The 72,089-nt window shown below is 36.6% G+C and overlaps 4 protein-coding genes across 5 annotated transcripts; 2 read left to right on the top strand and 2 right to left on the bottom strand.

Annotated features, from left to right (window-relative positions):
- Positions 1-14,518: 14,518 nt before the first annotated feature.
- LOC125858439 (AUGMIN subunit 5) lies at positions 14,519-31,754 on the top strand. The gene is made up of 10 exons (XM_049538226.1): positions 14,519-15,384; positions 15,890-16,426; positions 17,436-17,577; positions 18,152-18,328; positions 21,524-21,733; positions 23,036-23,221; positions 24,756-24,915; positions 29,981-30,176; positions 30,379-30,514; positions 31,231-31,754. Exons 1-10 carry the CDS (start codon positions 14,858-14,860, stop codon positions 31,357-31,359), a joined length of 2,400 nt encoding a protein of 799 aa, XP_049394183.1. The 5' UTR covers positions 14,519-14,857; the 3' UTR covers positions 31,360-31,754.
- Positions 31,755-35,116: 3,362 nt separating this feature from the next.
- Positions 35,117-37,261, top strand: LOC125859672 (uncharacterized). 2 transcript variants are annotated; one of them, XM_049539464.1, is made up of 2 exons: positions 35,117-35,353; positions 36,169-37,261. In XM_049539464.1, exons 1-2 carry the CDS (start codon positions 35,179-35,181, stop codon positions 36,984-36,986), a joined length of 993 nt encoding a protein of 330 aa, XP_049395421.1. In that variant the 5' UTR covers positions 35,117-35,178; the 3' UTR covers positions 36,987-37,261. The 2 variants fall into 2 exon arrangements, with proteins under 2 accessions (XP_049395421.1, XP_049395420.1); XM_049539463.1 differs by having other exon boundaries at positions 35,131-35,353; positions 36,154-37,261.
- A 459-nt stretch (positions 37,262-37,720) lies between these two features.
- Positions 37,721-65,172, bottom strand: LOC125859264 (transcription factor BIM2-like). Its single transcript, XM_049538961.1, has 7 exons — positions 65,039-65,172; positions 64,864-64,962; positions 64,679-64,775; positions 59,151-59,220; positions 58,952-59,047; positions 39,049-39,455; positions 37,721-38,245 (listed from the first exon to the last, which is right to left on the bottom strand). The coding sequence occupies exons 2-7, from the start codon at positions 64,952-64,954 to the stop codon at positions 38,065-38,067; spliced, it is 942 nt and encodes a 313-aa protein (XP_049394918.1). The 5' UTR covers positions 64,955-64,962; positions 65,039-65,172; the 3' UTR covers positions 37,721-38,064.
- Positions 62,416-63,195, bottom strand: LOC125859265 (uncharacterized). Its single transcript, XM_049538963.1, has 2 exons — positions 63,084-63,195; positions 62,416-63,041 (listed from the first exon to the last, which is right to left on the bottom strand). The coding sequence occupies exons 1-2, from the start codon at positions 63,178-63,180 to the stop codon at positions 62,779-62,781; spliced, it is 360 nt and encodes a 119-aa protein (XP_049394920.1). The 5' UTR covers positions 63,181-63,195; the 3' UTR covers positions 62,416-62,778.
- Positions 65,173-72,089: the final 6,917 nt, after the last annotated feature.

The raw sequence follows: 72,089 nt of genomic DNA, 5'->3' as shown, positions 1-72,089 counted from the left end.
AGTGAGGAGAATCATGGTAGCCATCTCAGAATAGTCCTCCAAACTCACAAGGAAAGAGAGTTGTATGCTAAATTTTCCAAGTGTGAGTTTTGGCTTAAGTCTGCAGCATTCTTAGGCAACATTATATCTGGTGAAGGGATTCGAGTTGATACTCAGAAGATTGAAGTAGTGCAGAAATGGGCTAGACCCACATCTCCAACCGATATAAGGAGTTTCTTGGGATTGACTTGTTATTATAGAAGGTTTGTCGAGGGATTTTCATCCATTGCATCCCCATTGACAAAGCTAACTCAGAAAAGAGTAAAGTTCAATGGTCTAAAGCTTGTGAGAAAAGCTTTCAGGAACTGAAAACTCGATTAACTACTACCCTAGTGTTGACTCTACCAGAGGGTACAAAAGGTTTTGATGTGTATTGTGATGCTTCCAGAGCTGGACTTAGTTGTGTATTGATGCAAAATGGTAAGGTTATAGCCTATGCCTCCAGACAGCTTAAGAGTCACGAGAAGAATTACCCAACTCATGATCTATGGTGTTCATATATATGTGTTCACCAATCACAAGAGTCTTCGGTATGTCTTCAGTGAGAAAGAGCTTAATCGCAGACAGAGGAGGTTGTTGGAGTTTCTCAAGGATTATGACATGAGTATTCTCTATCACCCAGGTAAGGATAATGTTGTTGATGATGCTTTGAGCAGGTTATCTATGGGTAGTACGACCCATGTTGACGAATGCAAGAAAGAATTGGCTAAGGAAGTTCATAGATTTATCTAATTGGGGGTCCGTCTATTGGATTCCAGCAAAGGTGCAGTCGTGGTGATGAATGAGGTTGAATCATCACTAGTGTCCGAAGTGAAGGAGAAACGGCCAAGACCCCATTTTGCTTGAATTAAAAGTGAATGTTCATAAAAAAAGGTGATGGCTTTTGAACAAGGGAGAGATGGTGTAGTACCAAAGGTGGATGAACTGCGAGAGAGGATCATGGAGGAAGCTCATAACTCTAGATATTCGATCCATCCCAGTTCCAAAAAGATGTATCGTGACTTGAGGGAAGTCTATTGGTGGAGTACTATAAAGAGGTATATTGTAGAGTTCGTTGCAAAATGCCCAAATTGCCAACAAGTCAAGGTAGAGCACCAAAGGCCCGATGGTATGGCTCAGAATATACAACCTCCAGAATGGAAGTAGGAGATGATTAATATGGATTTCATTATCGGCTTGCCGCTGTCTCGTAGGAAGCATGATTCGATTTGGGTGATTGTAGATTGAATGACTAAATCAACCCATTTCTTGCTGGTAAAGACTACATTTTTGGTAGAAGATCATGTTAGGTTACATATTCAAGATATAGTCAAACTTCATGGAGTTCCTATGTCTATCATTTCAGATAGAGGTGCATAATTCACCACTCAATTTTGGAAGTCTTTCCAGAAAAGTTTAGGTTCGAAGGTAAATTTAAGTACTAATTTCCATCCTCAGACTGATGGTCAAGCAGAGTGCACGATTCAGACTGTAGAGGATACGTTGAGGGCTTGTGTGATCGATTTCAAAGGTAATTGGATGATCACTTACCTCTCATATAGTTTGCTTACAACAAAAACTATCACTCTAGTATCCAGATGGCTCCCTATGAGGCTCTTTATGGGCGAAGATGTAGATCTCATATTTGATTGTTTGAGGTTGGTGAAGCTGAGTTGATAGGACCAGATTTGGTTCATCAAGTAATGAAGAAGGTGAAGATTATTCAGGAAAGATTAAAGACAGTGCAAAGTCATCAGAAATCCTATATAGATGTTAGGAGAATAGACTTAGAGTTTGAGGTGGATGATTGGGTTTACTTGAAAGTTTAACCCATGAAGGGTGTTATGAGATTTGGCAAGAAGGGGATATTGGTGCTTACAGAAAATCCAAGAGAATTAGCAATGTAGATCTCATATTTGATTGTTTGAGGTTGGTGAAGCAGAGCTGATAGGACCAGATTTGGTTCATCAAGTAATGAAGAAGGTGAAGATTATTCAGGAAAGGTTAAAGACAGTGCAAAGTCATCAGAAGTCCTATATAGATGTTAGGAGAATAGACTTGGAGTTTGAGGTGGATGATTGGGTTTACTTGAAAGTTTAACCTATGAAGGGTGTTATGAGATTTGGCAAGAAAGGGATATTGGTCCTTACAGAAAATCCAAGAGAATTAGCAATGTAGCATATGAGTTGGAGCTACCGTCAAAGTTAGCTGTAATTCATCCAGTATTCCACGCTTTTATGTTGAATAAGTGTATGGGTGATCATGTACTTATTGTACCTACTGAGAACATTGGTAGCAAGGATTGCCTATCCTATGAGGAGATTCCTGTTTAGATTCTTGATCATCAGGTTCGCAAGTTGAGTACTACGGAGGTTGCACAGTCAAAATCCTATGGAGAAACCAATTTGTTGAGGAAGTTACTTAGGAAGCTGAGAATGATATGAAGAGGAGATACCTTCATCTCTTTCCTTCAGGATAAATTCCAGACCAAAGTAATGACTTTTTGTAAAATACTTTTTAAAGTGATATGCTTAGTTGTGTTTAATTACATGTTGGGTGTTTGAGTTGGGTGTTAGATGTTTCCAACCCCAGTTCTACTTAGAGTGACCTCATTCGAGGACGAATGTTTCCAAGGGGAAGATATTGTAACACCTTTAACTTTGGTCAATTTTTAAGTTTTGAGTCAACTTCAAACGACCATAACTTTCAGCACAGGATGTTTTAGGTGTCCCATGAGGTATCAAATCAAAGGTCGTTAAGTCCCGTTTCCAACACCGCTGAGTTTTCTAAATTTCGAGTACATATGATGGAGTTATTCCCATTTGAGTGCAGCTTGTCTAATTAAGGAAATTCATCCATTTTAAGGAGGGGTATTTTGGTCTTTTTCTTACCCCCCCCCCACTAGGCCTAAACGTTTTATGTCACCCAATTAGGGGTCTAAACTGATTGAGATCAATTTTCACTCATTCTAAAACGTTTGGAAGGTTAGGGCAAAGTTCAAGAGGAGAAAAAGAAGAAAGTTTCCAGCGTTCATCGAGTTTTGTGGATTTTCGCCAAGAACTTAGTTCTTTCGAGGTATGTAAGCTTTCATAGTTTTGGGTTTGTTCTCCCTCACACCAATCATGTGATTTTCATTTATAAATTTTTCCTTGAAGTTGATGGATTGAGTTCTTGAGAAGTTTGTGAGGTTTTAAGCTTCATTCTTTAACAATGGAGTCTTGTTGAGTTCTTGAGGTGAGGATTTTGCGAACGAGTGATCTTCTTGATAGATTTTGAGAGGGTTTTCAATTGTTTGTGTTGGTTTTATAAATCCAAACGAGTTTGGGGGTGAATCATTCAATTTTAGATGAGTTAGGCCTTGAATTGGAGCAAGAAAATTTGTCAAATTTCTGGGTAGGGGCATGGGGCGGCGCGCCACCACTGCGCTAGAACTACTGCCCAGGTAGTTTGGGGCTTGGCTCCTTGCGCCATTCAGTGCGCCACAAACATTGTTCAATAGTTTTGGTGCTGGCGCCCCGCGCCACTCAGTGCGCCAGGGTCACCAAATTCCTTACATTTTCATCCTTCTTTCCATGTGTGTTCCCTCGATTAGTACCTATGTTCTCTCCTTGATATCCACACTTAAAATCTTCATTAATCTTTGAGATATCATGCATATCTTAAGCACATCTCTTAATTTACATTTCACATTAAAGTTAAGAGTAAAGTTCGAGAAACCTTTATGAGTCATTTTGAGAAGTCTTTTACAAACTTCTAGATATTGAATTAGGACTTGAGTAAATGAGTATGAAAATGAGGAGAGATGTCTTTCATGTTTCAAAATAAGTATAAGGGAACTAAGTATTCCCAAGTGTAAATGCTTTTATATTTAAAATAAGAGGAAACCTTGATTTCTAAATGAGTATATGAGGAGTTTTGAGCATTATCTCTTTTCAGAGAATCATTTGAGTAATAATCTCAAGTTGAGGCTGAGTTATGTTTTTAAACAGTGATCATGTGTTATATATATTATTGGGAGCAGTATTGAGCAGCGATATGAGGATGAGTTCAAACAACTCACAATCATCATAAACCATGTACCCAACATAGGTAAAGGATCATACTTTTTAGATGATTCCTTATTGATTTTAAGCATAGCTTAGTGGATCCATTTAGTTGAGGATGTTCTATACCCCGACAAGGTATAAGACAGTTCTGACAGCGTGGGCGAGACGTTGTATCATCACGTAGCTCATAGTGATGGTTGTTGGTTAGATAATCTCCCAAATAAGAGTAAAGAGTTATATTTGTATTTTTATGCATTTTAAGTTATTGTCTACTGTTTACAAAGCTTTATATATTGCATCTTATTATCATTGCAGTATTCTTGAGTTAAATATTCTTGAGTTGAGTTGAGTGAGTAATCTTGAGTTGAGTTGAGACGAGGTGAGTTTGTCTTCCTATTTATGAGTTCAAGCTTATTTTTTATGTTTAAGTGTTTCCATCATGCTCATACATTCAATGTACTGACGTCATTTGACCTGCATCTTACAGGCGCTCCGTTGATACCACTTGCAATTCTAGTTGGCTTTGGTGAGCCTCCTTGCTTTCGAAGGTTTCACATCTATTTGTTAGGATGTTGTGGGTCTTATCCCGACTTCCATCAACAGTAGTATTTTGAGGAGTCTATTCCATTTTCCACTGTTAATGTTTTAAGACTTGAGTTGCCTTTTTATGGCTAGTGGAATATTTTAACATTTTGAGTTATTTACTTTGAGACTATTGAGTTAATCTTTGCATTTGAGTTCCTATGATGCTGAGTGAGCCTTCCGTTGAGTATTGAATCAGTCCAATGGTTCGCTTGGGACCATCGATGGTTCTCGAGTGCCAGTTACACCCAGGGTGTAGGCTCGGGGCGTGACATGGACAAGATTGCTTATGATTGACCAAAGAATGTCATTTTGGCACTTGGCGGATTGTGATTGGTTCTCTCATTTGGCTGGGACTACCACCTCATTTGGACACGTGGCGTCACCTTGTTGGTCTTAGATGCTTAGTCACTGTTACATGTGACATGAGTTTGGGCTTCAAGGTGAAATGGACCTTGGACTTGAAATTAATAAAAATGGACTTATTTATTTGTAAAACCCAAATTAATCATTCAACACAAATAAACATTGATTTAATCCAAATTTCGTATGAATTAAATCTAATAAAATATGTGTGTCTACAATCCTTTCACATGATATGATAAATTTCTTCACGATTTGAGTCTTAAAAAGATCACAACTAATAAAAAAATAGTAGCAATAAACAATTCATTCATATTGTTTGATCAATGTCTTCACTTTTTTTGGTATAAAATTTAAAATAATATATATATATATATATATATATAAACTTATGGATTATGTTGTAAAACTAAAGCAAAATAAAACAAGAAATATAGAAGATGAAAACAATAGAAATATAGAGACAAGATATGAGAATATTTCTTATTCTTCAAAGTATTCAAGTGCATACAATATGAACCCTTATGCCTCTATTTATAGTATAACATAGAGGCATACAAAAGGTTAGTCATAAACATGAATATAATGGGGGAGGTTATGGAAGTGAAAGGTTACAAGAATAATGGTTATAAAGGTGGAGATTATGGAGGTTATGGTTATTTTCATAACGAAGGAAAGTAATGGAGCTAATGGGTGAGAGTAACTTCTTCATGTAGTGGACATCCACACTATAATATTTTATAACACTCCACCTTGGATGTCCATAGATAATATGCCTCGTTAAAACCTTACTAGGAAAAAACCCAATACGAAAAAATCCTAGTGAAGGAAAAAGAGTACACATATTTTTTAATACGATTTGAATGTTGCCTCGTTAAAAACCTTACCAGGAAAACCCAATTGGGATAAAACCATGGTTAAGGAAAAGAGTACAGCGCGTATTTTTCTCCCCTGATAAAAACTTTACTTGATATCTCGGAGACGATGCATTCCAATCTTATATCACAACTTCTCAAATATTGATGTTGGCAATCCTTAGTGAATAAGTTTACAAGATTATCACTTTAATGGATCTTTGAACGTCTATCTCACCATTTTGTTGAAGATCATGTGTGAAAAAAACTTTTGGTGAAATATGCTTTGTCTGATCTCCTATGATTGTATCCCCCTTCAATATTATTTTTGTATATGGTGGCTGGAATATCCTTTGCCAAAGGAAAATCACATATTTTCTGAATATGATAGATCATGATTTCAACCAAACACACTCTCAACTTACTTCATAGATCAATATTATTTCTACATAATTTGAAGAAGTGGTTACCATTGTTTGATTCTTTGAATGCCAAGATATTGTTGTGCCTTCATATGTAAATAAATAGTCCATTTGCGATCAAGCTTTATGCGGATCAAAATAAATATTTTGCATCTACATAATCAAATCATTTCTGACTCGGAGATTGATCATTTCAATTTTATTGAAGCTCATCTTTTCTTCTCAAAGAAAATCACACATCTTATATATGTTGAGTCACTTGCTTTGTTAGTTTCTTGTCATAACTTGAATGATAATATGACAATCCTTTCACATAACTTTCGTTATGTATATCAAATAATCGTCTAGCATTTGCATAACCAACAATCTGTAAATGCACCAATTGCAATAATACATGACATTTTTAATCATTTTCATGAGGTTGATAAGATTCTTTCTTTGTGTTAAGCAATCTCAGAACCATTGGGTACTCAATAGAATTGTTTTAGACCTTTTAAATCCTTCAAGAATTTTCGTATAACCTTCATCGTCTAGTTAGACATGATAATTACTCATTATACATATTCAAGTATTTCATCTATTGCCAAACTGAAATAAGTCTCGTTGCATCCACCACTGGAGAACATATCTCCATTTAATAATGTCAGGACTTCTACGAAAACCCTTTATGCCCTGAGGCACAAAGCATACTTTATATCTATAACAACCCGGAAAATTAGTAGGTTGAACTAGAGCCTAAACGTAAGGTTAAAAAATATAAAATGACTCCCCAAATATTAGTAAGTCATTTAAGGTTAAAATAGGGCTAATTGATTCAAGACCTAGGGGCAAGTGCCTAAGCAAAGGGGCAAAGCCAAGGCCAAAGGCCAAGGCTGCCGCTAGCTAGGAGCACACTGCCCCACCTTCACAAGAGGGACCACGAATTGTGGTCCACTCCACGACTCGTGAAGGTGGTCGTGAAGCTTCCTTGGTTTCATGGAAATTGGGACATCCTGGGGAAGCTACTGGTCAAGGGACCACGGGTCGTGGTGCCCTTGACGAGGCATCGGGTGGCTCATGAATTTGCTCGTGAGGATTCCTTGGAGTGTGGAGGCAAGACTTGGGAAGCCTTGCCATGGACTCAAGACCACAACCTCCACCACGACTCGTGGTCATGACCACAGATCGTGGGAGGTCTCGTAGTCATGACTTGGCCTCATGGGGAGGTTGACATGTTGGGGAGGCTACTGCCTAAGGGACCATAGGAACCACCATGAGCCATGGTCCCTTAGACGGGTCGTCTAAGTGGTCGTGGTCACTAGACGGGGGGTCATTAAATGAGGGTTAATTAAGTCTTTTTCTTTTTAATCCAATTAAGTGAAGGTGTTTTGGGTAGTATTAGGGGTAGTATATATATTGTTTTTAAGTCAAATTTCACAAGACTTGGCCATAATTCACAAACACCCAATTGAAATCAAAAACTCCCTCATCTCTGAAAAATTCTCTCTCTAGACTCAAGAAGAAGAAGGAGCCATTGGAGTTAGGGTTGCTAGATTTTCAAGGTTCTTCCTCAAATTTCTTGAATGTTCTTAAGTGAGGTATGGATGATCTTCATCCTTGGGTAGCTATCACCCAAGGAGCCCCTTCAAAATATGTTTTCAATATCTCAAATCCCCCAATTCTAGGGTTTTCAATCTATGACATGGGTCTTCTTCCAAAATAATTTTTTATTATTTAATTATGGTCAATTATGATTGTTTATGGTGAATTATGTATAGAATGATGGAGCATTGATGTTTTATAATGAAAAGTCCCCATAGACCCATGTTTCCCCCATATTGAGAAATCATGAATTGATGTTGTGGGTTGGTTGATATTATGAATATGTCAATTAAGCCATTGAATCGTGAACTCCTCCTATATTATGTAGTAATTGTATATGGTTGGATTGATTATGAGTTCAAGACCCTTGAAGGTCAAAGGTATGAGGGTTGTACCTCTTTATGAGAATTAGGTATGAGATTGTGAATTACTTGAATAAGTGATGATTTTATGAATATGGTGTAATGATGGTATTAATGCAATATTCTTCTTCCCTATACCCCTTTACACTTGATTATGCTTGAAGTATGTATGTATGTTTATGTTAAGCTTGTTGGGTTGATTGAAAGGTGATGTTTATCGTGACCAATGACACTAACCTATGGTACGAGTGTCTACGATCGTCGATAATATAGTAACCCAACTAAAGGTTGGGGTCGTGTCCCAAGGGAGTGGTTTTGAGAATTAATAGAAAAATAAAATTTATTTCTAATTAGTCGTAGCTAAAGATATTAACGACTAGGCTAAGCTTTAGATGGAAATAAGTTCCCTTTCGGGAAACTTACCCCGTTTCAAATGGGTTCCTCTTGGACACCAACTTGCCGCATAAAGACCAGCCTACGCCTTACCCCCACTCACTCTCTCGATCTGAGTGTTAGGATATGGGACTACGGTTCACCCTCTCAGGCTGAACCTCATGTCGACCCATTCCTTAGGCCATCAATCTAGTGGTCTTGGTTTCGCGACCTCTCTCTCGGGTAAGCTGAAAACACATGGGTGGTTTTGTATTTGCAACTACAAACCCATTAAATTAAACCACAACCACTAGGTGAAATCACCATTAAAATACATCTAACTTATCAGCAAGCAAGACCCAACAACAATATCAACACATATTTGCTAAATCACACCCCAAGAATGGGGTTTTTAGCCACACATCAAGAAATAACGAAATACACCTAAAATGATACTAAAATCAAATGGATATAAGAAATAAAACCTTGATTTAAGCAAAGGAAGAAGAATGGAGAAGACCCACTTCCAACTTGGGGAAGATGAAATCCTTCTCTGTTCAAGTCTCTCACAAAACCCTCTTTAAACTTGTGAGAAAATATCTCAAAAAGTACTATTTTATTATGGAAATTAAAATAAATGTTCGACTCTCTAAAATTAATAATAAGTTTAGTATTTATACACTTCAGAAAATAGTGTTGGCGGATTTTTCGGCGAGGTTAGTCGATGTCGCCAAATGACTCGGTGACTCGCCCTTCTTTTGTTTCATCGCCGTTTCATGCTTGACTTCAGCATCTTCACATTCTGGACCATTGGGCGGTATAGTACTACTTCATGGAAATATTCGGCGAAGCGCCAACTGCTCCTCCATCGCCTTCTGATCCTTCTTCTTCAAGGTTTCGCATACTGGAACAAAGGGCGGAATGCGTCCCTTCGGCGAGTTGCCAAGTGTGCTTGGTGATGCTCAGGCTTCAGCTTCTTCGTTCTTTGCCTTTTTGTTCCTTTTTGCACCTAAGTGTTCATGCTTCTACCAAAACTTCAAATACCTGAAACTTTAAGAGTTTTCATCAGATATTGAGACAAAATGAGCATTTGAGGACACTATTTCTATCAAAATAAAGCCCTAAATGAGTCCAATTTGTGGACTCATCAAAAGGCCATTCTCATGAACACACCATGACTATGATGTGAAAGGTTTACTCACATGTTAGATGATTCTAAGGTGAAAGGGGCATTCTCACTTATGGAATCTATGAGCTATTATGATGATATGTTGACATGGATTCTCTTATGAATATGAACTTAAGTAAAGACTTAATATGACTTGTAAGGGAATTATGCTTAGCACCGAGAGGATATGAGTATGAGATGGGTTCCTTCACGCTAGTAGTTGAGTTCCCAACACGGTGTCTCATGAGATGGAAACCTCCACGTTAGTAGTTAGGGTTTCTAGAAGCAATCTCCATATCCCATAACTATGTCCCCCCATAGGTCTTAGCTAGTGGATCCACCTAATAGCTAAAATGTACGTTCTACCTTAGGCAAGTAGGACACCTCTTTTCGGTGTAGGGGTAGAACACCAGATTTTATGCAGCTCACATGGTCTATGTCGGTTAATGTTATTCTTCCCTATATGATATGAATATGAACTATGATAAGAACATGGACTTTAATTGTGACTTCTTAAGAGGGACTACTTAGTATGAGTGGGGTATGGGACTTCACTTATGCATTGCACAAGTAGACTTAAAGAGGGGTTATGGTGAGGTTCTCTTATGTTATGAAGACTTATGAATTAAGAATGCAAGGTATGTATGAATGTTAAGGTTGACTTTACTTGTTACCACTTATGAACATGAATGACTCCTTACTTATGTATGTTGGTTATGAATATGGTAAAGTATGATATGTATGTTGTCGATGGCCTAAATGTGATACTTGGCATTTGGTAGGGTTATGGGATCTTATCATTGCATTGCACTATTGTGGCGTTGGGTTGCTTATATGTTGGTTTGACTTATGATTTTCCATTAATGTGCATTATGGCTTTTAAACTTGATAAAGGCATGATTTCAACTAAATGTCCCTTTTTATGCATGTTTTAAGGATTTCTATGCATGGCTTCCATACTTTGTACAATTAATTGTGCTAACCCATATTCTCTACTTTTACCATGAGTGTAGGTTCCGGCCGTTGATTTGTACTACTTCTTTCAAGTGAAGCTTGAGTTGACTATTCCCTAGGCTTGGTGAGTCCTCAAATTCGAGGACAAGATTCTATTGTTTCTAGTTCTATTGTACTTTCTACATTAGAGACTTTATTGATGTAAGGGCTTAGACCCTAATTGTACTCCCTATTGTACTAGATGGTGATTGAGACAAGTCTAGATTCTTATTTTCGTTTATGACAAGGAGTTGACTTCTATTGTAAAAGTTTTAAATTTTTTCGCATTATTTTATGTCTTTATGTTATGATTATGCTAAGGGCTTGTATGAGACCCCTTCGGGGTCAAGTACGCCATGTTGCTCCTAGGGGGTAACCCCATGTCGTGACAATATCTTACGGTTGTACTTTCACACAATGATTCATTTGTACCCCGCTGACATATATTTTGATCTATGAACTATAAGTTCCAAAACATCACTTTTCTAAGTGAAACAAAATATACTTAAATAGTGCATTTTATTTGGCCAATCATTTATTTGTTCACATTATATGACAGATTCGAATTTAAAATCCTCGTAACCACTTATAGCATTAAGTGCTACTTCATATCAAAGATACCGTCGACGGTTATTTTAATTCGATTCCAATTTGACATAACTTATCAAGATCTCTTCATTTTTCATCATTTTTGGTACCTGAACCTTTGTCAAGGTTTTATGAAGTGTTATGTCATAGTGCTCTTTCAAAGCACTTACCTCATTACCATGACCATTTTGATAATTTGCTCCTCTCCTTCCTCAAGGAGTTTTACGTTTGGAATCGATTGGCCTATCACACTTATGGCGTACCATAGACTCTATCCTTCAAGACTATTTATTGGAGCATTTGTAGCTTAATTAAAATATTGGGTCAGCAAATACATCTGGCAAATTATTTGCAACATTTTGCAAATGAATTATCTCTTGAACTTCAAGTTCACATTTTTTTTAACGAGGATCAAGATAATTCACCTCACACACAATTTTCAGCTGCTAAACATATCTCCCCCTAATGTTAGGAAATCTAACATTTACCCTCAACCGCATTTGGGGATCCATCTCAATGCGCGGTGGAGCAATAAAATCATATGTGCACACATCAAATTTTTAGATGGAAATTATTTGGTTCCTGACCCTGAACCAATTGTGATGGGAGAACCTTGTTGGCTTGATGCATACATGTTAAATAAACTCATCTCATACCAAATTTTATTTGAGAGATTTGTTCTCATAATCAATGGTCTAGCTATAATTGGAGGCAAACAATTTCTGCTAAACCAACCAGTATTATCAACATAATTTTATAGTTTGGAATTGTGCTCATAATTTAACAATTTAAGCAAACAACCTTACAAAAACCAATTTGTAAGTTGATGCAAATGCATATGTGACCATACTATAGATGCATCTATTAAATCATAATAGTAAGTCGTCCACATTGCAGGTGAACGGGTCCATATTCACCTTTTTATATGTTCCAAATAATTTCAGGGAATACAATCCCAACCTTAACTGGTACAATGATCATTTTATCATGAGAACAAGCAACACAAGAGAATTCTTGAAGAATCTTTTATTTCTTCAAACATATAGTTGCGTGAATTCTCAATTTCTTTTGCATCACATCTGAACCAGAATGGTCAACCGGTTATGCCAACTGACATTTATTATAGTAAACTTCTAGTTTACTTTTGCATATGATTCCTTCATCGTGCCCATATCTTTATACAACAAACAAGAGAAAGGCGGATAACCTTTTATGTAAATATTCATAATCTGTTTTGATTGTAGTAATCTGAAGATATTTAATCTTTCAATAATTTACAGTCTCAATATAATAATTTTTCTTTTCAATTCTTCTGAAACTTAAAAAGTTTCTTTTGAGACTTACTACAACCTCAATATTATGAACTATTTCATTTTCTGGATAGTAACAAATTAGTCCTTTCGAAACTTTCAATTAATTTTGTGTACTGCCACAAATTTCACACAACCATTCTTATGGTGACCATCTCCTTCAAGGAGAATTATTATTATTGTCATGGTTAAAATTATCACATGCAAGACATATTTCTTGACAACCAATAACAAATTTGTATTGCCACACAACAATATTTATTTTGATCATTGCCACAACCTTTATAAGAAAGAATTATTAATTTCTTTTGTCCTCCAACAGTTCATAATAAAACATACCACAATATTTATGTAGTACTCAAAGTATATGACCAAAATGACCATTCATGTCAAAATTCTCAAACCTCCCATAGAGGTGAGATGTGACATTTATCTAACCATACATGAACATGTCCTTATCCAAACGAACACAAGTCACATTCTCTTCAAGAAATGGCCATAACCATTTGTACATGCTCCATAAGTTTTTATTAGTCATACTTTGACATTATCAAATTTATTTGACCCACCTCAACATCACTATAAAAGTACTAAATGTACTACCACTTTGTATTTCTTTATTTTGATGAAGGATTTACAAAACTTTCAAATTGGGTTGCACCAACAACAATATGGCCAATAACTTTTCATACCACTTTAATGGATAAAAATTACCTTCACATTTTGAAGGATCATCTTAAGAACCCATATTGTTCTTCCTTTTAATTACCATAATGATGACCATTAACATTTTACCACGCCCATATTCATATATTAAATCACTTGTCATCTTTCAGACATATTATACACTGCTACCACATTCACATAAGAATGGAGCAAATCAATTGGGTGGATTTCATGACTTTTAATCAAAAATATACAACTTAATGTTAGTCATCATCATATCATCACTATAGTGCATTAGGACTTAAACACAATGTCTTACCCATATAAAAACGTCTTTGGTCATAAATTAATGGGACTTGAACCCAACTTCTTATTATCATGGTACACCGAGACTTTAACTTTGTGTCTTACCCACTTGGTGCGGTGAAACTTGAATTCACCGTCTTACCCTCAATCAATGTCTTGATAAACCAAATACGTTACCAAAAGAAATAATTATCGAAAATCATAAATATATCTGAATTTGACTTAAAGTACAAGAAAAATGAACAAAATCAATTAATTATAACAACATGTTGGAATCATATAAAAGTCCCAAGTTAAAATAAACTAATGGACTCATATAATTTTGAGATGGTAAGAAAACTAATGAAGCATAATCAAAAGTAAAATATAAAATAACATATATGGTAATTTACCTTGTTTCCGAGAGAAAAATAAATACAAATATTTTTATCTTCTTTATATTTACTTTGCTTCAATCCTTCAATAGTAGAACAATTGTTGATAACGTGTTATAAAACTAAAGCAAAATAAAACAAGAAATATAGAAGGTGAAAACAATAGAAATATAGAGACAAGATATGAGAGTATTCTTATTCTTCAAAGTATTCAAATGCATACAATATGAATCTTTATGCCTCTATTTATAGTGTAACATAGAGGCATACAAAAGGTTAGTCATAAACATGAATATAATGGAGGAGGTTATGGATGTGAAAGACTACAAGAATAATAGTTATAAAAGTGGATGTTATGATTATCTTCGTAATGGAGGAAAATAATGGAAATAATGGGTGAGAGTAACTTCGTGGTGTAGTGGATATCCACACTATAATATTTTATAACAGATTAAGCTTTATAAAGACGAAATTAATTTTAAGATTAAGTTAAAATTTTAAATAATATTTTTCAAAAAAATTGAAATCATGGAGTACATGGGAGCTTTTCCGGGCCGGACAGCAGGCAGCAGCAAAACACGCGTAAATGATTTGGTAGCACATGGCTTTGGAGCGGGACCTTCTATTTTGAACTATCACTAATTTATCTTTCTTCCAATTCATAACATAATTCTATACTGCGGCCACACTACTTCTACTCCATTATCAATCTCAGATCTGTTGATACATTTGTATATATCCCATTTCGGAGCAGTTCGTTTGGGGCTATCAGTTATCAATTTTCTAGTTTGTGATTCTGGGTACTGGAGTAGAACTAGTGCTATTTATTGGAGAATTGGAAACCCTAGGTCAATGGCGGGGTCGGTACAACCAGAAGCCATACTGGAATGGCTTCAGAAGGAGATGGGGTACCAACCATTAGGGTCATACGCAGCTTCAAGCAAAGCAGCAATGCCTACTATTGATTCACTTCGCAAGATTTGCCGTGGTAATATGATACCCATTTGGAATTTCCTCTTGAATAGAGTGAAATCCGAGAAAACTGTTGAAAAAGTCCACCGGAATATTCTTGTACATGGACGAGATGATGGCAATGGAAATGTTAATGCTGTTGATTCTGGGAGGAGTAAAGGGAGGAGGAAGGAGAAGGTAGGGGTGGTTAGGGACAGTGGTTCGGGATCCTCTTCGAGTGTGGGGTTGGGTTCAGCTGAGAATAGTAGGGAATTTGCTTTGCAGGAAAGAGACTTGGCAGAGAAAGAGGTGGAAAGGCTTAGGCAGATAGTGAGACGTCAGCGGAAAGAGTTGAAGGCTAGGATGTTGGAGGTCTCAAGGGAGGAGGCTGAGCGTAAGCGCATGCTTGACGAGAGGTCTAACTACAGGTTTGTCAATTAGAATCAGCATATTGTAATATTATCTCTCAGCTATTCACAACTACAAACTTTGGATTTTTCTTTATTTTGATTCTGGTGATGAGCTTATGTATAGAGAAAATCTTCCTTCAATTCTTCATCTAAAACCTGTAATGTTCAAAGGCAAATCTAGTTCTTCTAGTAGTTAACTAAATTCACTATATCCCGCTCAGACAATGTATAGATTATCCAAAAAAAGAAAAAAAAGGAAATGTGTATATTACCTTGTCTATACCCACTCCAAATTCATTGACTCTAAATTTTGGGTTCACTCTGATGATATGAATGTGAGTTAACCTTGTAAGTATTACAACTGATTCACTGAAGGTGTGGATGGTGGGAATCATGGGTTGGATTATTCCTTTCATCATTTTTAAACTCGCGTATTTTCTGTCCCTAAGCAACAAGCAACTGTGTCTAGATTGGTTGTCATGGGGCCATTGAGTATAGCTGATATTTATACTTTTAAACGCAGGCATAAACAAGTAATGCTGGAGGCTTATGATCAACAGTGTGAAGAAGCTGCAAAAATATTTTCCGAGTACCATAAACGTCTAAGTTATTATATTAACCAAGCAAGGAACGTTAAGCGGTCTAGTGTTGATTCTTCTGCTGAGGTGGTTACTACTTTTCAGGCAAATGAGAAAGATGTTTATTCGACTTTCAAAGGAACCAAAAGTGTGGAGGATGTCATTCTCATTGAAACAACATGGGAAAGAAATATCAGGAAGGCGTGTGAATGTCTTGCTATGCAAATGGCTGAAAAGATTCGCAACTCTTTTCCTGCTTTTGAAGGAAATGGAATCCATATGAATTCTCTGTTACAAGCTGCCAAGTTGGGTATTGACCTTGATGGTGATTTACCCGATGAAGTAAGAGATGCAATTGTTAGTTGCCTGAAAAGTCCTCCCCAGTTGCTACAGGCAATCAATGCCTATGCTCAAAAGCTGAAGACTACAATTACTCGAGAAATAGAGAAAGTTGACGTTAGAGCTGATGCAGAGATTCTAAGGTAATCTGATCTTCTTAGAAATATCTTTAAAAAATATGGTAACTTTCTCAACAACAACAAAAAAAAAATCTTTAAAAAAAATCATTTTTGGATTCCGTCTACCTTGGTTTCCATTGCTCTTTTCTCTGCTCAGTTTAATGAACAACTGAAAATTACTATAACTCATATTTTTCTATTTCCTGTTTCTTTTTGCAGTTGTTACCTGAGTTGGTAAATTTTGTTTTTATAGGAAATACATGTCTACTTCAGGAATATGACCAATAGTTTAATTGGTCAGATGTTGCCTTCGTCATATTTTAACATATCAAAACTCAAACTAATCAGAGATAAGTATCATACCAACTATAGTTGACACAAACTAGTTAGAGTTATACTTAGTTGATCTTATGCTTATATTAGGTTCGGAGTTGTGAAGAGTCTTTTTATTCTGGTTAGACTTGTATACCCGTTAGTGGTCAAGTGTAAGATTTTGAAAATATAATTTAGAGAATCCCTGGTTTGCCTTGCAAGATGAAACATTTAATGTTAGAGTGAAATGGCCGTGAGAGCAGGGTGCATACAGAAGATTCATGTAGCTGATCCCAATTATTTGGTCTTGAAGCATAGTTCCACATTGTCTTGCCTGTCTTCTGTGCGTTGGCACTCGTCTGACCTGCGTGATGCAGTGCATCGACCACTGTATTATCCGTTAATCACTCAATAATTTAGAGTTGCAATATCCTAAGTGTCATATACGCCTAGCTGAAAGGTGTGTGGGACTGCTATCCCGGTGTCTTACCCCAAAGTAATACAATACAAATACTTGAAAGATTGATGAAATGAAAGGGTAAACTAATTCAATTTATGTATTTTATAAACCATGTAATTTCTGACAAGGTAACCAATTTGAAAGGCATGGAGGCCTTTTGCTTCCATTTGGTAGTTCTGATATCTGCTTGAACTCAGTTTATGATATTTGTGGCATGATGATGAACATATTCATTGATGTCAATTTTACCCTTTGAATCAGGTACAAGTACGAGAATGACAGAGTAATGGATGCTTCTTCTCCTGATGTAACATCACCTTTACACTATCAACTTTATGGCAATGGCAAAATTGGAGGTGATACGTCTTCAAAAGGGAGTCAAAATCAACTTCTTGAGAGACAGGTCTTTCTATTTCATTCCTTATACTCCCTCAGTCCCTAATTACTTGTCCACTTTTGAATCGGCACACCTATTAAGAAAGCAATTATTGACATAGTGAGTTTACCATTTTACCCCTATTAATTATGAAGTGGATGAATTAAAAACTTAAGATTTTCAAGAAGTTTTACCTTTTTCAAAGTAATTATTTGAGGATATAATAGGTAAAAATATTTTGTCCTTTCTAGATTTGTCAAAATGGACAAGTAATTAGGGACAACAAAAAAAGGAAAAGTGGACAAGTAATTAGGGACAGAGGGAGTAATAGTTTGCCACCTTCAACTAGTTGCTTTTGCAAAGTTCCTTGGGCTTTTTGTTTCTTGAAAACCTATTGGAACTCTTTGTAAACTATTGCTCCCTTCGACCTGAATAGGATCTTCAATTTGACTTGGTTATTAATTGAGTGTTTCCTGTCTATTACATTTCCTTCACAATTGTCGACTTGACATGGATGTTGTATATCGATTGTTATGCACTTGTGTTTATAGTTGTAAGACCTTTCATTTTTATAAGGGTCTGATTTTTTTGTCCGATGCAGAAAGCTCATGTTCAGCAATTCTTGGCTACTGAAGATGCATTGAATAAAGCTGCAGAAGCGAGAAAGATGAGCCAACAGCTTTTAAAGCGTCTGCAAGGAACTGATGATGCAATCTCTTCACACTCACTGGTAATTGGAGGAACATCAAAGAGTATGAGCAGCCTTAGGCAACTTGAGGTTTGGCTATTCTCTTATAAATCTTAAAAATACTGTCTAGACTGTGGACCCCTGTGGTAAAATGGGATGCTATACCTTTCTGGATTTCTTTGGAGAACATCCTGAAGTTATGCCTGGGAAACTATTAGTTGCATTGTGATAATGTTACGAGGCTTACCGTATTTTTTTTATTAAGTTTATAGATGTAAATATTAATCATATTGTCTTTTCGAGGTGTTATATAGTTGCCTCTGTACTGATATTTGCTTCCTGCGGTATCCTCATTCACACATTGCTGTATAGAGTGACAACTATTTTTTTTGAAGAAGGTAACTTGTATTATGAACAAAAAGAATACTCATAAAAGTATTCCAGTAATACTTGCAACAAAATTACAGAGGGAGGTGTACTAAGGCTTCAAAAATAATCTAAAATTCTAGGAATATCCTCTTCTTCTTGAGGATATTCATGTTTACACCAAAAAAAAAAAAAAGGACTAACAGTTCTGCAGAGAGCAACTCTTGTTTTCGAAACATCTCTGGTTCCTTTCCATCCATATAGTCCACCAAATGCAGACTGGGACAAGCTTCCATCGTGTCCCGACTGATTCCCATCTCTATTCCAGCAAGCTAGAGCCTCTTTGATGCTCCTTGGCATAGTCCAGCTTATGCCTCTTAAATTAATGAAAATCTGCCATAACTTCATAGTCTTTCTACATTGCAGTAAGAGATGATTTATTGTCTCAATCTCACATTCACAAAAAGAGCACCTAAAGCAAATTTGACGACCTTTTATTCATAAGGTTGTCCTGGGTGAGTGTGGCATGTTTGGCTTGTAGCCAAGTGAAACATGCAACCTTGAAATGTACCTTGACTTTCCAGATTATCTTCCAAAGCCAGCCACCACTCTGAGAGATGGGAGTTAAATCTTTGTATTGCTCCAGAATATTGAGTAGTTCAGCCACTTTGTTAATTTCCCAGTTGTTCAAGTGTTGTCTCCTAAACCTGAGATCCCACCCTTGATTGTCTCTCATTTCTCTGATTGTGGATACCTTTTGAAGGCTCAGGTTGAACAAGTCAGGGTACTTGTTCTTCAAAGTTTCCTGTCCAACCCACACATCTTCCCAAAGTAGTGTTTTTCCCCCATTTCCCACCTTGATTTTACAGTTGTTTGCAAACTTGATTCACTGACCTCCATACTCCAGTCCCATAAGGTTGTGTGGGCATGTAGGTAGTCTATTTGTTCTCCATTCCAAACCTAGCCTTGATTGTATAGAGTGACAACTATTCTGACCCTTACTACACACACTATGCTTGTGTAAAACTACTAGTTTACTGTATTTGCTACTTGGATGTTGCTGGTTAAATGTTAGTCTTTTAAGCACTAAATATGAGACTGAGAGTATTGTGGAGTAGACAACTTACCAGAGAAATGATTTAGATCATTTCATTTTGATGATCTTTAAGGAAAGAAGATCCAGGTAACATTTATTTTAGCTTATTGTTAGAACTGAGAAGTTTTGTGAAATCTTTTACCAAGTTTATTTGTAATAAACTCATGGCAAATGTATCTTCTCTTCCAAGAGAATGTATGTAGCTAACTTTTAAACTTCGAAGGAGGTGAGGTAATAGACTTGTAAGGTAGATAGAAAATGGAGAAAATAAATGTTAGATAAATACTTGTCTCTCATCAGTTGTGCAGGAGTTCTCAAAGTGATTTATAATATCTTGGGCTACTCCACCCATAGCCGTAAAGTTTCGGGTTGGATGCTCAGATTCTTTCGCATTGTATCAGAGCTAAACTTGGTGAACCGCATGCACAAACACATTCTCTCTTCATGTCCTATTGCTCTGAGCTTCTCTCTCTCAACTCAGCCTATGGAGTTGCTTTGAGCTTCTCTTTCTCAATTTAGACCGTTGAGCCAGAAGCTTTGATCCAAGTCATCCTTAGCTTGTTGAACCTACTCTCATCTTAGCTTCAGGCCCACTCTTAAACTGTTGAGCTTGATATCTCTTTCTACCATCCACTCTTTAATCGTCTAAGAAAAAAGCAGTTCTTCAATCCATCAGTTCATGTGTAAATCTAAAAGCCCTGTCACATGTGTGCGAGGATGTTAGAGAAGTACTTGCTCTTCATCGACTGAGTAAGGGTTTTCAAAGGTGTTTATGATGTCTTGGGCTACTCTATCCATAACCTTAAGGTTTTGGGTTGGTCAGATTCTTTCACATCTTGGTTTAGATTATGTCTTAGTGTAGGATGAAATTTTTTATTCTAACTTATCCACGATATTCTTCCCTTTTTCTTTGAAAAGCTTGTCGAAGAGGTTTTGGATTTGTTGAAGACATAAAAGTGTGCTCTCTCTAATAGCTTAAGCTTTTAAATGAGATGGTCACAAACTTCGACATGGTATTAGAGCAGACATAAGTCTTGGGTTTGAGTCTCATCCCCACCCATTATCGAAAAAGAATTTATACTTGCCCATAAAAAGAATCAGAGCCGCACTTGAAGGAGTGTATTAAAGACATAAATAAGTAAAAGTGTGCTCTTTCTAATAGCTTACTCTTTTAGATGAGGTCACAAACTTTACAAGGTTGAATCTATCTTCTTTTTTTTATAAGGTAGGTAAGTTTAGGAAATTTATTTTTGGAGGAACAGTATCCTAGAAGGTGTGTGTTGATATTCAGCCTACTGGAGCTGTTCAATTAAAGGACCAAGGAGGATCCTATCCTAAAGGAGAAGGAGGAGGAGTAGGAGCTAGCTTTAGGGGCGGAATCGAATGATTACGAGATAAACAATGAGACAAAGGAGAGCACTTAGACAATTCACTTTGAGTACAGGAAAGTCTGCTGGTAGGAATTCCTCAGCAAGAAATGCTGCTTTACATTGATAAGACACGGTACTTTTGTTCTCAGCATAGGAATAACCGAAAAACAATGTTTTGTGACTTCTCCCCATCTACCTAAGACCTGATTGGTGGGAGTAAGCAGGCACTCTGTGAAATTGTAGTCTAGCAAGCTGGTCCTGACACCACCATAAAAAAACATTGTGTACTTTCCTTTCGTTTGTGTACTTGTGTAGTGCTTTCTCTTGGTAGTTTCAAATATGCTGGTCTCATGTGTGATCGTATAATCTTCTCTTAGCTCAATTACCTGTACTACCTATTTATTGATTTTGTACGTGTGGGATGTCCTAGCAATTTTCTTCTACTTTTTGTAGTTGGAGGTCTGGACAAAGGAAAGAGAAGCAGCTGGACTAAAAGCTAGTGTGAACACACTGATGTCTGAAATACAACGTTTAAATAAATTGTGCGCGGAGAGAAAAGAAGCTGAAGATTCTTTGAGAAAGAAATGGAAGAAGATTGAAGAGTTTGATGCTCGCAGATCAGAGCTGGAATCCATTTATAGTGCCTTACTAAAGGCAAGCATGGTATGACTGAAATTATTTGTGTCTATGCGGTGCAATGTGTTGTTATACAAGTCTTCTCTTTTTAATTATTTTTTTTTTGGGTGGGTGGGGTGGGGGATGTCATGATGTTGTGATTTGAAGATCTATTTTGTTTTTTTTTCCTCTAAGGAATAATGTATGACCTTTTGAAAGTATAAATAAACCTACACTAGGGACTTCCTTTTTGGTCATGATACACCAATTTTCAAACTTACCTAAAGAGTTCATTGGAACTACTAACTTGAATGGCTGTTTGACTTGAGCTCTTTGATCACTAAACCAGATAGTCATTCTAATGGGACTCCTTCATCATGTTTGAGTTTACTATATGGTTTTGTGTTGCCTTAGACATAGTCTAAATAATTTTTGTTGGAAACTAAAAGTGAAATTTCTCAGGGCTCACAATTATGTTGACCAATTGCGAAGATGATCTTTATCTATTACTCTCTCAACGGTCAATTCTATTCTATATGACAACATTTGTCTGGTCACATAGTCTGAGATGTTTATTTGACTTATATTTTTATATTATATATAGAGAAAAAAAACTAAAGTAATGGTTGAAAAGCTAAATGAATAGTATAATGGTTTTGAATTCTTATAAAGTTGTATACATTATGTTACCTTCCTCAAAAAATATAAATTTTGTATAGATATGGAATTGTGTAAATATTCTGGGACATCCCTAAAATGGTAAGAAAGTCATAAATATTAAAGCGAAGGGACCATATGCTGAAGTTATTGGCATAATTAATATGGCTTCAACAGCCCAACCTAGTTGTAATGTACTCGTTCTGTCCCATTTGTGTGAGAAATGAGTGAAGATAGGTAGAAGACATGTGACAAGTCTTTCATTTAAGACTCTTAAGTTCTCTTTCATCTAAGACTGTTATAGATATGTATAAAGGTGCAGTACAAAAATGTCGTGCATGTTAGAACACTGAAGTTTTGACATATGCGTTGTTTGCCCTAGTTTGAAAGGCTTATGGATTATTTATTGGTCACTATTTGGTTAAACAAAATGGGGTGGAAGGAGTAGGTTTACATCGATGTGATACTTGATATATGTGCATCCCAATATATGTACATCTCACTGAAAATATTCCAGTTTGTTAACAAATTAGCCGTTCCACTGATATATTTATGCTTTTAAGCTGGAGAATATGGTAAACATATTGATTGTTTACAACGACAATGACAACAACAACTATGCCTGAATCCTGAACTACTTAGGGAAAATTTATTGATTGTTTGATTACATAAATTTTTCCCGTCACTATGTAGGATGCTGCAGCATTTTGGAGTCAGCAGCCATTAGCTGCAAAGGAGTATTCATCGAGTACTATAATTCCTGCTTGTACTGTTCTTGTAGATTTATCACACAGTGCAAAAGATCTTATTGAGCAAGAAGTTTCAGCATTTTATCAAACTCCTGATAATACACTTTACATGCTTCCATCAACACCCCAGGTTTGTAGATTTTCATTTTTCGTTATTCTATAAATCTAAAAAGTGTGTTTTTGGTTCAGCGAGAAGAAATTTAAAAGAGTTGTTTACACTGCTAGGTTTAAGGAACATTTGTGAAAACAGTTTTACTGTATGTTTAGAATCTGTTGCTACGCTGATTACTAATTATTTACTTCTAACTGTTTCTTTTTAATATTTATGCTTTGGAGACAAGGTTCAAATCATGCATGAAGAAATTATCGAAGTAACCAAGCTCAAGCTGGTTCCCCACTTTGAATTTGGGGTGCATGTTAGAGTATCAAGAGAATATGCATTTAATTATATAGAATATTCTATAAGATATCTTAAGATATTCTATAGTTAAATATAGAGTATTTTCGTACCTTATTAGTATAGGGATCAATTAGCTTCCATATTATACATAGCCGAAGACTCTTATATTAGGAGCACCTCTCATACATTTTTAATTAAGTCAATGAGAGACTTTTCTATTTTAACAAGAGGTATCAATAAAGAAAGGTAGATCTTTGTCATAAATTGATGTGAGTGCTAAACTGCAAATTAAACTTGATATAATGGTCTCCCTTTGATTCTTTACCTTAAATTCTAGACCACAATTAGCTACTCCTGTTTGGACAAAGTAAACTATGTGGAGTAAAATCATGTTAATCAAGGTTAAAAACTACTATCTTTTTAGTTGAGATCACACGATGTAGCTTGAAGTTTTTCCAAAGCTAATTATCTCACTAAAGTTTTAATTTCTTAAACAATTTTTTTTACAATTAACGTGTCAGTTTATCAACTGTAATTATCCTCTAGTAATGTGCATAGTTAATAGGTGATTAGGCACACACCATAGTGTCTTAACTCGTGAAATAAAGCACCACTTAATTGAGGCGGAACTCAAAACCTGGCTTAAACTGAATTACACGGTTTAAGTGCTTTCCAAATAAGCTTTTATCAATTCTATGAGGGGACCTTTTCCATTTTCTCACCATTTGCCTTGATATATATTCATTGCGACATATATCTCATCGTGAGAACTCCTACCATGAGCAATTATCAAAATATTTATTAGTAAAAGGGACATCCTACATGAGGTGATGGTATATACATACAGAAAAAATGTGTATACATTACATATGCGGATATATGTTTTTTCTTCTTTCTTTTCTGATAAGTTGTATATATATAAATGTATGTCTGTGTCTGTACATATAAGCGTCTGGGTTTTGTTGAGGAAAGAATGTATTCACCTGGCAATAACTGAGTTTATTGGTCACCTCCCTGCCAAACACACAAGAAGTGAAGGATTTTTTTATTTGTTTATCTATATTTTGTCTGGATGTTTAACGTAAGCCAAAAGATGAAAGACAGAGATGGTGGGCTTACCTAAAGCGATAATTAATATGACAAACGAAATGGCTACAATATCACAGTTGCTATTCTGTTTTATATTATCATCTTTAACCTATTGCAGTTTTCATTTGTGTTATCTCCTCTTCTGGACTCATGGTGCCTTGTTTCATGCTAATAGGCACTATTGGAATCTATGGGTGTCAGTGGATCTACTGGACCAGAAGCTGTTGCTGCTGCTGAAAAGAATGCTGCTATATTGACGGCTAGGGCTGGCGCAAGAGATCCGTCTGCAATTCCATCTATATGCCGTATTTCTGCTGCTCTACAATATCCTGCAGGTGAGAAAAAAAATATTCTTCTTCATTTCAATGACTTATTATTCACTTGAATCAGGTGCTATTGTTAAAATGCAAAAGTGAACTTGTTTAAGAATACGTTTTTTTTAAGCTTAAATGTTACTCCCTCTGTCCGTAATTACTTGTCCACTTTTCCTTTTATAGTTGTCCCTAATTACTTGTCCATTTTGACAAATCAAGCAAGAACAAATTTTTTTTACCTATTATACCCTCAATTAATTACTTTGTTAAAAGTAGAACTTTTTGAAAATCTTAAGTTTTTAATTGATCTACTTCATAATGAGTAGGGGTAAAATGGTAAACTCACTATGTTAATAATTGTCTTCTTAATAGGTGTGTCAATTCAAAAGTGGGCAAGTAATTAGGGACAGAGGGAGTATTTATATGGACCTGGAATTTAAATTATTTACCAGGACACCTTAGCCACCATAGCTCTTTTAGTTTGACCAAAATATGACCCTTGCGCCACAATAAAAGCCAAGAAGAGATGTTGAGACAAATTTGATCTATAATTCATCTAGATTTGCTGGAAAATTGTTGATTGCGCTCATGTTTGCCTGCTGATAGAGTGCCTACTGAGTTGAAGTGGCACCATGTCATGTTGCTATCTGAATAATGATTAACATTGACATAAGTTTGATGGGTTAGATGGACATGAAGAAACTATTTGTAGAAGAGAGAATAGGGATGTACCAGGGAGAGGAGCATCTGTCTCTTTTGGTTGTCAGGGAATTGAACTCTCTCTTTATTTTTTTTAAGTTAGGATTAAGAATGAAGATTGACTAGTGCCAGAGTGTGTATAAAAAGAAAATATGTTTCCTTTCTTTACCAAGAAAAAAAAATACGTTTCCTTATAGGTTATCCAATTTGAGAGGAATTAAAATACCTACTATAAAAATAGTTTCTTTTAGCTGTACTGAGTCAAAATCTGGAAGAATAGCTTATTCTTCAGTGATGAGATGCAATGAATATGTACTTATTACGCATAATATTTGGATATCCTTAACTTGAAATGACAAAAATGGTCACTTACGTTTGATGATAGGTTCAAAGTAGTCAGTTAAGTATGCACAAAACAATTTTGGTCCTCTAAGTTCTCCAAAAGTTATCACTTTTAATATCCGTAAAAAAATTAACAAACTTTGTCTGTTAGATTTGACGGGAACTATGAGAAAAGGAAAGCAGTGCGAACTCACATTTAGAGGTACAATTTTGTAGTTTCTACTACCTTGATATATTTCTAGAGTCTGATGCAATATTTTGAGGTGTAATTCTACTATTTTTTAAAAATATTTTTAGTGTCTAGTGCGAATTTTTGTGTTGCATATTTTAAGATTTGATGGAACTTTCTTGTTGTTTATGATTACATATTTTTCCTCACTGTTTTCGTCAAATCTAACAAAACATAAATGGTTAAATATTTGACGAAGACTAAAATTGTTACTTTTGGACAAACTAAAAGGACCATAATTGTTCAGTGATTCTTAGAGGACTATTTTAAACCTACCACTAAACATACATGTCCATTTTTGTCATTCTCTCCTAAACTCAAATCGTGAATGGATACAAGTTTAGACCTTTGAATTTCCCCACAAATTATGGAAGTTTTAGCAGAAATATTTTATTTGATAACTGTGGTGTCCAGGCCAAACTTGTGTGTACTTCGACTAATTACAGGTTCGAGCTACCTCCCACCAACACAACTATCGGGTGATTCTATCCATTAAGACTTAAGATAGGTGGGAAAACATTACCTAGTATTTTTGCCTCCGCAGGGAACTTGAAACTTCATGGTTCTCAAACCATTTCATTGACCATTATCAAAATTGGAAAAAACATTAAGATTCCATTTCAACTTGTGATATTGCTCGTCGCCATGAACAAATAAGACTTAAAAAAAGTGTCTAAACCAAAACCCACCAAACAAAAAGAAAGAAAAAGTTTCAGAAAGTCAATTATATTCTTTTCTTTCTCAATTGCCAAATAGTACATATGAAGCCATTCATGTCCTTTTAAAACCCTTTTCAAAACATGCATTTAAAAAGTACACTCATGGGCTTACCTTTCAAATCTGAACTCAATGTAATAGGAAAAACTCATGTAAAACCTTTATAAACCCGACTTTTATAAAAAAATAGGGCTCATGTGATACAAATCATGAACAAGAGTTTAGAATTCGATATGCATAATAGTAATCGAAATTTCAATGATAAGGAAGTTGGAACTCAAAATACAAAACACAACCGAAGTTAGATTTCAAGAACTGTGGGTAGAACCATAAACATAACCTTTTAATGACTGAATTTAGATGTAGGATTTGAGGACGAACTTAGCCCATCACTATGAGTAGCCTTACATACCTTGAAGAATAAAGTTCTTGCCGAAACTGGAAGAACACTTGAAAACCCTAGCTTTCTCCTCTTGGATTCTTGTTGTAAGACTTGGAAGCGTTAATGAGAGTAATAGGGTTGATTAATATTATTTAGAACCTTATTTAGGTGTAAAAAGTGGGGTTTAGGCTTAGAAGGAGTGGGAAAAGACTGAACTACCCCTCTTAAAAAGTAGTTGAAACCTTCCACGGGGCCATCTACAGTTCGTGGTTTGATCTATGGACCGTAAATCCCATCTGTGGAATTCATATTGAAATTTTAAGGCTTAGAAGTTCATTCTACGAGCCCAAACTATGACCCATAGATGGGTCTGTAAGAATTAAACCCAAAATTTTGACTCCCAGTACTTTTTCCACGAGTGAACAGTACGGATCGTAGAAACTTCTACGGCACATAGAAGTGATTCGTAGGTCACTTACTCAGAAAACTCTATTGTGGTAGTCTTTGGTAAAACAATCATAATTTTTTACTCCAAACACGAAATGAGGAAAATTTGGTGGCGTTGAAAGACGACTCATAGACCTTTAATTTGATATCATGGGCCACCTAATTCATTATGTGCTGAGAGATATGATCATTACTTTCTACTCAACTTTGTATTAGGGGATTCTAGTGACCTTAATTCATATCCAAATCCATTCCACACTAAAGAATTGACCTTAACACCTAAGAACAATTTAAGAATCACTCGATACGACCTTCTATGCAAATGAAGAATGGTTAGGGCCTTTCCTTAGAAAGTTTGGGGGTGTCGCAAAAAATTATGTAAACTCAAGAAGAGAAAAAACCAAACACATTAAGAGTTTTATTAACAAAAGAAACATATGGACTTGATGGGTTGAATCCAAATGATTAAGATTCAAACCTAAAAACCAAACACACTTAATGGGCTGAAGAATGATTAAGATTCAGAGTTTCAGACCTCCATTAAGTGCAAAAAATGAGGCGTTAATGTTTTCCTTTTCACTCACCTTAGATTTTAGAAGCTAACTGTGCCCCCCTTCTCCCAAGTCCACCTGACCAAAAGGCCCCAACCGAGTTATTCCCCAGCAGTTCTCATTTCCTTCTTTTCCCTAATGTTTTGTCTTCCTCACTTCTTGTATCTGAAGTTCTGAACTGACTTCCCCCATTTTCTCTTTCTGGTGCGTGCACTTGACACTAATGACTTGTAGAGTATAGAGGGGCTACAGAGAGGCGCTACTTTGCTTCCTTGCTTTTTATAAGTATATAATAGATCATAATGTACATATCTTGCTTTTATGAGTCAGAGAGTGGAAAAAGGAGGGCTACGGAGAGGCACTACTTTGCTTCCTTGCTTTATTAGTATATGATAGATCATAATGTACATGTCTTGCTTTTCTGAGTCGGTGAGTGGAAAAAGGAGAAGAGCGGCTGGAAGCACAGACAATCATTTTCTATTGATCTCTCAGGAAATAGTGGAGAACAAATCGCCTTATGAATTCTAATTGTTGAAGGCCGAAGATATAGGGGATCAATCAAGAAGCTTATTAATTTTGTTGAAGGAAACTAACACGATTAGCTTAGGAAGTAAAGAATTCAATCATTTATTCTGTCATAACTCTCTGTAAAGCAAAATATGCATTCGGGATCTTGTGGAGGCATTAAATCAGTAGCGGATAGCATAGGCATTATTGACTTGTTCAGGTGAATACAACCTCTTTTCTTGTTTCCAGTTCTTGGCATTTTGGTCACAGGTTCAAGCCCCACACATGCAAAGCAAAGCCCAGTATTTAAGTGGAGAAGGGTAGAGGGGCGGGTCCATTATCCAACCATGTGAAGGCTGTGATGGTCCAAAGGATGGGTCACAGGCAGATTTATCGGTTATCAAAAAAAAAAGGTTAATCTTTGTGTTTAAATCTAAGTGTAGCATAAGGTGGTGTTATGCTGTCTGCTGACTTGTCTGGTTTGGTCAGAAAAGCTATGGGCCAATAGTCTCTGGTGCAGCTAGCAGGCTTGGGACTTTAAGATGGATATAGTTTTAATTATAGTTGCCTAATTGGACCAAGGGCCATCTGAGTGTTAGAAACAGTGAGGCAAAATTTGACTTGATCGGATTTCCAGACATCTGAGCTTCTATCAATACCCTTAAAAACCATTTGAGACAATACGGCAGTATAATCAGCAAGTAGAACATGAGAGACCAAGAAGGATGATAATGTGCAAAGCTTAAACAATTAAGGCGATAGGAATCACCTTAAGCTCATTTAGGTTTATGGTGTGTTTGTGATTATTATGTCCCATAAAAGAATCACAAGAGAATGACCTAAATCACGATTTATCAATCTAACTAAGCCCTATATGAATGAGTCTTTAGATGGATCTAAGTTTGGCATTTCAGTATGCCTTTTTTTTTAACCCATTTACTGGATTGAACTCCTTGCCCTCAAGTTATGAAATAAGTTGCATAAATACTTGAGCTCATTTTAGTTCGTTATGTTGTTTTTGTAATATGTATGAGCTCTGTTAGACACAATGGCTTTTATTGAATTTAAATATTCATACCATGACTTTCTTGGATTTTATTGGCTCAAACATTCACTATTTTTGAGCTTGGGTTTGCATTCCTCGCTATCACACCTTTTACCTGTACTGATGATTGTACATCTTGCTTTTGTCCTTTTAACTTGTGTATTTAGGTTTGGATGTCTCTGATGCTGGCTTAGCAGCAGTTTTAGAATCTTTGGGATTTTGTATGAAATTTCGTGGTTCTGAAGCTTCCATATTGGAAGACTTGGAAAAGGCAATCAACTTGGTTCACACACGGCGAGATCTTGTTGAAAGTGGTCGTGCATTATTAGATCATGCTAACAAGGCACAAAATGCGTATGAAAGGTGCGATAAATGTCACTTATCAATTTTTCTTTTTTTTCCCGGGGTCAGATCCTTGCTTATTTGCAATGCACAAGTCTTTCTATTTCTTATTCAAACCAAAAACTGGGGTGCCTTAACAAAATTAGATTGGAGTCTAGTGCCTTTATTGGACATTAGACTGAACCAATATAGAATGGTTGGTTTTATTGTTTGTGCTTTGTAGGACGACAAACTACTGCTTAAATCTGGCAGCTGAGCAAGAGAAGACAGCTACAGAGAATTGGCTACAGGAATTGGATGTAGCTATTGGTAATGCTAAACACTGCCTTGACGAGGAATGCAAGTATGCTCGGGGCCTGGTGAGTAATTTTTGTCGCTGATTATTTTGTTCACCAGTTTGTTCAAGGTAATATCTTACTTAGAAATGGATAAAATAATGGAATTACTCATTTCTTTATATGCTGTCAATCATCCATCTGGACACAGATGTGGGAGTGTCCAAAACACGCCACAAAAGACTATTTTTTACTTGATATAAGTTTATTTTGTAAATTGTTCTCTTTGATATTTATCATTTTATGTCTTCCAAATGACATCTTTCATATCTTTTGATTAACCTCCTTGGGTGATGTTAAGTCGTTGGTTATGGGGGGAATGGGTATGCTTATCTGGTCTTGAGCAGTCCTTGCCTCATGAGCTAGCGTTTGGAATTAGGCCCAAGGATCATGTGAATTTTAACATCTTTCTGCACAACTGCATGAACAGAAAGTACTTTATGTGAGTTGCCAAGAACCCATTTCTGGGAAAACAATAGAGTTATCCTAATTGATCCAAAGATTTTGTTTCTGAATTTATTTGGTGTTAGAAGGATATTTTAGTTCTGTTATGCCCAAAAAGAGGAAAGCAAAAAAATGGGTCTTTATAAAAAGAGAAACAAACATTCAAGCTCTGTAACTAGGATATCTTGGTGATGCTATTATGTTCGTTTTCTTTTTTTACTTTCTCACATACTCTTCTTTGCTCTGTTCTGAAAAGTTCCTGCTTATAAAAATGTGATATTGTGGCATCTTTACAGGTAGATGAATGGTGGGAACAACCAGCATCAACTGTAGTTGACTGGGTTACTGTTGATGGACAAAATGTTGCTGCATGGTGGAATGATGTAAAACAGCTTATGGCATTTCATGATCAACAGCTTCGTTGAATCATCTCTTTGGCCGCTGTTACATAATGTCTGTAAATTTTCCTTTTTCCGCTTGCTAGTTCCTTGCAACTTCATGTGGCTTTTGGTTTTCTCGAGGCTGGTATCATCTAGAAACAGCAGTAGCAAAGCAGGTCACTGCAAATCTAGGCAGCATCTGTTGCAATTTGATCTTCACCCTAGACCTAGGACTATAAGAAAAATTCAGTTAATATGGGGGGACTGTCTTCCTCTTACATAGTTTCAAGGCTGAAAATGTAGGTCGAGTGCAATAAGTTGTTGCAGATGTTCTTTCCGTCATTTTTTATTGAAGGAGAAAGGAGAGAATAGCATACATATGATATAATCTCAAGAATAGATGTAAAGTGGTCTGCACTTCACACTATTTGAGCCTCTCTGTACTGCTTGTGTAACACCTTTAATGTTATAGATTAGATCTCATATATGAGCTATTACATAGTACAGCGAGTATTTTCACTTTATTTGAAATTTGTGAAGTTAGTTTTGAGGGTAGACGTGCTGCAGAGCCAACCCTTGTTCTCTAGAAGTTCAAAACATTTCAGTACGTCAAAAGATTATGAACCTACTTAATTAGCTATACATTCTGCCTCATAGAATGAAGTTTTATGTTACTTACGAGTTAACACAAATGGGCACAATTTGATGCTATTCATTCTATTTGTTGGAGATGATGTTCAAAGGTCTTAGTGAGGAACAACGAGAGGTTGACTATAATTGGTATTAAAAGAGATACAAAGGTATGTCGAAGAAGAATTGAGAGAGGTGATTAGACAGAACATGTGACACATATACGACATATCAAGGACATGACCTTAGATAGAAAGATAGGAAGGCCGAGGATTAAAGTAGAAAGTTAGTAGATAGTCAAACATTGTCTAGTTTCCTTCACATTATTGTTATTATTACTCTCTTACTATCTTATTTGTCGATTTTTGTATTACTTGTATTTTCTTTGCTTTAGTTATCATATTGTTTGTTATTGCCATTGTATTTACTTTATGCATTTACTTTTTTATATGCTTTACTTGAGGATCTATTGACAATAATCTTTCTATCATTATAAGGTAGAGATAAAATTATGTACACGTAATCCCCCGAACTCCACTTCTTCTTCTTGTCATTTTTCCTATCGCGTTTAATTGGTCACGAGTAGTGATGTGTTTAACAAAAATTACATTTATTTGTTCAACTGACAAAATAATATTCTACACATTTTTTTTTGGAAATTTTCAATATACAACTTCTGAAAATATTTATATCACGTACTCCAAAATACAATAATTCTAAGATAATTTTGACTTTTTTCCTTAAAATAATGTAATGCTTTTAACACATTTATATGATCAGGTCAAATAATTACTACAACTAACTAAATATACAAGGGAAAATTGTATATAATAGTAAATTATTAATTCAAATTAAATGTTATAACCACAGTTTGATTTAATTGTAACCCGTAGCATACTGTTGCCATTCACCTCTCTCCCTAAAATTCTTGCTCGCCACTCTCCCTCTCTCCCTTGCCTCTCTCACTTTATACAAACACAAATGTATAAATTGAATTTCTATTTGTATAAAGCGAGAAAATTGTATATACACATGCAAATACGTATATCTTCGTCCTATACACTTATAATTATACAATATAAATCTTCCCCTATCTAGTTTTCTCTTGTCTTTCTCTCTTTCTCGATTTATACAAATACAGATTATACAAAATACAATGTATAATTTGTGTTTGTATAAAGCGAGAGAGAGATTTGATACACAAACGTTTTATTTTGATTCAATTGTATACACATTCAAATTTTATGCTGATATACAAACACAAAATTGAATTGAGAGGCTGCCAGCGATTTATCTGTCAAATTAACTATAATTTACATAGTTTTAACTTTTATCACATTACATAATGAATTATACAAAGACAATAGAGGTTAACATTTTAGCTTGTAATATGTTAACTGTCTTAATTTTAGGTTATATCAATCTCACTAATTACGGATAGCCACCTCCTATTATCTATTAAATAATCTGATAATGCAATTTTAATTTTCTTTTTACTATGTTAAAGACGGATTTGAATTAACATAGGTTACGGTACAATAGTGAAACTATTTTACCCTTAATTAGAGGTATGGGATTCGAGTCCTATGTGATTCAAATTTAGTCGAGGCTTCGAAGGTGGAAAAAAGAAAGACTAATTTGATGAGTTGTACAGAATGTAAAAAACTTAAAGGATTTCACATGAAATCACAATACATAGTTGGTGGAATGTTTCTTTTTTCAGTTAAAAAGTAGTAGGGTTAAAATTTCCTAACTGTAAACTAAAAAAATAAGCAACAATCTCGTGGTCTCACCAGCTTAAAAGTTGGATAACCAAAATCCATACTCAATGCATGCCCATTTTCTAACTAGCTTATTGTGGCAAACCCATCAATTTTAGATAATGGATTTTTTCTTTTTAAAAAAAAAGATGCCACATTTTAGCTATTGCACTAGAAGCTTTTACTATGTTGTTTGAAGGAAAAAACGTTTGAAATATATTTGAATTTTAACCAAAATTGCTGTAACAATACCGAACTTTGGAAAGGACCTTTTACCCCCTATACTATTTAATAGTGTATTTTAAAGGTATATATGTGCCCACGTGGACATCATAAATATTGCATCATTATAAATAGTAACGTGTTCACGTGGGCACATATATACCTTTAAAATACACTATTAAATAGTGGTAAAAGATCCTCCATAAAGTTTGGTATCGTAACAGCAATTTCGGCCAAAATTGGAGTATTTTTCAGACTATTTTCCCTTGTTTGAATTCAAATATTTTATATCTATACAAAAAGTTTATTTTTATTTTATTTACACGATATAATTTTTTGACCTAAAATATAATTGATAAAACTCCTTAGAACCCTTTAACTTTGCCCTTGTGTGCAAACAATTTGGACCCCTTGTATCATAATTCGACCGCAAGGACCAAACTGTCTCCTCATCCTTTACTGATTAAGGGTGTGTTATAGTATAAAGTAAAATACTTTTATGAAAAATATAATTATTTTTTGGATTTTTTATTTTTAAAAAAATCATTATTTAAAACAATACATCAAAATAAAAATATTACAATGTCAGATAATCTATTTTGTCAATGTCCTATAGAACGTTATTTGCGGTAACAAATTACTTAATAAAACATTATTGGCATTAATGTTTTATGTTTCATCGCCAGTTTTGACCGTTGGATTTCATTAATAAAATAATGTTTTATACATTATTGTGAAATACATTTACTCTAGTTTTGAAAATTTTCAAAAAAAAAAAAAAACAATTTTGACGAATTGGTTTAAATAATGGCTTACTTCGATCAAAAATTTTATTTTTTTATAAAATAAGTGAATTTCTCACTTATTTTTTAGCGTATTGGTTTAAGTAAACGAAAAAACAAGTATCCCAAAATCATCCATACATGAAATTGCTAGTAAAATACTATCCCTTTTAGTTTCTTTGTACCAAACACACCTTAAATAAAAATAAAATAAAAAATAAAAAAGAGAAGACAACCAAAAAAGAGTTGAAGATAATTCCTTTGTTGTGGTATATTTTTTGTTAGTCACAGGTCTTGCATGAGGAGATACAGATGAGGAATTGGCAACATACATTATAAATTTATTTATGTTTAAAGAAGTTCATATGTTATTATTATTAGTATAAAATCTTACTAGCTAGGAAGCCAAAGAATGACAAATTAATTAGAGTTGAAATCATTTTTTAGATTGTACATACAATCTAAACAAAATGTGTTGGTTTTGGATGATACTTGTCTTCCTTGGTTTGGTATTTTGTAACCTTTCAGCTTCAGAAGGTAGGCATATTTCTAGTCATCATCCAACAGCTCTTGTTGTAGGAAAAGTTTTCTGTGATGTTTGTCACTATCACCAGGATTTGTCAAAGGCCAGTCACTTCATTTCAGGTTCATCACCATCCTGGCTAACTTTTTTAACTTATTGTTGTTTGGAATGATTAAAAAGTTGTTTTTTTCTGGAAAATCACTTACTCTGTCCGTTTCAAATTGTTTCTCGTTTTAACTTGACTTGGAGTTCAAGAAAATAAAGAAAATTTCATTCTGAATTTTGTTGTCTTAAACTAAAGATATGTAGAATTTACCATAATGCCCTTTAATCTTATGCTCTTAAACATGTCATATGTAAAGTTGAAATTTAAAAGTTGTTGAAAAGGAAAAGAGACATTTTTTTTAAAAAAAAGACTAAAAAGTAAGTTAGACGAACAAATTGAAATGGAAGGAGTATTTTCTTAAAAAATGTTAGAGGGTTAGAGTCTTATTTCAGTTGGGGAATGGGTTGGTGCTGCTTATATTCAACTTGATTAATCCTCCTCTCATGAGCTAGCTTTTGGAGTTGACTTAGGTTCAAATACTATATCTTTACATGGTATGATAGTCAGGTTCACGCTCCACTTTGGGCCCAGGCATGAAGGAGGTGTTAGAGTCCCACATTGGTTGGAAAATGAATTGTTGGCCTATTTATATGAATTTGGACACTCCTCCCCTCAAGTTAACTTTTGAGATTAAGTTAGGCTCGAATGTTATATCTTTATGAAATGAGTTCTTTTTATGTGGGAAAAGGGAAAAAAGAGAATTGTGAAGGAAAATGACTTATATTCTGAGAAATATTTCTATCATACCAAACACATTCTATTCTCTCTTCTTTCTTGGGAATCTTTTAAACTTTTGATGCATTTTTCTGCTTATAGGAGCTATTGTTGCAGTGGAATGTGCAAACTCAGGCAAAAACTCGAGATTTTACCAAGAAGTGAAAACAAATATGCATGGAGAATTCAGTGTACACCTTCCTTTCAACGTGGACAAACATGTCAAACATGTTATAGGACGTTCAGCCAGGCTAATCAGCAGCAGTGAGCCACAGTGCGCTGAGGCATCGACAACAACAACCTCTTCTTCTTTCCAACTCAAATCGAAGAAAAAGGGAACACATATTTTCTCTGCTGGATTCTTCACTTTCAAACCTGTAAACCAACCAAAACTTTGCAACCAAAAGCCAAGCATTCATAGTACCAACAACAAAGAAGCATATCCTGATCCCATATTAACTCCAACAGTGTCGCGTTTTGTTACTATTAATCAAGGCTATCTTCCACCTCTTCCAGGACTCCCTCCTTTACCGCAGCTCCCTCCTTTACCACAACTCCCTCCTCTGCCACCTCTTGTATTGTTTCCACCGTTTTTTCATGGACCTCCGATGTCTCTTCCACCTTCAACATTTCCACCGTTTTTTCATGCACCTCCAATGTCTCCTCCACCTTCAACATTTCCACCGTTATTTCATGCACCTCCAATTCCTCCACCTTCAACATTTCCACCAAATTTTCATTCACCTATAATGTCTCCTCCTCCTTCAATACCACCTCCAATTACACCACCACCTACATTTGATTTAATTCCATTACCACCACCACCATTGCCACCTTCCCAATTTCTTCTCCCTCCGTTCCCATTCAGTCCTATGCCTGGCTTACCTGGAGTTCCTCCCGCTTCTACTTCATCTTCGAAAAAGAACTCCCCTTAGTCCAAATGCAACTATACAAATACCTAGTAGTTATATGAATAGCTTTACAATAAATTCATTTGCTTGGATTCAAGACATAAGAAGAACAAAAGAGGGAAGATATATTGAAGACTTGGTGATCGAGGCTCACCTACTTATAGTTAATTGTATAATTATTTATAATGTTCCAACACAAGACCATTATATTATAGAACCATTAAAGATGTTGGTTTACCAACAAACATTTTGTTATAGATTAAAACTCAATTAGAAACAAGGTGACAAACCAAATGAACGACATATTGCATCTTGCTCAAAAGCAAATATTGGCACCTAGTAGAATAGCCGAGAGTTTAATTTATTAATTCGATTAATGTGTTAAGAAAAAAACCTCAAACAGTTGACAACGGATATCCCAAATATAAAAGAGAATTAGCAAAACTGCTAAACCAATAACCCATTACCAATGCTTCATCAGTTCATCGCATCAAACTCATCTAACTTCTCATTACGATATCTTTAGGATAAATTTACAATATATACCATGGACTAACATGAGCATATTCATATGCAATCATTGTGAAACTGCCGTATTCATCTGACCAAACGCCGTTATCAGTAAATACTTGCATTATGTTGTTGATTCGACTTAAAGACCAAAATTTTCAGCTTTTCACAATGATACAAGTGCTGACTTTTATTTCTGAAAACACAATTGAAAAGGCATCCTGTTAAGTGAACTAATCACAAAATACTGAAAAGGAAAAGATTTGGTAATGTACATAAAATTCTTCATGCTGACATTTGAAACAACTTCAAATTTCCCTGTTTAAATATCAACTATGAAACCAGATCCATAGAGGCATCTCAAATCGATAGGCATAACCACATCACACTGACAGAATTTCCAAAGTCGACTATCTAAATACCCTTAAGAATGACAATGCAGCTTCTCATATTTAAATGGAAACCTAACTGGACAACCATAAGCTGTTTGTGCACCACCTCATCCACAGAGATCAACCACTTCAAGTATCTCCCCATCGAAACAATGACAAGATGCAGAAAAATTAGGAGTGGAACCATGCTAGATTGACAATCACATACTACCTTCTGTCCTAAGCCTTTTAGGAGCACCATCATAGTTCTCTTCACTGCTTAATGTTGTAGTTGTGGCTCCAATGCTTGGTTTTTTGCTGATATCAAGCTGTACTCTAACATCGGCCAGTGAAGGATCCACTCCCACAGATGCTAGTGTCTGGTTTATGATATTAAGCAACCTGCTCAATACCAAGACTCAATATGTCACATAAATAGAATCCAAAATCAGTAGTATACTAGCATCATAATATAATTTCAGATCAACTGAAATCAGATCAGAATGTGCTTAAAGGTTCAGAGGACAACTGGTGAAGTCAGAATGATATGTACATGTTTGTTATACATTTCTTCGTTTTAATGGGAAGTCTGGAAAATCCTTAAGTGAGACTCAAACCTCGAAATCCAGAGATCCGCTTGTTATTAACCTTCAACTTAGATTTCCATTTGGTGGGTCAGGTAGAAAAGTTGGGGGAAGCCATGCAGGGAAACCTGATTGATATTTGATTGCTCGGGTAAACAATGCCGGGTCATATAAATGACTTCCTTCAAGCCACTGAAATCTTTTTTGAATTGGCAATTTTATTCACAAAAAAATGCAAACCCACAAGTTGCAGCAGGTTTTACAAAAAAAACTATACTGGAAGGGGCTCAGAAAGGCTACAATCTGCATTCCAACCAACCAGCTAATAACCACGAGAAACATTAACTAGTCTGAATCTATTTCATGCACTTGGCAATCACAGGACAATAAGAAATTGGAACATTACAGGTAATTCTTCTAAGACCTTGACTGCCACTAGGCCCACTGGGTCCAAGGTACTTGAAGTGATTCTGTATCACATGCCTATTTCGTAGGTGTAATACAAGTTTGGCATCATTACAGAAATTAGCAAGTCATGGGGGCGTAGAAGAAATAAATTTGAATTTCCACCTTACCAGGACATCAAGTCATAGCTATTGAACTGGTGATAAATCATCTTACCTTTGAGTATACGCATGTGATCTTGCAACTGCTTCACCATCGCATTTCACTTCTTCCTGATCATTTCTGCCATAGCTCAGAACCTCCGACTCAATTGTATCTCGTTTACCTGGCCAACATAATGATTGTGGCTGGGAAGGGTGCTCAGCATCAGGAGATAGTTCAACAGATGCATTTTCAAATAAATTAGGTTGCAGTGGCATGTTAAAGGCAATTGCTTCATCCACTGCCATATGAGAATCGTGTGTTGCTCTATATAAAGCAGCAGCAGTCAAGTTTGGTTCTACAAAGCTCTGGGCACTCGAAAGCAATGTTGGGTTAATGACAATATCATCCTCATGAGTAGAGCCGTTTCTGATTATTTGAGAATGTTCAACAGAGCCTTCCACGGGCCCAGGAGTGCTTCTCTGTCAATAACAAGAGAAGAGCATTAGTTTTACTTTCAGAAAAACACTACTGCTTCCATCCTAAAGTTGTGCCCAACTCTCCTCCTAAAACAGCCTGAAATCCGGTAACTTTGCTTTGGAGGGAGAAAATTAAAAACAAATGTAAAGCCTTTGTTTGAACCATAGGCGAGGAGTTTCCCCTACAAAAACAGCTAACGTCTGCATTTTTCTGTATTTGGAAAGCATCCAAAATAACTACTGAATTATGACTTTACTGTACAGCAACTGGGGCACACAGGTATAGGGTAACATCAGAGAACATTTTTTTCTTTAATCCAGTACTTTTCAGGGGGTAATATCTGCAGTAAATTAAAGCGCTCAATCCGATTTTATATAGCTCAGTTTACTTCTCTTGGGTCAAACAATGTCTTCTTTCTCATGGTGCACTGACTTCATGATTTTCTAATACTATTATTAAAGAGCTGAAGATTCCTTCAGTAAGCCATCTGGTTATAATGAATCTATCTTAATGCTACAACTAAACTGCCAAATAAGAAGTGACGGAGGGAATAAAAATCGAAGTATAAAAAATCACATAGCTAGAGGACAAGAAGCCAACCATGTGTTGCCAAAGAAGGAAGTTCTTCGTTATATCTTCAACATTAGCCATTCCTTAAGAGATGGACTGAAAATACTATTGCCTCTTTTTCCTTAATAGGGAGGTAGAAAAAAAGTTCAACAATAAGGAGTAAACATGAAAGATTATCATCCAAGCAAGCAAGTCCAACAACACTTGAAAAAAGAATCCACAGCATAACATCAAACAGATGAGAAGTGCAAATGATGCAAGGAACTACTGTGCTTTTTAATCAACATAGCAGAATAGCAATAAGAGAACTTAAATTAACAACAATATAGCAAGGAATAGGGAGACCATTCTAGAGATAAGTATTGAAAACACCCCTAAACTTGGCATGAATTATTACTTTAGTCTTCCAACTATTAACAGCCTTAAAAACACCCCTTTACTTGATTAAGTGAATTTAAAAACACCCTTCTTATGCCACATGGGCATATATGTAGAATTTTTTGTTGACGTTGTGTACACATAAATATATGTAATAGAATTTTTTTTTAAGAACATTTAAATAATTAAATGTTAAGAATTTAGCAATTTAAGAAGATAAAAGAACTTTTTTTTCTTTTTGAAGATTTATTTTTTCTTATCACCCACCCCATCCTCTACCCAGTACCCCCCCTAGCCTCCCACCTCACTACCCACTCACCCCCAAAAAGAATTCTTTTGAACTTTTTTTTTTGAGGGGAGAGGAGTGGAATAAGAAAAAAAATATATTTTATTTTTAAAATAATTTTTCAAGGGGGGGGGGGAGTCGGGCTACTCGGTGGTGTTGGATAAAAAGTTTTTTGTGAAAAAACTTTTGAAATTTTTTTTTTGGGGGGGAGGGGGGTTGGGGTACTGGGTAGGGGATGGGGTGAGAAGAAAAAAAAATCTTTACTAAATTTTAGCATTTAATTATTTGAATGTTTTTTTCCTTTTTTTTTACTATATTTATCTATGTGTACGACACATTAGTAGAAAAATCCACATATACGCATAGGTGGATGACATGTGGCATAAGAGGGGTGTTTTTAAAGTTGTCAATAGTTGGGGGACTAAAATAATAATTCACACCAAGTTTAGGGGTGTTTTTTTTTTTATAACCGAGAAATCCGTTTGTGACCCGCCCTTTGACCAATCACAGCCTTCTAAACTCCAAGTTTAGGGGTGTTTTCAATACTAATCTCTTCGTAATACTCCTGTATTCAGATTAATATCACACTTCCTAATTTAGAACATTCCAAAATGCTTGACATGATTCTACTAAAGGAAAAGATTTAAAAATCATTTGCAATTTGTTCTATATTTATCCTATGTTCACCTATCAGTCCATAAAAGCCTTCACCATTTTCTTGTCTCAAATATCCCCCTCCAACTAATATTTTCGGCCATGAAAAAATGGGACTTATTTGGTTGATATGGTGGAGCCACACAGGAGTATGTTTGAATCTTATTCAATTATGCAGAAGTATTTTTGACTTTTTCAATTGTTCTATGGGCATGCTTCAAATTATTTTACAGAGGGTATATATAAACCAAGTTAATAGTTTAGGGGTGATTTGAATCTTTTATTTGTCAATGTGGCTCCACCGTGGAAAAAGTCAGAGCCAAGCAGGAAAACATTAAAGGTAGGGGGGATAATTGAGATGAAATATAACAGTAGAGGCTTTCATGGAAGACAAGTAAACAGATGGCAAATATAAGATAAATTGAATACTTCAGGGTACATTTGAACATTTTCCCCTTTTACAAATAATATGATTTCTACGATTTCCACAATCTTGAAGGCTAGAATTATTTCTTATTCAAATCTTAAACTTTTATCCATCACTTTAATATTTTCTCCTACTACTACTTCAATGTATACAAGTTAAGTTTACATCTTAAACTCTATGCCCATTCTACTATCAATCATGAAGGAATGAAAAGTAGTGTTGTGAAAAGCGAGCACTTTGCCCCTTTAAAGCGCCGGAGCAACGCGAAGCGCAGGTAAGTTGCTTTCCAGGTGCAAGGAGAGCCGACACTGAAGAAGTGAGTGCTTCAATTGAACAGGTATGAAGCAATTGCTATGTAATCTTTTAGGGAGCAACTTTTCGAAAGCAAAAGAAAAGGAGGCCTTTTAGACCCAAAAAAAAATGAATTCAGAGTTCAAACTCACCGGCGCTGCTGCTTTCACTAGTTTTGCCGTTCTCTGCTTCTTCCTTGGCATCTGGTGTTGTGGCTTCTTTTCTTTCTTCTTTTTCTCTTTCTCGCTACTTCTCACCTAATTTTTTTTTATACTGGTAATTTGAATACTTCAGCACTAGGGACTATGCTGGCCACCTCCAAAAAGGTACAGTAAAGAGAATAAAGATACTTACCAAGATAATATAAAATCCACTAGTTGGATTTCCTCTTCTATATTTTGTTCTTTACACCAAAAAACCTAGTGAAGTAATAACTTTCCACTTAATCTTCAATATAGTGCATTCTTTTCCTTCAAAAATCCTTTGGTTCCTCTCCATCCAAAAATGTTCCACTAGATGCAAGTTGGGACCGTCCTCCGCCATCTTTTCTGGCTCTTGCTTCCTCCTCTACTGATCCAACAGCTAAATAAATCTGTAGTATGTCCAGGCATGATCCAATAGACTCCAGCAATGGTAGTGATGAAGGCTCATATTTGTGTTGTTATTTTACAATGCAGTAAGAAGTGTTTGTAGGTTTCTTTTTCTTTTTTGAGAATGGTAACTTTTTTTTCTATTATACTACATCAAAGTAGCCCCCTTCCAAAAGTATTACAAACTAGACTGACTCCATCTGTGCTTTTTGTCACAAATAGTCTAAAACATCAAAAAGTTCTTCTGCCTGTACTAAGATGTACTAAGACTTTGTACTAAGATGTACTAAGACTTTCTGTTTACACCAAAAATAATAAAGAGCTATACAATTCATCTTGAAATTCTGCAAATTGTTCTTCTTGCCCTCAAAACATCTTTGATTCCTTTCTTTCCACACTGTCCACCATATGCAAGCTGGGACAATCCTCCATCTCTCCTCCTTAATTGTAGTATTGCCAATATTGATCCAACAATTTAGGAGTTGTACTATGTTTCTTGGTTTCACCCAAGTGATCTTCCTAAGGCTGCTGAATATTCTCTATAATTGATCTGTCCATTTGCAATGCAAAAAGAGATGGTTGACTATCTCTGCCTGTTCCTCACACAAATATCATCTTGAGCATAGTTGGAACTTCCTCTTCTTTATATTTTCTTGTGTCAGCACTGCTTCCTTTGCTAGTAACCATGTGAAACAGTTTACCTTGTATGGGATTTTAGGTCTCCATATCATCTGCCATGGCCAGAGCTCCATCCTATCATTTGAATTTGAGTGATTAAGATCTTTGTAAGCTGACTTGGCACTGAAAACCCCTTGCTGCCAATCTTCCACACAACCTTGTCTTCTTCCCTAGTCAGATTACTAAATTGTGCCATTGTATCACGGAAGGCCACTATGTTCCCCATCTCCCAATCATTTAGATTCTTCCTAAGATGTAAGTTCCACCCCTGTCCAGTCCACATTTCAGCCACAGTTGCATTTTGTTGAAGGCTTAGTGTATATAAGTCCGGGAATAATTGTTTCAGGGTTCTTTGGGCTATCCATCTGTCCTCCCAAAATGATACCTTCATTCCATTACCCACCTGGAATCTGATTCTAGAAAGAAACAGAAGCCAAAGATTTCTTATTGATCTCCAAATACCACATTCATATGGTGTATTTACCATCTTTGTCATCCATCTATTCTCCATTTCATATTTTGCCCTGATCACCTCTCTACATAGCATATTCTCTCATGTCATAAACTTCCAAAGCCATTTTAACATTAGACTTTTGTTTTGTTTCTTCATGTTACTGATCCCCAGTCCCCCCCCCCCTTTTTTTTGAAACTGGTAACTTTAGTCTATATATCCACAGGTATACTACAACAAAAGTGTAGTTCCCCTTCAAAAGTGTTACAACTTACAGAATAAAATAGTCTTAGTCTAAACTGTTGGCTATAAACAATCTAGCACATCAAAGATGTCTTCTGTCCTAGTTAATATATCTTGTTTGCACCAAAAATAGAAAAGAGCTAAGCAGTCCATCTTGATCTTCTGTAAGCTATTCTGCCGATTTTCAGAACTCTTGTTGTTTCTCTCTTTCCAGATTGTCCACCAAATACATGTTGGGACAAGTTTCCATCTCTTCTCCTTGTCAGAAGCATTGCCATCTCTATTCCAGCTGCCCAGGACTCCTTTAATGCTCCCTGGTTTCTCCCATCTTATCCCCTTTAGACAAATGAACATTCTCCATAATTGTTCCGTCCATGTACAAATGCAAGAAAAGATGGTCAATTGTCTCAGCATGTTCTTCACATAAAGTACATCTAGAAGCCAATTGATAGCCTCTTTTCTTTAGATTTTCATGAGTCAAAACCGCTTCTTTTGTCAATAACCACATGAAGCAGTTTACTTTGTAGGGTACTTTTGGTTTCCAGATGCTCTTCCATGGCCATTCCGTCTCCTGTCCAGCATTCTTGTTGAGTTCCTTATAAATTGAATTTACTGATAATTGACCTTTGGTGTCATTCTGCCAAACTAATAAGTCCTTCTTTTCAGTGAGGTTGCTGAAAGAGCCTACTGAATCTTGAAATTCTACCACTTTGTCTATCTCCCAATCCTGAAGGTTCCTCCTTAAGAACAAATTCCATCCTTGTCCAGTCCACATTGTAGCCACAGTGGCCTGTTGATGTTGGCATAAAATGAACAATTCAGGATGCAACTGTTTCATAGGGACAGACCCATTCCACTTATCCTCCCAGAAGGATGTCTTTGACCCATCCCCCACTTCTACCTTGGTTCTGTGATATAGCACTGGCCATAGATTTCTGATTGCCCTCCATAAAGTGCATTTNGCCTGTTGATGTTGGCATAAAATGAACAATTCAGGATGCAACTGTTTCATAGGGACAGACCCATTCCACTTATCCTCCCAGAAGGATGTCTTTGACCCATCCCCCACTTCTACCTTGGTTCTGTGATATAGCACTGGCCATAGATTTCTGATTGCCCTCCATACAGTGCATTTATATGGAGTACTTATCATTTTAGTCATCCACTTATCTTCCATGCCATATTTTGCTGTGATGACCTCTTTCCAGAGCATGTTATCTTCATTTGCAAACTTCTACAACCACTTCATCATTAGATTCTGGTTTTGTTTCCACAGATTTCTTATGCCTGGGCCTCCTGTATTTTTACTCACAATCAGTTCCTTCCATTTAACAAGATGAAACTTCTTCTTATCTTCACTGCCTTGCCATAAGAAATTTCTTCTAAGTGCATCAATGCTATTAGATACATTGGCAGGCATAGGAAAGACTGACATCATATAAGAGGGTAATGCATCCATCACACTGTTAATTAAAGTCAATCTTCCTCCCAAGGACAAGTACTGACTCTTCTAGTTGGTGAGTCTGTTTTCACATTTCTCCAGGACCCCATTCCATATGCCTTTGGACTTGCTTTTAGCTCCCAAAGGCATACTAGGTAAGTAGTTGGAAGCTCCCCAACCTTACCTCCTAGTGTTCTAGCCAGAACTTCTGTATTAAGCACACTATTGATAGGATAGATGAAACTTTTCCCCAGTTTATGTGGAGACCAGAGACAGCTTCAAAAATGACAAAAATAACCCTCAAAATCAAGATTTGTTTTGTCTCAGCTTCACAAAAAACCAATGTGTCATCTGCATATTGTAGATGAGTTATCTCCAAACTAGAGAGTTCTCCTGCTTGGAACCCCTTGATCTACCCTTTTCCCTTTGTTGTTTTAATAAGGTTACTCATTCCTTCCATAGCTAAGATGAATAAAAATGGGGAAAGAGGATCCCCCTGCCTCAAGCCTCGCTGGGAAGAGAAAAAGCCAGTGGGTACTCTATTCACAAGTATAGAGAACCTGACAGTGCCAATACAATGTTTTATCCATCTTATCCACCTGGCCCCAAAACCCATTCTTTCCAGCATTTGTATAAGAAAGTCCCAGTTTAAGAAGTCATAAGCTTTTTGTATGTCTAGCTTGCATACAATTCCTGGCTTATTGCTCCTCTGTCTCGTCTCTATGCATTCATTAGCTATCAAAACGGCATCCATAATTTGCCTGCCCTTGGATCCACAGTCCCCCCTCTTTCTTATTTTTTATGACCTCTTCCCACTTGACTAGATGAAACTTCTTTTTATCTTCATTTCCCTGCCAAAAGAAATTTCTTTTCAAAGCATCTATCCTCTGTAAGACCTTGTTTGGTGCTGGGAACACAGACAACATATAAGCAGGTATTTGCATCTAGCACACTATTAACCATGGTTAATCTGCCTCCCCTAGACAGATATTGGCTCTTCCAATTGGTTAGCTTCTTTTCACATTTTTCTATCACTCCATTCCAGATCCCTATTGATTTGCTCTTTCCCCCCAATGGCATACCTAGGTATATAGTTGGTAGTTCCCCTACCCTACCACCCAAAACCCCTGCCAGACTCTCCACCTGAGCCACTTCATTTATGGGATAAATGAAACTCTTCCCCCAATTGATATGTAATCCAGAGACTGCTTCAAAGATGATGAATATTACTCTTAGGATAAACATTTGCCCTGTCATTGCTTCACAAAAAATAAGAGTATCATCTGCATATTACAGATGGGTAATCTCCAAGCCATTTTGTGCACTGCTGTCCACCCTAAAGCCCCTTACCCAACCCTTCATCTTTGCTGTGTGAATTAGGTTACTCAAACCTTCCATGGCTAAGATGAATAAAAAGGGTGACAGACTGACAGGGGGTCACCTTGTCTCAGTCCCCTTTGGGATGAAAAGGAACCACTAGGAGATCTATTAACTAAAATAGAAAACTTTGTGCTTATGCAGAATTTCACCCATCTAATCCATTTGGCTCCAAAACCCATCATTTGCATCATAAGTAGTAAGAAATTCCAATTTAAATGCTCATAGGCCTTCTGTATATCAAGCTTGCATAGAATTCCAGGGCACTTGCTTCTTTGTCTAGACTCAACACATTCATTTGCTATCAACACTGCATCCATTATTTGTCTACCCTTTATGAATGCCATTTGTTGGTTGTCTACAAGCCTGTGTAGCACCTTCTTTAACCTTTCTGCCAGCAGTTTGACAATGATCTTGTAAACTCCACCTATTAGACTAATAGGTCTAAAATCTGTCAGTTCCTCAGCTCCCACTTTCTTGAGAATTAAAGCCACAAAGGTGGCATTAATACTCTTCTCAAACCTCTCTGCCTTATGCAACTGCTGCACTGTAGCCACCAGATCAGGTTTAATGATGTCCCAACATTGGCTGAAGAAAGCCATGGAATAACCATCTGGCCCTTGTGCTTTGTCCCCTGCACATGCTTTTATGCTATCTAGAATTTCCTACTGCTCAAAAGGTGCCAAGAGTAATTTGTTTTCTTCTTCATGAATCATAGGACAGTTTCTCATCTCCAGGTATGGTCTCCTTTCTTCTGGCTCAGAGTATAGTTCCTCATAATAAGTTACTATCTCCTTCTGCATCTCCTCTGGTTCAGTCAAATTTTCTCCTCACTTTCAGCTTTGAGATTGTATTCATTCTCCTGTGTGCATTTAAGACTGGGCACCGGAACAGGTTGTACCGGTACCGTTCCTGTTCGTTCCGGTCCGGTAGTATTCGGGACGGGATGGGATACATTGAACCGGTACACAGAACGGAACGGTATCATGATTTGGTACCGGTATACCGGTACCGGTTCATCCCGGTTCATTCCGGTTCCGGTCCGGTACCGGTCCGGTCCTGGTAAATCATTTTTAATTAAAATAAAAAATAATATTTTTGTCATTATTTACTTTTATTAGCATTTCTTGTTTGTTTATTTAATTTTTTAAAATTACAAACTTAAGTTATTTAACTTACTAGTTATAAGTATAACTTAATAGCTTAATAACTTATAAACTTCAAAAGATTCAAATCTTTAAAACTTATAACATAACTACATAAGCTCAAAAACTTAAAAAAAATAACTTTATTAAACTTAACTTACAAACTTATATACGTAAAAATTTAGAAAAATATCTTTAAAATAAACTTAAGTAAAATTATTATAAATTTTAAAACTCAAATACTATAAACTAATATAACTTAGAAAAATAAAAAAAACATTCATATTTTCGTAATTCAAAATAACTCAAAAAAAATAATTATTTTTTGAAATAGCTATATGTGCCGTCCCGTTTATCCCATCCCGTTCCGTTCCGGTCCATTCCGGTCCGTCCCGGTTCTATCCCGGTATGTAGTGGGACGGGACAGAACTGAGCCTCCATCCCGGTAGTTCCGGTCCGGTTCAGCCCAGTACCGGTCAACAACCCGGTCAAACCGTCCCATTCTGGTCCGGTCCGGTGCCCAGCCTTATGTGCACTTGCAGTTCTGTGGAAGAAATTAGTGCTTCTATCCCCCCTGCTCTAGCTACATTGCCCTAGATCTTTGCCTCCAAGCTATTTCCTCCCTTTTAGCTATGTCTTCAAACTCACTGATTAATGCTGCTTTAGAGGTTATCTCTTCTGGCCTCAGGGTTCTGTTCTTCTGTATCTTCTCTAACTCAGCTAGTTGTTTCAAGACATTTTGTTTTTGTGTTCCCAAGTTCCCTTGTGTAGTTTTGCTCCATTTTTTCAACTTTTCTTTTAGTGCTTTGAGCTTTGCAACCAAGACATAGTCAGATTTCCCTATGAAACTGAAGGAGTTCCACCATCCTTTAATTATGCCATTGAAACCCTCTATGTCCAACCACTAGTTCTCAAATTTAAAGTATGACTTTGCGTTTTCCCAAGCACCGCATTGTAACATTATGGGAGAGTGACCTGATGTCACTCTGTGAAGTATGTGCTGCCTTATATTTCTAAAATTTGCTTCCCACTCTTCCGAGAACAAAATTCTGTCAAGTCTGGCTGCTGTTGTATGCCTGTCTCCTTTCTTCCAGGTGTATTTTCCTCCAGATAATTCAGGATCAACTAACTCCAAGTCTTCTATGAAATCTGAGAAATCTGTCATTCCTTCGTTGATTCTGTCGCAATTTTTCTTCTCCGATGGGTACCTCATAGTGTTGAAATCCCCACATAGGATCCAAGGTCCTGCAATCAACCCCCTGGCAGCACCAATTTCCCGCCAAGTCTATTCCCTTTCTACTCTATCATTTGGAGTATAAACACCTCTGAGGTGCCAGCTGAAATCTTGGCATATCCCTGTGAAGCTACAGGTGACAGAGTACATCCCTACACTGCTAATTTCTCCTTCCCACTCCCTTTTGTCCCACATAATAACGATGCCTCCCCTGGTTCTACTGGCTTCTAACTGTGCATAATTCACCCATTTATTCCCCCATACTTCCTTCACAATATTTTCAATTTCCCTTCCACCTTTGTTTCTTGGAAACAGACTACAGCTGCCTTCAAGCTCTTCATAATATTTTTTATCACTTCCCTCTTTCTAGCACAGTTCATCCCCCTTATATTCCATGACACTATGTTTAGCTTCATTATTGTTCTATTGCCAGGTATCCCCCTCTACTTCTAGTGCAAAAGCTCATGAACTTTGTATCCAGTTCCAGGCTTTTCAATTCGTTTGCTCCTTTCTTTTTGTTTGTTGTGACTTCTCCCTTGCCCCCCTTGTTCCCTTGCTTATTATTATCAATTTTCATAAAGAGCTCCTCTGCTTTCTCCTCACATCCTCTAAAATCTACCCCAAATTCAGTGCTCAATTTGAGTATGTGTTTGCTTAATCCAAAGTGGAGGACTTTTTGCATTAAAATTTTCTTCTAATGGCAGCTGAATCATCAGCGGTACAGCATCCTCTATGATCTCCGTATTGCTATCATTCTGCCCATTCAGTTGTGATACGGCCATTATTTGTTTTCCCATGTTTGTAGCCCCTCCTCCTGTATTGTCTCCTCTTGTTCGCGAGGCATGAAATTTCTCTCCTCCATCTCCAGGTTGTCCAGATATTTGAATCTATTTTGCGTCTTTGTTTGAGAAAGATTTGCCATTATTTCAACACTTACTAAGTCTAGTCGTCCTTGGGCTTCTTGATTGCTTTCTTTTTGTTTAAACCTTGTTAGGCCTAAAGATTTTTTTGGGCCTTGGTTTTTTCTCTCGCTTATTTGGCCTGCTACTGCATAAAGTTGCCCTTTCCCTTTCCAGCTGCGGTCACGCGGTCATGTGCCTGGTCACGTGACTCCCAATTCAAAAGTTCTCCAGTTGTCGATGTGCCCAAGTGTTGTGGTGTATAAACTATTGGTTTCTCCATCGTACTAGGTATTGAAACTTCTTTACCCAGCGGTTCTCTGTCTTCATTCTCTCTCCTCGTCTCCACTTTTCTGACGGTCACCGGTGTCTCGCACCAGATCGGAACTTTGTAGACATAGCCGTCGCTGGAAATCTTCACCTTCCTCAGAACCTTTTCCCCGTCACCCTTCACTTTTATACGAGCCCAGTGAAGGTGATTTTTGAGCTTTGTTTCTTCCTCTGTTTCGATAAATCCGCCGCATTGGTCGCCGATTTGTTTGAAGATACTCGATGACCATAAGCTCAAAGGTAATCCCATGACTCTTATCCAGACCCAATCTCTTTTTACTTCATCTGGCCAACATCTAGTGGTTGGCTTCCACCAGTACAAGCTTAGGTTCATCTTCTTCCATACCCATACCCCCGACATGACATGTTCTGTTGCTACTCTTGATGGGAGTTCAAACAGAAATTGGTCGTCATTCATGGCAAAAACATTGACTCATATGGCTGACTTCCAAGTGTTGCAGTCCCATCTTCTTACGTCGTTTAAAGTTGGGGTCTCCTGAAGTGTGTCCTGGAATCTTCCAACGATGCATCTATTGAGAAGATTTGTTTCTGCCAGCGGTGCTCCGCTTGTGACTTCTATGTGAGCCTCCTTCATATCTAGCGTCGCTCTCTTCATGGAATCCGCCATCCACCTGTTGCTTTGGACTGCCTCCCTATAAGATGTGTTTGATTGTTTGCCCATGTTAACTTGGGGTTTTGGTTGCAAGTTGGGTTCATAGATGAATCTGGCTATTTTGTGGACGATATTACTCCATCCCCCATGTATGAAGCTTCCGGTGTAATAATTATAGACTTGTTCTGACTTTGGATAGCAATAAAACTGACAAATGTGCCATTCTCGTTGTATTTAAGAGAGCGGTAAAACTCTGCAAAGTGTTCCTTGAACTTCCATCTCCTAATAACTTTCCCTTGTACCTTGGACGCCTCAATAAATATTGATACCAACCACCGCAAAACTTTAATGCTAATCTTCAGTCTTCTCACTAAGTTTCTGCTACTCTCAGTCCATTCGTACCAGGAATCTGTACCACCTTTACATCTGGTGATTTCGTATGATTTAAACCCTGCATTGTAGTAAATGTTGTTGACCCCTGATGATGTGATTCCGTCCATATATGTCAGAGAACAAGTTCCCAGATCGATTTTAGTTCAGACTAGGTTGTCTTCGAAAATCGTGCCTGGGAGCATTTTCTCTCTCCTACCCTTCTTCTAAACTAATTATTTTCCTGATCAACTTTGACAAAAAAAATTTAAGATTGGTAACTGTTTCTATTTCTTTAAATCAGTACATGGGTTGTACTGAAACCATATTTACATAATGAACTCTAAAGGCACTGACCTATCCCTATAATGAGTCTAAAACATCATTGATAGAGACAGTGTCATTAGAGTAGATCTGATTACACCAAAAACACAAAGTTAGAATACAATTCAATTTTACTTGCTGCATATTACTCTCCCTATTCTCAAAAACTCTAAGATTTCTCTCTTTCCAGACAGTCCACCAAATAGTAGCAGGAATGATTCTCCAGTTGCTTCTGTTCTTTGCTTGTAATCATGCTTCTTCCCAACTGTTTAAGGCCTCTGCAATTCTACCAGGTATGACCCATGAGATGTTTTTGCGCCTTAGGAATAGACTCCACAATTGGTCAGTGACATTGCACTGGATGAACAAGTGATTGACTGTTTCTGCAGTTTCCCCACAAAAAAAAACATCTTGAACACAGTGTAATCCCCTTCTTCATCAAATTCTCCTATGTCAACACCACTTCCTTAGCCAAGAACCACACAAAACAGGCCACTTTGTGTGGGATCTTGGCCTTCCAAATGTGTTTCCAGGGCCATTTGGATGCCTGCATAATTGGGTGGTTCAACTTCCTATATGCTACACTTACTTTAAAAGTCCTAGTACTGTTCCCCAACCACTACAATTTGTCTTTCCCTGTCTCCAAGCCACTAAATTGTTCAATGACGCTGAAGAATTCTATAACTCTTGGAATTTCCCAATCATTGAGGTGCCTTGTAAATATAATATTCCACCCATGAGGTGTCCATAGTTGTATTTTGTTGCTGAAGAACCAGAGTATGTATGTGCGGGAAAAGTGTCTCCAGATTTCCTGCTTCATGCCAATCCTCCTTCCAGAATCTAGTTTTAGCACCATCTACCACTTTAATCTTGGTGTTTTGTTTGAATTCATCCCATAGTGATCGGATGGATTTCCATAAACTAACACCATAAGGAGTGGTAACTTCCTTTGTCATCTAATTGTCACTTCCTTCATATTTTGCTTTTATGACTGAGCCCCATAAATTCTGATCATCGTTGGAATACCTCCAAAGCCACTTCATTCTCAAAGCATTGCTTTGATTCTTAAGGTTCTTGATCCCTAAACCCCCAACTCTCTTATCATTGATCACTTTTTTCCATTTGACTAAGTGGTACCCCTTCTTTTCCTTGTTTCCTTGCCACAAAAACTTTCTCCTGATGCTATCCAACCTATTAATGACACCTGGAGGAATAGGAAATAAAGACATCATATATGTTGGAAGTGCATCAAGCACAGAGTTGATCAAAGTCGGTCTTCCTCCAAGTGAGAGGTACTGAGACTTCCACCTTGCTAGTTTCATCTCACACTTCTCAATCACCCCATTCCAAATTTCCAAAGACGTGGATTTGGCCCCTAAAGGCATACCCAAATAAGTAGTTGGAAGAGCACCCACTTCACCACCAAGAATTAACTTCAAATTTTCCATATTTGGCACTTCATTAACTGGATACAAGAAGCTTTTTCTCCAGTTAACATGAAGTCCAGACATTCCTTCAAACAAAACTAGAATTAGTCTCAAAATTTTGAGGTGGTCCTCTTCAGCATCACAGAATATCAAGGTATCATCGGCATATTGTAGATGAGTTATCTTTAGGCTTTCCCTTCCGGCTCTAGCTACTTCAAAACCTCTTAGCCATCCTTCTCTATTTGCATTCATAATCATATTGTTGAGTCCCTCCATGACTAATAGGAAAAGGAAAGGTGATAAGGGATCACCTTGCCTTAAGCCCCTTTGTGAACCGAAAAACCCTGATGGACAACCATTTATCAACACTGAGAAGCTTACTGAAGATATGCAGAATTTAATCCATTGTCTCCATTTGAGACCAAAACCCATCTTCTCTAGCATACCCATAAGAAAATCCCAGTTGACATGGTCATATGCTTTCTCAATATCTAATTTGCATAAGATGCCTGGTTTTTTCAAACTTGACCTGGAATCTATAGCTTCATTAGCTATTAGAACAGCATCCATGATCTGCCTCCCCTTAATAAAAGCTAGCTGTTGTGAATTAACAAGTTTGGACATCACTCGTTTTAGCCTTTCAGTGAGCACTTTCGAGAAAATTTTATCCCGTCCCCTCCAGTTTCAGAAGTAAAGTTGCATTTTCCGTTGCTTCATCTTCTGTCAATACTCTATCAGTGGCAATATTTTCCACAACAGCCAGCTTTTCAAGAACATTCTTTCCCTGTTGGCCAAGACTTCCTTGCTCACTTCTATTCCATTCCTTCAATTTATGTTTCAAAGCTTTTGATTTAGATGCAAGGATGTAGTCAGGTGTCCCAATGTAATCGAAAGAGTCCCACCACTCCCTAATTCTATCTATGAAACCATCCGTTCTTAACCACCAATTCTCAAATTTAAAATAACTTTTGTTCTTCTTCCAAGAACCACCTTGAAGTGTGACTGTTTCAGATTACTAAACACATCATCCCATTCTTGAGATACCAGGATCCTGTCAATTCTCGAAGCTATTTGATGGTTGTCCCCTTTAAACCAAGTGAACTTAGCATTTTCCAATTGGAGATCAATTAGATTCAAATCCTCAATCAAATCAGAAAACTCTCTCATTCCTAATGTTCTTCTAGTACAACTTTTCTTTTCTGAAGCATATCTTGCCACATTGAAATCCCCACATATTGCCTACGGACCTTCTATTAATCCTCCAATAGCCAATTTCTTCCCATACTAGTCTTCTTTCCACATAGCAATTGGGTGCATAAACTCCTGTCATGTGGCAGGAAATGTCCTGCAATTGTGATTCAAATTTACAGGTGAGAGTATATGTCCCTGTCTCTAGTACCTCCCCCTTCCATATTCTACTATCCCACAACATCATTATCCCTCCTCTTGTCCCACTCGACTCCAAACATGCCATTTTGACCCACCTATCCCCCCAAATCTGCCTTACCAACTCAGTGATATCCCCCTGTAATTTGGTTTCTTGTAGACAAATGATGTCAACTTTCCAGTCCCCCATAATGTTCTTGATAACCCTCCTCTTATATCTATTATTCAAACCCCTTACATTCCATGATACTAGTTTGAATTGCATCATGAAATGGTAAGGAAATTTCTCCCCTTCTCTACCCCCACCACTCTTGAATTTCACATCAAATGCTACTAAACTTTTCAATTCTTTAGAACCTTTGAACCTTGTCTTCTTACAAACCACTGCAGCATCCTGATGTCTGGCATGTCTGGCACTATCCACCTGTAATAGAAGCTCCAAAGCTTCTTGTTCATGGCCTTGGAAGTCAGCACCCAGTAATTTCCCCAGTCTGATCAGATTTTGTTTTACCCAAACAGATATCTCTTTCTCTTTTTCCGTAGTTAGATGTTGTTGTGTGCACAATGGCTCAGCCTCTTCAACCTCCCATTCTTCAATGGAGGACACTAATCTCTGCTCTAGTGTATTGCATGCAACTTCTTCTACCCCCTTCTCCATCCCGTCCCTAATCAGGATTTGCGACTTTGGACTTGTGGTTTGCAAGACTGCATCTATCAAAACATCACTTGAACTGATTATTGACATCTCCTGCACGTTACTCTGTTCTGTTCTATGCTGCATACAAAATTGGTTTCTGTATCTTTAAGAGACCAGTCCTCTCTGTAGATGGGCTGTGTTGAGATTGTTATGTTGTTAAAAATGACCAGACTTGCTGGGTCAGGCCCACTGGTTCCTTCATTTAAAGATTCAGGCCTTTCATTGAGGCCCAAAGCATCATCCTTCATTAAAAGGGGTATGTAACTGTCACATACGTCAGTGGGTACCACCACTTTTGACAGTTTTTCTCTTCCCACATGGGTCTCTGTACTAGAATCCCTATTTATAAGGGATTTCTAGCTGGAACACAGAGATTACTCCTTATTACCCTTGGTTCATATTATGATCCAGATTTATCACACTGTCATCTTCTCCGGTAAAAGTTGAGACTTTTTCCGACAACACTTCAAATCTTGCTTTGCTTTCCACGCATATCGGGAAAAAAAACTTGATTCCGTCACGCACAATTGAAACTTCTTTTGGTATATTTCTTCCATCATCTGCCACCAAAATTCTTGCCCACTTCATATGGTTCTTTAATTCTGTCTCTTCTTCAGTAGCCACCCATCCACCACAGAGTTGTCCAATTTCTGCAAAAACTTGATGTGACCAAAGATGAAGAGGGACTCCTATAATTCTGATCCATGTCTTCTTAACTTCCATGAAGATTGGTTCACAACCTACGGTTGGACTCCACCATTCTAAGTTGAAAACTAGGTTTTTCCATTTCCACTGGCCTTGAAGGGTTTGTTCCGCCATGAATTTATTAGGAAATTCAAAGAGGAACATATTGCCATATAGCTCATATATATTGACTCCAAATGTCTTCTTCCATTCAGAAGATGACCATCTTCTAATCTTAGATAAGGAAGGTGATTCTTTGCTGGCCTTCTCCAAATGTCCCACAAGGCACCTGCTCAATAGCCCATCCTCTTGCTTGTCTTGTCATCTCTGTTCCTCTATGGCTTTTAGTAAGCCATTTGCTGTCTCTCACAGCCTTTGCATAAGGATATTTGGGATCTGTAGCTCTTGATAGGATCGTTGGTACTAGTCCTTTGTGGCATTTAATGAAGTTTTCAATCTTAAATGCTAAATCGTACCATCCAGCATTTAAGACGGGTTCTGGAATGATGATTACAGATCTTCCCCCAGCATTCAAAGCAATAATGCTCATATATCTCCCATAATCATTATGTTTTCTAGTACAGAAAAATTCCTCCTTTCTGTCAGCAAACCTCCAACTCCTAATGTTCTTCTCATTATCAGTGGATGCTTCTCTAAGCAGTGAGCAAATCCAGTCCATTGCTTTGCTGCTTATAGTTGTTCTTCTCATCATTCTTCGACTTCTCTCCATCCACTCATACCAAACAGAACCCTCAGCATTCCATTTGGTTATGTTGAACGATTTGAAACCAGCATTAAAATATATCCTGTTTTCCCCCATAGCTGCAAACAAGATATTACAAGAAAGAAAAAGGTACCTTTCGGAAGAAAATGGTAGGTCTCAGGCGAACTACCGGAAAAGAGGGTTCTCTCTCTCCTAGAAGGTAGGAGAGAGAGAGTTTTTGGGGAATGTGCCTGAGAGCATTTAAAAAGAATTGAAGCCAAAGAAAAGTTAAGTCAACTTTGACAAATTTCAAGAAGCCATTTGTTGGTTTCTAGTGCCTCCTTGCATAAAAGGTATCTAGAAGCTATGTTGATCCACCTCTTTTGTAATGCCTCAAGTGTCAAACATGCTTCCCTAGATACCAGCCAAGTGAAGCACTTCATTTTAGTAGGAGCCACAATCTTCAAAATAGCAGTCCAAGGTCTTGTTGACCTACCTGCAGCTTCATTCAGACCCCTCTTGTATACCTTGCTAACAGTGAAAATTCCATCATTGTGGTGCTCCCAAATGAAGTTGTCTGGTTCTAGATTAATACCTAGGAAGTTTCTTATCAAATTCAGAAGTTTAGATACCCAATCATTTCAGAGCCTTCTAAAGATCAGGTTCCATCCTTGAGGAGACCACACTCCTTGTATACTGCAATCAGGAAGCATATTAAACAGACCAGGGAACAGAGATTGAAGAGTTCCACGACCACTCCAGTCCTCTTTCCAGAAAAGTACCATATCTCCCATTCCAACTCTAACTCTAGTGTTATGCTTGAGTGACAACCAAAGATTCTTGATTGACTTCCAAACCCCAACCTCAGGTGACAGTCACCTCATTTGCCTGCAAGTTTCCTCCCCCCAACATTAAATGCACTTTCTGGAATAATAATGTCGTGTCTGCCCCTTTTAACTGTTATCAGAGAGAGAAACCTTCCATACTTGTTGGACTTCAAAGAAAGAGGGATGTAGGTGAAATAATTCCATGTTTTAAAAGAATTCCATCACTTCTTATGCTTCACAAGATCTCTTGCAAATCCAGAGGAGAACACCTCTACTCAACACCATCCTCTGCATATGGTATCTGCCACTTCCACCCAGTTGTACCAGACCTCTCTCTAACCTTGAAGGCTTTGGTGACGTAAAAAGTTAAGTTGCTCGAACTCTTCAAAATGTCAATGGGTGCGTGTCAGATTCTCCAAAAGTAGTGTATTTTTGGAGAATCCGACACAGGTGCAGCATCAAAAGTGAAGAGTCCGCACAACTAAGGTAAAAGGACTCTCCCTGAATGAAAAAAAGATCCTATTGTCCATCCTTTTTGGAGTGACAGAATGGAAGAGGTAAAGAAAGTGGAAAGAGATTGAGAGGAGTGAAAACAAGGGAGGCGAAAGTACTATTCCTATGGAAGAAATCCACCAGAGTCTAGATCTTTAAACCCAGAAAGGACTTTAGGTAAAAGCCTCAAAAATAGTGTCTAAGAGCTTTTATAAGTCTTTTTAACAAACTGTACATTTATAAGATATTAGGTTTGCTTCTCAGGTTTCATTTACTCATTTTACTCACTGTCTTCTTTTTTTCTTCTTTCTCAATGCTTCTCAAATTTATTTCCTCTGCTTGTCCTTTTTCCCAGTTTGTTCAAATCTTGTTTTGCTTTCTTCAAAGAATTCAATGGGACTACTTTAAATCTTTTTTCCTTTTCCCAGAGAATGCCATGGACATTCTTTTCTTTTTTCAGTTTGCTAATCTTGATTTCCTGTTTTCACAAAATTCTATGGACAAACATGCCATTTTTGCTTATTTATAATTTTATTTATTTGTGCAAGGTTCATTTTGCTTTTCTTCTAAAATTGTGTTCACTTTGCTTCTTGCTTAGAGCCGTAGGGCCATTGTCGCCTCTTTGCACTTCTCGCTTTTAAAAGCATTAATAGAGAGAGTATACTATGAATGAAAGTCTACCTTAACTATCTTCGGCCTCATGGTGTGAAGGATTCAACAGACAAGAAGGAGCAAAGACTTGATTCTAGCTGGTCATAACCAATCTACAACCAGCAAATGTTGGACCAAACCAGGCAAACATCACGAAGCTCGTTGCAGAAAAACAAGAGATTGCCTTCTAATAAGGAAAGCAAATTGTTGTATCGATGCTAAAGGTAGTGAGCGAGATCAGAACAGGAATTGTAAGTAAAATACACAGCCCAAGAAGCCATCCACAATACCTAAGAATCTAAAAGTGAATTAAGTGTAACACAGATCATACCCATGGCAGCAACTTCGAGGGTTCTGCACTCCATCCTTGGTTGGTTCCCTCATATATCTGTAATTTCTCTTGCAAAAAGTGGATATATTGTATAACCTGTATTTTGTATTAAATCTTGAGGCCATCTTTGTGAAGATGCAGTAAACAGGATTGAAAAAACAGCAAGATTGGCAAGGAACTGAAATGTCACAACTCACACCTCTAACATGAATGACGCTCGGTCTCTCTTCTGATCATTTTGTGGTATGAGATCTCTTAGAGTCTGAAATCTGCAAATTATTAAGTATTAGTTAACTTTGGGAAGATTTTCTTGAAGAAGTGACTGAATAGGCAACTAAAATTCACCATGTATAGAAAGAGACTATAAAAACCTAGTCTTGTTACATGATGTACATAAGCAAATGTGTAAAGAACAATGTTGATCCTTTTCTACAAAATAACGAAAAACTACATGCAAGTAAACACCAACGGCTTTCCATGCTGGTTGACAATAATCAATTCCTCTTCACTTTGAATTTTGAAATACCAGTTGAACCAATAATTAGCCAGAAGAACATAAGCAAAATATCACCTCTTACTTAGATTCATATATAGAAGTGTTGTTAATCATTACTGTGAGAGTTGTCCCCAAGTGCCATTTTAAAGCTTACAAACAAACCAAAAGACTAGTTCAACAACTCAAGGATATTTTAACATTTGGAAAGAGCTAATGAACAAATAAAGAAGATTCAAACAAAGAAGAGCACTATTATAGTGTTTCGACTTCCACGCAACAGTCATATATGTTACACAGATGGGGTTATGGGTGTCTAATAGAGGTAAAAAAAAAAAATCACTCCATTCCATATCCTTCCTGATCCTTTTTTTGTTGATGTGTTTGTCACATGAACTTAAATTTTTTGTCATGTCAATTATTGAGGGAATGGATTGATATCTCCTCATATAATGTTGGGAGCAACTCCTCTCATGAACTAGCTTTTGAGGTTGAGTTAGATGTGTTTCTCAAGGTTGGGCGCCAGTGTTCTGTTATCCACTCTTCAATTGTCCAGTCTTGGGCAAGCAGGAGGATGTCAAATCCAATTTTTGTAGAGGGATTGCGTTGTGGTCTTCTTATATGGTTTGAGAAATTCTCTCCTCATGAACTACGCTTGTGAGGGTTGAGTTAGATCCAAGGTCCATTTCTCCCTAAACAATGTTAACTTTATTTATGTTTATATAAGTAGTAGCAAGAGAAAATATTTAAGTAATTATTGAGAAGCCAATTTAATGGAGATCATATCACATCAAAGTTTAAAATCAAATAATTTTGAATATTTGAAAGTGGTAAAGTATAGTAATACGATCCGGGGTCGTTTAGTACAAACATAAGCTATGCAGGGATTATTGCATTACATTACAGGGATTATTTCTTGTTGGACCTCTAGTTTGTTGTGAATAAATATGTATACTTCAAAATTGAAGTGAAAGAAGAAATAAGTTAGAAGGATATCCTTGTATTTTCAATTGTTTAATCCATATATAACTATTACCCACATACTTACTCCACATTATATCCCCATAAAATAATAGGTCGATTCTGAACAGCTTTGAAATGCTTTTTCTTGAGCTAAGAGTATTGAAAACAACCTTTCTACCTCCTAAAATAGGGGTGAGGTCAGCGTACACTCTATTTTGTTGTTGCAAAATGGAGTTTTTGGCCAAAAACATCCTTCAACTATACTCAAAACTTAAGCTACATCCTTGAACTACCATAGTTAACAAAATACATCCTTGTAGTATTTAATACTTACCAACTTTCATCTTTCTGTTTGACACCGTTAGAGAACTAACGCAACCACCCCGGTGAGTGTCCATACCAATATTCAAAGTTGCTTTCACAGCTTCACATCATTTTCCACAAGACCTAGAAAAATTTCTTCCTCCAGCTTTATACCTCATTTCTTTTTTTCTTTTTTTGAAAAGGTAACGATTTGTATTATAAACCAGTACTTATGTAGTACTGAAAGCCCCTTTACAAAAAGGTATGAAAATCTAGGAACAAAAACAGCAAGCCTAGCATGATTCTAATACTTCTAGGATTGCTTCTGCATCTACAGGGGAACTCTTTGTACACCAAAAACATAATAACAGAATACAATCTGTTTTGATCATTTGTAGGGATCTGCTTCTATCCTCAAAGCTTCTAGCACTCCTTTCTCTCCAAATGGTCCACCAGATGCATGCTGGAATTGTCCTCCAATAACTTTTGTTCTTTGCCTCAATTCCTGCTTCCTCCCAACTTGAGAGAGTGTCAACAATCTTGCTAGGCATTGTCCATTGAATGCCTCTGAGATTGATGAAAATCGTCCACAGTTGATCAATGATTTTGCAATGTAAGAACAAATGCCTAACTGTCTCAGTTGCCTCCCCACATAAACAACAATGTGTCACCAGAATGCTGTTTCGTTTCCTCAGATTCTCATGTGTTAGTACTGCCTCCTTTGCTAGCAGCCAAGTGAAGCATGCCACCTTGAGTGGAATTTTGGTTTTCCAGATTTGTCTCCAAGGCCAATTGAGGGTTAAAGGAGCCCTGTTCATGACCTTGTAACCTGAGCTCACTTGTAACCTCGCCACCTAGCACTGAGGCCAAAAGCTCCATATTAGAGACCATGTTTATGGGATATAAATGGCTCTTTCCCCAGTTGATGTGAAGACCTGACATACCTTCAAAAAGCACCAGAATGACCCTAAGGTATCTTAGTTGTTCCTTATCTGCATCACAAAAAATCAAAGTGTCATCTGCATATTGGAGATGTGTTACCTCCAAACTCCTCTCATTGTTTGTAGACACTTCAAATCCCGTGATCCACCTATTTGTTTTAGTTGTCTTGATCATGTTGTTAAGTCCCTCCATGGCAAGAATAAAGAGGAATGGAGATACAGGATCCCCTTGTCTGATTCCTCTTTGGGCTTCAAAAAAACCTTCAGGAGTACCATTAATGAGGACAGAAAACTTTACTATTGAGATGCAAAAATGTATCCATCTAATCCACTTTTCTCCAAATCCCATTTTTCCGAGTATATTGAGAAGGAGCCCCCAGTTAACATGATCATAAGCTTTCTCAATGTCCAGTTTGCATAGGATGCCTGGTTTCTTTTGACCCACTCTAGAGTCTATTGCTTCATTTGCTATTAACACCACATCCATGATTTGTCTTCCTTTGATGAAAGCCATTTGTTGGGGGTCTACCAGCTTGTACATCACCCTTTTGATTCTTTCTGTTAAAACTTTAGACAACAACTTCTAGAAACTGCCTATCAAGCTTATTGGTCTGAAGTCTTTAAGTTCCTTTGCTCCTTTCTTCTTTGGGATCAAGGCAATATAGGTGGCATTGAAATACTTCTCAAACATTTCCTGCTTATAGAAATTATGGAAGGCCGCCATGATGTCATGCTTAAGAATTTCCCAACATTTGATGAAAAAACGCATAGTATAACTATCAGGTCCTGGGGCTTTATCAATGGCACATAACTTCAAACATTTATAAACTTCCTGCTCCTCAAATTTGGCCTGTAGTTGTGATCTTTCTTCCTCTGATATTGAAGGACAATTCACTAAATTTCCATCAGGTCTCCATCTCTGTTTCAGAATACAGTTTCTCATAAAACAGGATGATTTCCTCCCTTACTCTGTCTGGTTCTGTGATGATCTTTCCCTCTACTTCCAACTGGTCAAAATGGTTGCTTCTTTTGTGGGCATTTGCAGAATTATGGAAGAATTTTGTATTGTTGTCTCCTTCCTTCACCCACAAGTTTCTAGACCTTTGTCTCCAAGCACATTCCTCATTTTAGATCAGTTCTTCGTACTCCATAAAGATTTCTGCCTTCAAAGTAGCCTCTTCCTCTGTCAATGCTCTTTTGTTCAGCAAAGAATCCAAATCTGCCATTTTGTTAAGCAGTTTGGACCTTTGAATCTGTAGATTTCCTTTTTCAATTTTACTCCACTCTTTGAGCTTTTCTTTCAGTGCTTTCATTTTACATGCTAGGATGTAGTCTGGCCTCCCATAGAAGGAGAAAGAGTTCCACCAGTTACTGATTTTCTCACTAAAACCTTCTGTGTTCAACCACCAGCTACTGATTTTCTCACTAAAACCTTCTGTGTTCAGCCACCAGTTCTCAAACTTGAAATATGATTTACTATGTTCCCAAGGTCCACAAAATAGAGCTATTGGGACATGATCTGAGGTCATTCTTTGGAATGTAGTTTGCTTCATCTTGTTAAATTGATCACTCCATTCAGACGTGAAAAGTATCCGGTCTATTCTGGATGTTGTTGTATGTGTATCCCCTTTGAACCATGTGTACTGACCTCCTTCAAGTGGCAAATCTATAAGCTCTAGGTCCTCAATAGTATCAGAGAACTCAATCATGGCTGAAGATCTTCTTTTACAGTTTCTTTTCTCCAAGGAGAACCTGCACACATTAAAATCTCCACAAATTGCCCAAGGCCCTTCCATTAATCCTCTGACCCCTCCTAATTCATTCCACACCTCCCTCCTTTCCACCTTACAATTTGGTGCATAGACCCCTGAGATGTGGCAGTTGAAATTTTGAAGTAAAGCCTCAAAACTACATGTTAGAGTATAAGCACCAACTTGTAGTATCTCTCCCTTCCACACCCTGCTATCCCATAACATAATGATTCCCCCTCTTGTTCCACTTGCCTCTATGTGACGGGGTTGATCATTTCTGATGATTGACAATTTTTAATGGTATAAAGCTGGAAGAAGAATTTTTGGCTGGGTCTTGTGGAAAATGATGTGAAGCTGCGAAAGCAACTTGAATATTGGTTTGTGCTTATATTGGTGTGGGAATTCACATGCCTGGTTTCATTACTTTTCTAACGGTGTTAAACAAAAAGATGAAAGTTGTTAAGCATTAAATACTTCAAGGGTGTATTTTGTTAACTATGGTGGTTCAAGGATGTGGCTTAAGTTTTGAATATAGTTGGAGGATGTCTCTAGCCAAAAACTCATGTAAAATGTTATTTTGCTGTCATATTTTTTTCTTGCAAAACCTACTTTGAATTCTTTTTCTTTTGAGTTGAGGGTCTACCAAAAACAATTTCGCTCTACACCACAAAAGACAGGGGTAAGGTCGGCTTACATCCTACCCTCCCAAAAAATCCTACCATCCACAGACCCCACTTGTGGGTATTACAGTGGGAATGTTGTTGATTTTTATACATATAGTGCAACTTCTAACGAGTCCTAAACCCTTAAACTTTGTTTGGATGGTCGTTATATATTGTTTCATATTGTATAGTATAGTACTGCATTGTTTTACTCAATGTAATGTTTGGATAGATTTATCATTTCTCATCGTTACATAATGTCACACATCAACAATTTGAAATACAACCTAAACAAAAGTAGGATACTGGATAAAACGAAAAGGTAGGGTAAATGATAAAATAGAATTAACAAATAACAAATAACGACAAAATAAGAAAAAAAAATAAGATGATCATGCAATCACACCAAATCAGTTATTACACAAAGCGGGACTTCACCTAACAATAAATTTAACCATACAATAAAATCTAAGAAGTAACAATCAAAACTAACATCCTATTTAAACTAAGAACACAAAACAATACAACAGGTAACAACCATCCAAACAAGCGGTTAATTGAACAATGTTAATAATTTTGAGATATCCAATAGGAAAAGGTGTTAATAGACTTGCCTCTCATTAATCTTGATCCTCCTCCGCTGTTCTGTCTCAGAATGCTTCGAACGATGAGCAGTTACCTTCCCATCATTGCTCTTCCCTTCTAATTTCCCTGTCACACTCAAACCCCATTAGCTTTTATCCAAAAAAAAAAAAAAACCATCAAATCCCAGTTAGTTTAGAAATAGCAAATTAAATACCCTTTTGAGAAGAACCATCGGGAGTTCTAGATGAAAACTCTTCATCGTCTTCTTCGTCCTCTTCATGATTATTCTTCACAGTCCTCACCATTTCAAAATCTGAAACCAGATGACAAAAATCAGTCGAAACAACTTATTAACGGTTAACAAAAGAAGATTAAACAGAGAGACTGACGATTTCGCTAAAAGGCTCCGATTATCGAAGAACACTTGCAAAACATACACCGAATAATGTGTGTACAGAGAAATGTTGTATGGCTAATTATTGGAAACCCTAGGCAATTAAGTGGATGTTTTCGTAGGTTCTAAATTGCCCTTGCAATGACACTCCATTATATTTTTTCATTTGTGTTTTAAAAAAATTAAATTAGTATACATTGCGCCATGTTTGGAAAATTATAAAAACATGAGTTTTATTAAGATATATATATATTGTGTTGTATTTTTCTTTATGTATAATAAAAATAAAAGTCACTAATAGGGTAATATATTGTGTTTCTTTTTTGTTTAATTGTATGTGTATTATATGTTCATTTTAATCAAGTGATTCCGAAAGAATTAATAAATGTTTCACATATTATTTTTGTAATGACCTCCAGGTCATTTCTGTATTTATGCCTCCTATTCGTAGTTTAGAGTTTTATGTAGCGACCACAAGTTATTTATGACTTGTTGGGACTGACAGTTCGGTCACCTGATCGTTTGTTTAGTTTTTATGCGAGTTTTAGTGTTTTGGGAGTTTTTGAACCGTGAACGGACATTTTTTATCAGAAGTTCAGGAAGATGGCCTTAGAATCCAATTTTGACGATTAGTGTGAGTTGGGGGTGGGATGAGTTTTGAAAAAAAAAGTTTCTAAAACATGATTAGTATGACAATCGAATATGTCATCAATGTATAAGCAGTATGGTATCAAGTTATACCATCAATTTTTATGCAGTCATCAATGATCAAATTATAATATGATTTTGATATGTTTTTTAAAAAAGAGGTTTCAAGTATGAGTTGAGCAAGAGTATAAGAGGACTATGTATCCCAACAGCATCAACTTTTACTTTGATAAAAGAGAAACTGAGATTTCTAAATGAGGTATGAGTTCAAAAGATTATTTAGGAGCAGTTACCTCTTTTAATAGGGTAGTTTAAGCAATTATCTCAAACCAGAAAAAGAGTTATGTTTTTAAACATATGAGCATGAGTATATATTATTGGGAGTAGTATTGAGCACCGATATGGGGATGAGTTCAAACAACTCAAAATCCTCATAAATCATGTCTGCCAACATGGGTAAATGGTCATACTTTTTAGATGACTCCTTATTGTTTTTTAAGCATAACTTGGTGGATCCACTTAGTTAAGGTGTTCTATACCCCGACAAGGTATAGGACAGTTCTGGCAACGTGGGCGAGACATTGTATCATCACGTAACTCATAATGATGGTTGTCGGTTAGAAAATCTCTCAAATAAAGTTAAATTTTATTTTTATATATCACTTATTATGTTAAGTTCAGAGATGAGAAAGTATTTTACAAAGCTTTAAATGATTTAACTCTTTTATTTCTTTACATTCAGCTTGAGTACATTGTTATCTATTGCAGTCCTTTCTTTAAGATATTTGTTATTCAACTATATTACATACTCGTACATTCAATGTACTGATGTCATTTGACCTGTATCTTTTAATTATGTAGATACATATTCTTAGTATACTCAACAAGTGTCCGTTGAGATCACTTCGTCTGTTCCCAGCTTTTGAGTAAGACCTCCTTGCTTTCGGAGGACTCCGGTTTTATGAGTTGTCAGTATTAGTAACATTTTGAGTAGTCATAGGTCTTATCCCGACACTCGTCTATATATAGTAGAGGTTTCATAGATAGACAATTTTGGAGAATCTTTCAGTTTTTAGAGGTTTTCTTTAAAACTTATGTTTCATACTTAGTATATTCAGCAAAATTTTGAGATTTAGTAAGTTGTTTTTAAACGTTTCTTTCAATTTAATGCTTATATATGCTCAAGTTAGTTTTCCGCTTGTAGTCAGTCAGGCTTGGAGACCAACAGTGGTTCTCGAGTGCTGGACACATCCAGGGTGTAGGCTCGGATCATGACACCACCCTTTTGTAGGTGTACTTTCAAAGAACGGGAAATTAATGATGGTGTCTCCTAGACACTCGACTTGCGCCCCTATTAATTTAATTATTTTCTAATAAAAGTATACGACAAAACAATCAATATGGATTCAGGAATTTGTGGAAACACAATTATAATAAATGTGTCACTCCCCGAGCCTACACCCTGGGTGGGACTGGCACTCGAAGACCATTGCTAGCCCTAAGCGAACCCTTGGCCAAGCTTACTTAACTCAGCGAAAGACAATATTCATATCTATAATGATCAATGAACTTAACTGAACTGAATAATAAAATAACTACAATGTTTTAAAGATTAAACATTCAACTTGGCCAAAAGTGGCAACCCAAGTCTTAACAATAAGAAATGAAAATGAAAAGACTCACAGGACTAACATCTGACTATCTATGAAGCCTCTAAAACAACTGAGATAGATGTTGGGACAAACCCCACAACATCCTAATGAACTAACTAGAAAGCAATGAAAATAAATTCTCCGAAATGCAAGGAGGCTCACCGACTAACTCTGAACGGCTCACTGGATCAACAGTGCACTGAGATGCCGATCCTAGTTACATGTGTCTGCATCATAAGACGATACAGGCCAACTGGCATCAGTACATTGAATATACGAGTATGCGAGTTGGAATGCTAAACAATACATAGGCTTGAAAAGATTCTGAAAGAAACACTTACCTTGGCTCTTCTCAACTCATGAATAACTTAACTTGGAATAAAGCAATGAACACATGTAATATATGAAAAGCTTTATAAAACAGTTAAAGCAACTTAGTTCGTTAAAGGAAATGCAGTAACAAACTCAACTTTACTCATATAATAAAATAATATAGTTTCTATGGGAGATTCTCTAACCGACAACCACCATTATGAGCCTAAGTGGTGATACAACGTTCTTACCATCACGCTGCCAGACTGTCCTAAACTTTGCCGTCATATAGAACTACTTAACTTAGTGGATCCACTAGCTTAACTTATGTGATCATCTAAAAAGTATGACCCATTAATACTCATGATGGCTACATAATTTATGGAGACTTGAGTTAATATGAACTCGCATTCCCATATCGGTGCTCAATACTACTCCCAAAAATATACTTAGCTCATATGTTTTAAAACAACTTCTTTCTTTGGTTTGAGATAATTACTCAAAGCTTAGCTTAAAAGCTCTCTTGGAATCGATGTTCCCTTTTCTTCCTCAAATGTGAAAACATTTATAAACTCTTTGGGAATACTTAATTCCCTTATAGCTTTTTTGAGAAATGAACTCAACTCTTTACTCTTTGCTTGAATTGAAACTTAAGTCTTAAAACAAAGTTGAAACGTTTGTTAAAGACTTTTGAAAACTTTAAAAAAATTTTGCTTGACTTGCTTCTTAACTTCTAGACTTGACTCTTAACTTCTCTTAACTTTGATCCTAACCTTCCTTGAATTGGATTATGGATTCAAGTTTCATGATCTCATGATTATGGATGATTTCATGATGTTTAAATGTATCTTAGAGTGTTGGAATTAACTAGAAAACATAGGTACATTGCTAAGGAACAAGTACGAAAAGATGGGGAACGAATGGGGAGAACTGGCGTCCCTCGCGCTCTGAGAGGCGCGGGGTGCCAACCCTCAACATTCAGGGGATGGTCTGGGGCGCGCTGGCTGGCGCGGCTCCCCAAAGGTGAAGATTCAGAGACACTTTTGGGGGACGCTGGCTGGCGCGACGCCCCACCCCTATCCCCAAGTGTTTGACGACTTTTCTTCTTCGTTTTTCATCTCTAAACCCTCTAAACTTCCGTGGTTCCTTCCCCGAACACTTAGCATCATTTATAACCTCAATATACGATAGATTCTAACTGAAATTACACCCGAAAACATGAATCAAATCACAAGAAACTTCAATCAACACAACCCACAATAATTCAATAAAACCTTCAACGATGTTTATCAAGAACTCAATTTCTAAACCTTCAAAGACTTAAATTCGTTGAATTAAATCATGATTGGAGCGTGGGTGAACTAACCCAACTCTATGTGATCTCACATACCTTTTTAGGGATCACCCCCGACGAAATCCACAAGCTATCCTTGACGAAATCGACGAATCTTGCTTCTTCTTCTCCTTTCTCCTCTTTTCTCTTTTCTCCAAGCCCTTGCGTGAACTCTAATTTTTCTAAACTGACCAAAATCTGGTTTTACCCCAATTAATCTCCTAAAAACAAATTAGAATAATTAGGTAAGGAAAAGACTAAATTACCCTTCGAAAATCCGGATTAGACTTTTCTTAATCCAACAGCCCAACTTCAAAAGGGCATAACTTACTTATACGAACTCGAAATCGTGCAAAATTGGCGACGTTGGAAATATCATTCCAAGATCTTTCCAACCATATCTGGAACTACACCTAACTCATCCTGAGCTAGGAGTTATGGTTGTTTGAAGTTGACCAAAAACTCACTTTTAACTTACTTAAAACTTTTCCAGATTTCCTTATACTTTCCAAAATAACTATTTCCAGATTTTAAACCTCCTTCTAGTTCTTTCTAGTTGCGAGATGTTACAAAATGAAATATAATGTTTCAATTGTTGACACCCAATTTTGACCCTTATTTTCTTTAATTCATTGTTTTTGAGCTTCTAAATTAATAGCGTATTAAAATGATCTTTTTAAATTATATGTTTTAGTTTTTATATCTCTTTTACTTAAATAATGGATTTATCGTCACTTTATTTAAAAGTTTCGTACTTATTTATTTAATTATAAATCCATATTTTTTGTATCTATATTTTATATTAATATAAAGTCGTAATATTGATTTTTTCATTTTATAAATTTTAATTGTCATCTTATAAGATATTGCATTAGTTAACAAATTTTCAGCCCAACTAAAATTCACCCAACATTGGCCCAAGAAGAAACCTTTTTCCAGCCCATTCTTACATTCCCCTTCCACGTAAGCGCCAAGCGCCACATTGGTGCCACATAAGGCACCAACGTTCCAAAACACACACTTTCCAAATGCTCTTCACATGTCATTCATAGCCAGCAAACGCCTTCCACTTGTCTTCTCCTTATTGGTTGTTATTTTAAATCAAAAGCCCTAAAATCCCAAATATCATGACCTACCTATTTTACTCTCATTTAATCTACCTAAATCATCCCAAGTGCCCTCAAAACCCTAAAAATATTCTGAATTTGGATCAGCCACATCTCTCTCTTCGTTGTCTCAACAGAGAACGAGTTTGGCTTCTTCTCCATTTTGAGGATAATTTCAACCGCTCTTTTGTGCAAGTAGAGATTCGTAAGCCTTTTGGAGTATCCATTTATGCAGAATCGTTTAGAAATTCCGAGGTTTTGACCAAGATATCTTCAAGCTCCGTTACTAGTATGGAAGGTTTTCTTTTTTGTTAGTTTTCCTTTGTTTTAAGCGATTTTAGGCAAAATTTCATATGATTTTCTCCCTCTTTTTCGACCAAGTTTGTTGGATAGATGACGAGTCAGAGATTTCGACTCATTTAGGGTTTATTATTCAAAGTTTTAGTGTCCTCAATGCCTATTTGATGCTCTAAACTAATGTTAAAATGCTAATTTATAGTAAGGAAGGCAAAAAAGCAAGGCAAGGACACCACCTGGCAAAAAGGATTGATAATCGCCAAAGCTACTCGGCAAATCATTGAGTGGACATTCAGCTTGCCAAAAATTTCAGCAGGACAACCATGGGACAAGACCAACTCGACGAGACATTTGGTGTTTCGGCGAAGCGTTGAGTGGATCGACGATGTCAAACTGGATAGCCTAAAGTTACAACAGGGATGTGGTGAAAATCCAAGCTAAGAAGGCGATGGGAAGGAGCATTCGGCGAAGCCCGACTTATTTCACCGAATGACTCCAAAGCTGAAATTCTGGGAACATATAAATGAAATTTTGAAAAGAAAAAAAGGAGTTCCCTCATAATCTAGTCCTGGGTTTTTTATCCCCAACATTCTAAACACTGGTTTTAGTCTTTTTGAGTAGGGATTTAGGGTTGGTTTTGATTTTGAAATCAATTTGAGCATTTTGAAGACTTGTGATTTGTTACCCAAACTGATGGAAAACATAGTTGGTAACTATTTCTTGTTCTTTATTATGTGTGGCTAAAACCCCCATTCTTGGGAGTGTGATTATGTGATTGAATGTTTCAATTAGCTTATGGTGTTAATATTTATTGATTTTATTGTTGATTTTATGTGGGTTCAATTGATAGTTGAGTTAAAAATTGATGAATTGTAATTGCAAATACAATTCTAGTTTAGCATTCTAAGCTTGCTTGAGAAAGAAGTTTTAGGATTAAAACTATTAATTGATGACTGTAGTGGTTGGGTTATTGTGGACTTAGCTTGAGAAAGTGGGTCTGAATTCAATCCTACCAATCTAGCTTGAAAAAGTAGATTTGAGGTATTGGCTTGTTTACATGTATTGGGCTTGTCGAGGTTCGAGAGAACTCTCTTGATTCGTGATAGTTGATTGAGAAATAGCTATCACACCTAAGGCCTAACCTACCCACTGATGTTCACAAGTTTAAGTAAATAATAATCACCCATATAGCGAAATTGGCGTTCAATTGATCACACTCCCAAGGATCCCTCTCTACTTGATTACTCCCTTTTGTTAGTAGTTGTAAGTTGTTCACTTTAATCCCCCCCCCCAATTGACATTAATTATCAACCCCCTGCCATTTACTTCAATTGTTTCGAAAATGTCTACTTCTACAGACGATTAGAACACATCTTTCACTTATTGATCAAATTTTTTACCGTATCAGTCCCTTGGGATCGACCCAACTCTTAGTTGGGTTTATACTTGTTAGCGACCGCATACACTTGAATCGGATGTAGTGTAGTTGAGTGTTATCAATAGAGACGGAGATTTCAACGTTCACATTCTAGGGTTCATGGACTTGAGTTTAAAATCCTAAACCTGCTCAAAATCCTGCCCAAAAAGAGGTCCCAAAACCTTAGCTTTTCTCTATAAATACCAGCCTTTTTGCATCCGTTTGGGAGATGTTTTGAGAATCATTTTTTCAGCCATCAATACACAATCGAAAACTGCCCA

This window comes from Solanum stenotomum, chromosome 3 (assembly GCF_019186545.1).
Source record: "Solanum stenotomum isolate F172 chromosome 3, ASM1918654v1, whole genome shotgun sequence".
Lineage (NCBI taxonomy): Eukaryota > Viridiplantae > Streptophyta > Magnoliopsida > Solanales > Solanaceae > Solanum > Solanum stenotomum.
Note: the sequence above shows the minus strand (reverse complement) of the source record. Positions and strands in the feature narration are given on the sequence as shown.

Bases quoted from the DNA above. Each gene is read 5' to 3' on its own strand.
- LOC125858439 (XM_049538226.1), top strand. From the start codon at position 14,858: ATGGCGGGGTCGGTACAACCAGAAGCCATACTGGAATGGCTTCAGAAG. The intron at 16,427-17,435 runs GTAATCTGATCT...CCTTTGAATCAG, and splicing joins GCTGATGCAGAGATTCTAAG to GTACAAGTACGAGAATGACA. The intron at 21,734-23,035 runs GTATGACTGAAA...GTCACTATGTAG, and splicing joins CCTTACTAAAGGCAAGCATG to GATGCTGCAGCATTTTGGAG.
- LOC125859672 (XM_049539463.1), top strand. From the start codon at position 35,179: ATGTGTTGGTTTTGGATGATACTTGTCTTCCTTGGTTTGGTATTTTGT. The intron at 35,354-36,153 runs GTTCATCACCAT...TTCTGCTTATAG, and splicing joins GGCCAGTCACTTCATTTCAG to GAGCTATTGTTGCAGTGGAA.
- LOC125859265 (XM_049538963.1), bottom strand. From the start codon at position 63,180: ATGACCTCAGATCATGTCCCAATAGCTCTATTTTGTGGACCTTGGGAA. The intron at 63,042-63,083 runs GTTTTAGTGAGA...TGAACACAGAAG, and splicing joins CTGGTGGCTGAACACAGAAG to GTTTTAGTGAGAAAATCAGT.
- LOC125859264 (XM_049538961.1), bottom strand. From the start codon at position 64,954: ATGGTGAGGACTGTGAAGAATAATCATGAAGAGGACGAAGAAGACGAT. The intron at 39,456-58,951 runs GTATGATCTGTG...TGTTATTGACAG, and splicing joins CCTCGAAGTTGCTGCCATGG to AGAAGCACTCCTGGGCCCGT. The intron at 38,246-39,048 runs GTAAGATGATTT...GGTATTGAGCAG, and splicing joins TCACATGCGTATACTCAAAG to GTTGCTTAATATCATAAACC.